Below are 72,089 nucleotides of genomic sequence, written 5' to 3'. Positions count from 1 at the left end.
TTTTTAAAAGAATTTGTAAACCTTTGTAAAAATATGCAAAGTCAAGTTAAACATTTTCATAATGGCTGTGGCCAAACATGTTTATCTCGCTGCCCATTACCTTTTTTGCGAAGAGTAGATGATTAAGGATGTATTATTCTTCATCGTTAGTCCTCTAGAACCATGATTAATAACTGAGGTGATCAGATCTTATGCTTTTCAAATTTGCTTTTTTAAAATTATTTTGTTGTAAAAATTGTTCTGATTCTGCTCACTGTACACAGTGCATCAATTCATAAAAAAGTTTTCACATTTTTAAAAAAATATCTCTCATTTTTTATAGCTCCAGTAATATTCTAAAGCTTTCATATATTATAACTTGTTCAATCATTGTCCTATTGATAAGTACCTCATCATTTTCTTTGTCAATATAAAAAGAAGTACTTTAAATATTTTCATACATTTTTGAACTTTTCTGCTTTCTTTGGTCTCTGAAGTTTATTCCTAGTAGTAACATCCATAGGTTAAGAGGTTGTGTCATTTATTATAATATAGTACATAGCTCCAAATTGCTTTTCAAAATGGATGAGACAGTCAATATTCCCACCAACAGTGCATCAATGTAACTGTTTTATGTGAAATCCCTACAAAATTTTTATTCCATTTTTTTTTGCCAATCTTAAGGGTGTAAGATCAAAGCTCAGCATTTTCCAAATTATCTTTTTTTCTAAGTATTAATGATTAAGAGGGTTTTCATATGACTACAGATTTTTTTATTTTTCCCTTAAGAGCTGCTCCTTCATAATATTTTGTTATTTGTCAAATGGCAAATTCCTCAATTCTTATAAATTTGAACTATTTCTTCTATATTTTATAGATGAGATGTTTATTCAAGAAAAAATGAGACAACGAATTTTCCTCCTGTTTAAATGTTTATTCTAATCTTCTAATCTTAGCTACACTTGATTTATGTTTGCAAAAATGTTTTTAATTTATATAATCAAAATTATTCATCTTTATCTTCTACAATCCTCTCTATCCCTCATTTGGTGATTAATTCTCTACCAATCCAAAAATCTAGGTGTTTATTTCTTACTTATTACTCTAATTCATTTGTGTTTTGACCTTTTATATCTAAAACGTCTAAATATTCAGTTGGAGCCTATTTTGGTAAATAGTATTAGACATTAGTCTAACTTTAATTTCCATCAGACTAATATAGTTTCCTGAGAAATGTTTTGTCAAATGGGAGTTTTGCAATTATTGAATACCAGGTCTGGTAGAGTGGTATGTAACCAATTGTTCTTCAGGATAAATTCCATTTATTTTTTTAATTCTCTACAGGCATCATCTGATAGTTTAATTGGTATAACAAAGAATAGATATATTAATTTAAGCAATACTATTATTTTCATCATATTAGCTCAGCCTAATTATGGGAAAATAATATTTCTCCATATGGCTAAGTTTTAGTAATAATTTGTAGTTATATTTATTTAAAAGGTCCATCTGTGTAATAGGATAAAGGCCCACATATTTTATACATTCTGTAGTCATTTTAAATATTTCTCTCTTCCTTGTAGGTTTTAATTCTAATACAAATAAATATTGATGATTTAGGTAAATATATTGCATATACTATGACACTGTTGAAGTTATTAATTGTTCAGACTTCCATTTTAATCCCTAGTGAGTTTCATCTTACACAATTTAATCCATAATTACAAATGATTGATATCTTTTGTGATTTTTATGGTGTCATAGCACAATGTCTTACTTTGACACTTTATTGTAAAATGAACATGACCCTGCGTTCTTGAAGGACATGTCAGTATAGCACATGCTCTGGAAGATTCTACCATGTTGAAAAGGCTTTGAAAATAGTCCTGGCTATAGCATTTTTCTTAAGGAAAAGGCTAAAAAGAGAAAGGCTTACCACTAGTGGGCTAGTCTCTTGGAGATGAATTCTTTGGCAATTACAACTGAATAGGGAAAAATGAAAAAAAATTCCTCAGTATTTATGTCCTTTCATTTTTGCAGTGACAAGGCCAGAGTGGGGGGAAAGGACATAGAAGCTTCTTAGAATCACAGTTTTTAAACCATATAAAAACAGCCATTAACATAATTTTAAAATCCTCACCCAATACCCAAGAAGTTATATTCTGCTAAAAGAAAAAAAAACAACTTATGAATCCTGACATTCTTGCTATAAATAAATGAAAAGAGCCAAATAAAGTTGCAGCCTAAGTGGATGAATAGTTGATCTCAGAGAAGAAGAAATAAAAGACTTGGAAGAGTTGGTGTTACTATGTGTTCAAAAATAGCAAAAAGTGATTATTCATGGGGCATTTAAGCATCTTGTATTAGAAAGCTTAATATCAGGTACTTATTTTTATGGTAGGTTAAAAATAAATATCTGATATTTCACTATTTTGTTTGAGTATGGTTTGCCTTTTTAAATGTTCAGCTTAAAGTTGTCCTTATCAGGCCCGATCTAGTCATACTACTTCATTCCTCCCAAGACTGATTCTATCTCTCACAAAAACAAACAACAGACTATCATTGCAGGACCTTAAATTATATTTTAGGAATTGAAATCCCATTTTTGAATAACATTGACATTCATTTCCTATATTCTCTGCATCCTGGCCATCGAAGTAGGGACTTAAGTCCCACGTGAACTGGGGCTCAATTGCTACACAGAGAAGAAAATATGAAGGAGTAGCTCACCAAAGAAGGTACAATTCAAGGAAGAAGCAAATATGAATCTCCACAATGGGTAGCTTTATAGTAGCAAATGGCATGTCGTCAGGTCGACATCCTCTGTTGGAAATAGGTCTCAGAGGAGAGTTTCTAGTTACATCCCTGCTCTCATTGTCTGTTGATGCATGGCAGATGTGCTGACTATAAGCTTTGACACTGTCCTTTCATTTTGTCAGCACTAGAATGACCTTAATAAAGAAGAAGCCACAGAAAATCCCCAAAATTTAATCTAGTAGGCTTTAATGCTCAACAATATTCTTGAAAGAGATATGATAAAGGGTAATATATTCATAAACTAAAATAAAGAGTAGCATTTTTATAAACAGCTTACCCAGTGGTTCATCATAGTTTTGGCATAGGTAAAGAGTTTGTACAAATAATTTCTCATTTGACTACTATTTATTTTGTTGTAATGATTCCTAACACAACTATTTCTTCTAATATAGCTTTAGTGATGTGATTAAAACAGTAAATTCCCCAACTATTTTTTTTGAAAGAAGATTGCTTTGAGACATATTCTTTAAAGAAAAAAAAGCTTATGTTAAAAATATTGTAAAAAGACATCACATTCAGCTAATCTTTGTCTTGTTATATTTTGTGGACTGTTACTTAGTTCTGCCACTGTCACCTCCAGCCCAAGTTATTTAAAATTTAGTATGTTTTTTATTTATTTCAATTAGATGTATTTTTATTAAGTACCTCCTTTTTCATATGGAGTAGGATGTTCCCAGAGAATTAAAGGAGGAAAAAACACATTGATGCTGTCCTCAAAGTTCTTACATTCGAGTTGGGAAAGAAAATTGGAAAAATTTATCAAAATGGCAAAAGAAATTCCAAACTGTTCCTCTGAACTACTCTATTTTTGGTCAATGATGTGGCCCTTTCTAGGTCAAGCTTTCTTTCTATTATTATTTGTAGTGGTTTTGTTTGTTAATTTATTTTAAAGAATTTAACATCATAAGAATTTTCCATTTTTGTATGCTATAATGCTTTCTCTCTTGTTTTTTCATCAGTTTTTCCCTTATCCATAGTTCTGACAGCAAATTATTCCATATTTCTCTAAATTGCTTATGATACTACCCTTTAGGTCTGAATTGTACCCATTTTGTTACCTATTTGGTACCCGTTTTGTTCTTATCAGTATATAGTGTGAGATATTGGTCTAAACCTAGCTTCTACCATTCTGTTTTCAAGTTTTTCCAGCAGCTTTTTTTCCCCCCCCAAATAGTGAGTTCTTGTCCCAATAGCTTGGATCAAACCCTACATTGTTATGGTAATTTAATACTGTGTATTGTGTACCTAATCAGTTCCACTGATCTACCATTCTATTTTTTGCCAATACTAGATTTTTTTGTAATAGATCCCCAGGGAAAAGCCAGAAAGAGACATAATTTTTAAAACCTACCCCAGACTCCTAGCAAGGACTGAGTCGTGAACCTGCAGGTCGACAAATCATGTCACAGACATCTGGTTTTTCTAAATTGGATTTCTCTTAATTGCCTTAAAACATTCTTGATGGACTAAAATATCACTGACCAGGTTAACATAACCTACAGGCTTTATCTTGGACAAAAGGACAGTCATACTTTTTCTACGCATCCTATACAAATTCTACTCCCGGGAAATCCCTGACTAGTTATCACAAACTTTGGGTTATGTCCACAAGGACAGAGTGACCTTCTCTACTCTGTCACCAGCACTATCTCATGACTTGGAGAGCACCCAAAAGAGAAATCTTGTAGATCAGTATTGTTGAATGTATTTATTTCTTCATGCAGCTGTGTACCTTTAAGTGGCCTGTATACTTTAATAAGGCTTTAATACTCTTAATTGTCATTTGAAAATATATACTTCTGACAAGTAACTTCTTTGTTCATGGAATGTATAAAAATCACTCTAAAATGCCCAATAAGCCAGGTCTTCGCGATTTCACTCTCATGAGCCTCCCTAGGCTTCCCATGACTCAGTTATTTTTTCCGTGTCCATCCGTCTCTGTCTTTCTCCCTACTCTTGTTCTGACTCTCACTCTTTAGCTCACAATCACACACACTCTCTCACTCAGAGTTTAGAACCTGGGTTGTGTCTGCTGGCCAGAACATTCGACTCCTTTGCCACCTGAGCTAACCAGCATTGGGTTAGGCTTTACCTGCATTCTAACAGTAGCTACCAGAGAAACCCAAGAGGTGAACATTTCTTCCAGTTCACCACAGTTTTGATGATTACTTTACAATATAGTTCTGTATGATTGTAAAACACAATCTGGTACACCTAGGCTACCTTCCGTCCCTTTTTTTTTTCCACTGCTTTCCTTGATCAAATTCTTGACTTTTTGTTCTTTCAGACAATCTTTGTTATTTTTCTAGCTCAACAAACAAGTTTTGGTAGTTTGGTAAGTAAATTAATTTAGGCAGAATTTTCATTTTTATTTTATTGGCTCAATTAACCTATGAGAAATTACTATTTCTTCCAATGAATTAGATTTGACTTTTTTATGTGAAAAGTGTTTTGTAATTGTATTTATGTATTTCCTAGACTTGTCCTGGCAGGCAGTTTCCAAAGTATCTTACATAATCATTTTGTGTCTTTTCCTAATGGAGGCTAATCATTTTTGAAGAACAACTTCTGAAGACCAGTTTCTAAATCATGTTGCTCCATGAAAGGAGTATTCAACCTAATGAAATCATACGAATTTAATAGGTCTGTTTCCCAGGTGGAGAGGAAGGGAGGAAGGGGGACAAAGTAAGTTATACAGAGAGGAAAGGAGGGAAAAAAGAAAAAAAAAAAAAAAAAAGAAAAATCATTACCAGAGAATCCTTTGTCATATATGAAATCCAGCAAAGATTCTAACAAGTCTGACTTTTCTAATATACCCCAAATGAAGTATGACCCAAAATATTTAGAAAGCATATCAGGAGATTGAAGATATTTGCTTCTTTATCTTACTTCCTCTCATTTTTTCTCCCAAACCAAGTCAAGTAAATGCTATATAAAAATAGGCATGTATAGACAAATATACACAGAGACACACACTGTAGTCATTATAAAACACTATTGAATTTTTTTTAGCTTTTCTATTTATTTTAATGAGTTCCCTAACAGCTTTGAACAAAGAATACACTCAATAAATTATTTTTTAGAAAACAATTATTGTTTTTTCCTCCTTATTTCAGAGCAAAGACAACCTTGTCCCTTTGCCACTATGAGATTATGAGAGCAGTGATAAAAAGCATATTGAATAGAAAAGGGGTAGTTCTTTCTGACTCATTTTCTATTTGTACTTGGCTAAATAACTTACTGCCATTCAGAATCAAGATGTCCTTTTTTGTTGAATCAATAGAATCGAATCAAACTTCTATTTTTTTCACTGGATTCCACTGAGATAATGGATAGTTCATAGTGAGTTGATTTAGGTCTTATAAAATTGAATAGAGACCACTAAGTGACACTAATTTGAAAATAAAGTCTTCAGATCCTTTTTTCTTTTTTTACTACAGTGATATCTGAAGAAGGAAGGAAGTACTTTATTCTGTGGTTAACACATTATTGTAATATAGGGAAGCTAAAGTTTTCTTTTTAAAAGAAAAAGAATAGATATCTAAAGTATGTACTTGAAAATGTCAGTTTCCTTGGTAGTCTTATTTAAATTTTAAATTATTTAAATTTTAAAACATTATTCTGAGGAGTTTATAGGTCTTACCAGACCACCAGAAGGTTCAATGAACAAACAAAAAAGGTTAAGAACTCCTAATTAGATCTTCTCTCCCTCTGTTTCCAACTTAATATGTCACTTTAGTACATGAACATGACTAATCGATGCTAGATATCATGCCTAAGAATAATTCTATTTGTTAACTTGCTAATGTAAGAGTATATATAACATCATCAGATAATTTTTAAATCACAGCTTTATCAAAGTAGAGAGACCTTTAATTATACAAGAAAGAAAAATAATTATTGTTCCACTTTCTTAAATAAATAATTTCATTTCATTTCATTCCCGGGGCATAAAAAGTAGTTTGATATATTTTTAAGTTAGAACAAAGAAGGAATATTTACTTTGCCTTCAGTTGAATATTAACTTAAAAGAATAAATTTATAAAATAACAAAACAAAATCTTGAACCTCCCTAAATTGCCATTCCATTTATTTATTTATTTGTACGGACACATCTTGAAATAGAATTGTGTAGTTTATGCCTTCAATCAGAGAACATCTGAAATTCCACTGCCATTTCCCCTCCATGGGATAATTTTTCTTTGCCCTGATATGTTGTGTAGTTATATGATAAATCACATTTTTCCCCTCTCCTGGAAAGTATATCCACTGGGAAAGAACTAGGTTGAATTCTATAATCCAGATGAAGTTTAGGATACTTTGGCACTGAAAAATGTTCAAGTACAACTTATCCCCCAAAATGGATATTATTTATATTCAGTGTACTGATGTGTAAGATTAAACTGTAAATCAATTTAGAAAAACTTGAAGTAGATTCCCCAAAAGATAAGTGGTCAATAGAGATAAACAGTTTTCAAAAGACAAATTATATGCTGCCAACGTACACCTGAAATATTATTCCAAATCAGTAATGGTAAGAGAAATACAAATTAAAAGAACTCTGAGATTTCACTTCATGTCCTTCAAAGTTTTGAAAATGATAAAAATGGAAATAATCTATGTTGGAAGGACTTCAAGAAGACAAGAACACTAAGACATTTTGTGTGGTAATATAGATTCTTCCATTCCTGGTAATAATATGAAATGAGATGAAAATGTAGATTCCAGTCTTGTACACGTTTTGGAACAATTGTGATCAATAACAAATGTGATGTAGTGAGATAAAGCTGAGAAGATGTATTTTAACTGATGAAGAGCTAAGTAGACAGAATAAATAAATATACCAATTATTTACTATATGCCAGGATTCTTCTTAGTGCTTGAGATAAAAAGAAATAATAAAAAGTCCCCTCCCTTAGAGACCTCACAATTCTATGAAACTCAAAGTCAGTGCAACTCTGAATAATTAAAATGACCAATCTTTTTTCCAGAGAATGGTTGATGAAATATACTTATTTTCTCTCAATAGGGAAGCAAAACACTATAGACCTGTAAAGTGGAATTTCATGTCAGATACAGCCTCTTTAAAATTTGGCTTGTCTTACCAAATTTTCTCTATCCTAAGTGTAAGGCTCATTTGTTCACTACAAAGAGTGGGGCAAGTATAGCATAATTTATGAGGAAATGCCTACAGTATAAAAATAATAATTATTATGCCCATTTTTAAAAATCTAATAAAGAAATAGGAAATTACAATTTAGAGAAAAATAGTCATTTTTAATAATAAATTTCCATTGAAATGTAGATAAGGATTTACATCTAAAAATGATATCTCAATCACAAAGCATATACATATGCACATAAAATTAAACTATACATAATACATGAGCAAATATGTGATTGCAATATTTAAAATACTATATTTTTATTATAAATAAATAAAATAAAACTATACATACATGTAAACTGTGGATGGGTACATATAAACACATACCATGTTATTATATGAATATGACATCTATCTTGAAGGGGCATAAGGGGCCATATAGTTCATCCCCTTATTTTATAGATAATGAAACGGAGTGTCAGATAAATTAAATGAATATTTAAGGTTAATAGTTAGTAAAAGGTAAGGCTAGGACTCAAACTCTGAATTTTCCAACTCTAAATTCAAGCCTCTTTCTATTTCACCATGCCTAAATCCCCATCAATCATGTCCACAAATAAGGAGGTACTTTAGGTTTCTTATCATGTGCTCAAGAATAGGTTAGGTACTATGTATAACTTCTGGTCCTGTATATCAGGAACTTTTTAACCAAACTGAAGATGATAATAATACATCACAAACAACAGTCAACAATAAAAACAAAAAAGAAGTGAATGATATTGCTAAACTCTATGATACAGACTCTATGTGTTGTGAGGATTTAGAAAAGGGGGAAATTATTTAATCAGGACTAGACTTATATGAATAAACCAGATCTGGGTATATGAAAGGGAAAAGATGTAATATTCCAAGCTGAAGGAAAGAAAAGGATGATCATATATAATTATAAAACAGGAAAGCCAATGTAGAACAGATAGAGCATATTTTGGAACCATGAGGAAAACAGTTGCATGATATTGTGAAAAAAATGCACCTGGGGGTGGTCAGGGGGCTTGGGTTTGACTTGGGCAAATCTCTTAAACATCATACACTCTGTTATAGGAAAATTTGGGAAAGAAGTTGGGGATTTGGAAGGGATGTTGTCAGGGACTTGCTAGGTAGGTGATACGGGTTGCAGGTAGGATGTAATAGTGAGATTCAGGATATAATATGAGGCTGAAGTCAGGGAGTATAAAAATGAGGTAACAAATATTTTCCAGGGAGAGGAGGAATTAATCTAAACAGGCAATCAGTAGCAGCATACAGACTAGGACTTAGACTAAAGACACACTGAAGGGAAATGGACTGATTGAAATTAACTACAGGCTTTAGTTAATTTCACAGGAAGGGATTTGTTTTGAAGTTACACCTTCCTTCAGGATGGATACTGTGGCTTCCCTCAAACCCAGAGTATGTTGATTCTATTCCTCTTCTTCCCTTCCTTACTAATTAACTGACAAAGTAACTAAAAGGTCTGTTTTAAACACAAAAGGGGTTTATTGTCTTCCCAGGTTAAATTGTCAGGTAAAAGGAATTAAAGGAAGACCTAACAGTTGCTTAAAGAAACCTCAGGTGGGGAAGGGAAACCAGGAATTGAGTTTGAGCAAGGTCCTGCCTCAACTCAGCTCTCAAGGTGATTTTGAAATCAAAAGGGATTATGATGATGGCTACCCAACCTCTCTAGATAATGTACTGCAAGAGTATAGCTGAACTCTCACAGATCTGAAACTACTCTCTGATTTCAATCTCCTTATTCACTCCTATCAGACATTTAGGGAAGGGAAAAGGAAGGTAGGGAAATGAGGTAGGCTGTGAAGATTCAAAAGGATTTATCTAATTAACAAATCTCAAAACACTTCAAAGCTAGGCTAGGTTTTCAATCTCCGGAAAGGAGAAACATGAGCTCAGCTGGCCCTGGCTCTCTCCACGAGGTCCCAGGTCCAACTGAAACTCTCTCTCAAGAGAGTCCCCCTCTCTGTACTACAACTCCCATTATTCATTTTTTAAATGAAGATCCATTCCAGTTCAATGAATTTTTAGTGTGGGAAGTTAAAAAGTTGGGGTAAATTGGTTAAAGAAGTTGATAATTAGTTCAACTATTTCCACTATGGAAGAATCTTGGGGAAATAATTTATAGGTACAAAAAAGTGATTATTATGTATAAGATCCAAAAATGTATACAGGGATATGACATATGTCTGATTTTTACACAGTAGGACTGTATTAAAAGTGTTTTTCAATTTTTTTTATGTGAAGATCTTATTTTAGCCACCTATGAATAAAAAGTACTTAGAAGAGGATAAGCATGTGAACTTTACTTGCTGGAAATTTTTCAGCCAAACCTCTGGGTAACACACCTTTTGAAGCTGACTCTAATTTGTACCTTCATGAAGGAGAAATTTAGAGTTAAAAGAGTAAATATGTTACCTGGGATGGAAAATTTAAAAAAAAATAACTAAAGTAAAATGAAATAAATAATATAACATAAATAATATACATAATGTGAATAAAATGTTTAAATAACATAAAATTAATTAAATAATAATTAAGAAAATAGATAAAAGGGAGAAATCCCCCCCCAAAGTAAGTAATTATTTACTTAGTGCTTTTTCTTTAAAAGAAGAGAGACATTTTAAGTTAGACAGAATACAAAACTTGCCATCAAAATACTAAGATACAACTCTCATCTCTGCCATTTGCTTGCTATCTGTGGGGCTTTATTTTGGTTCCTTTATTGTAGCACCTTTCTTTAAGGATTGATGGTTTACCTATTTATTTTGTGTCTTAATTACCACAAGCTTTATTTTGCATTAAACTTTTTTTTATCACAACCACCTAATTCTTGGAAAGTTCTATTCAAATTAAATAGTCCTCCAAATATACTCATTTTCTGGGAACATACTATTTTCTATTTTATTATCGTGAATATAAAAGGAGATACATATAAACACACAATTATATGTATACAACACTTATCTCTACATCTTGATCTTTATCTTGATACCTTAAAACTGTGATCTCATCAGTGTGGCCATGCCCCTGATACAAATAGCATCCTCCCCTCTGTGGTTTAGTAGATGGTCATTCAGAATTGTTATGGATGATGAATTTAGCACAGCTAATTGGATTATGAATCTCCCCATACTAAGCTTCACTGGTTCTGATAAAAGATATACCATTTGTTGCTGGGCCCTACTCAAAGCCTTTCTACTTTTGCAGAGCATTCCAGGGACTTTAATGTCTGAAGATGGCCCATATACCATACTGAGGCTTCAGAGATTTTTAGAAATGACTTTTAATTTCCTGCCCATATCTACATCTTATGACACTAACTACTGTGTTAATAGATTTTTCTTTGTATATGAGAATTAAGTTCACTAGAATAATGTGGATTAACACTGACCACAGCACTTTCAAAGGTTAAGTGACTTGCCAAGGGCACAAAGCTAAGTAGTCAGGGAGCCAAGGCTACATTCCATGTGTCTTCAAATTCAAAGCATTCTGCTGTTACAATGTATATACAACATACACCCACAGAATAAAATCTCATTTTTTTAGTTAATAGTTTAATAAAATTGACCATTTTATGAATAAGAATGATTGAAATAGATCTGAATATTTTAGAAGGCTCTTAAATAATGTACTGTTTTATGATAATCTATTCATTAATATAGGATATTGATATGAATAAAGAACATTGATATGTTTTTATCACTGTAAGAATTTAAATGTTGGTTGTTATGCTAATATGAGAATTTTAAAGCAATATTGTGGTCACTGATTTAAAATTTAAGTCATGTATAAATGGAATTAGCTCACCCTCATTCATTGTTTAGACTCTAGCCATCAGAAATAATGTCACCCACCCAACTTAGAATTAAGTGGGGAGGGGGCAGCTGGGTAGCTCAGTGGAGTGAGAGTCAGGCCTAGAGACAGGGGGTCCTAGGTTTTAACCCGGCCTCAGTCACTTCCCAGCTGTGTGACCCTGGGCAAGTCACTTGACCGCCATTGCCCACCCTTACCAATCTTCCACCTATGAGACAATACACCGAAGTACAAGGGTTAGAAAAAAAAGAATTAAGTGGGGAGGGGGAGGTCTGTTACCCACATGTAACAATAAGTAACAAATTGAAAACAAGGGACTGCCCTTTGGGCAGTCCAAAACAGTGTTGAGGCTGCCATTCGAACACTTGAATTTGGAGGTGGATACAGGAAGTGATGAAGGATGCTATCTTTTAAATATGATGGTAACTTCCTGTGGGGCAGTTGGTGCTTTGAACTTGGTGTAGAAGGATCTCTGGCGAGACCTCAGATGGCTTCCCTCTGAATTGTCATGTGGGTAAGTTAGGTTGACTTCTTTTCTCCTCCCTTGGTGTTTCTGGAGGCTCTAGCCTCAATGAGGCCTCTCTTGCCTCTCTAATTGTAAAAGATCTTGTGGCTAGAAGCCTTGTTTAATTAACTTCTGTGCTCCTTTGCTGGGATCTCTAAATTCTTACTTGATCCGGACCTCCAGTCTGGGCCAGAGTTTCTCTCTCTCAATATCCCTACCTTCAACCTTCCTAATTATAAATAAACTTCCATAAAAGTCATCCTGATTTGGGTCTATTTTTAATTTGAAACTGTGTTAATCTGATTTCTGGTGACCATACCTTAAATATCTAGTTTTAACTCTTACAGTCAAAATGACTTTTAGCAGCTTTACTTACAAAGAGGTGAAAAAAGTGAAAGTGGAAAATATAAAGAGACAGAAAGTACTGCCTAGCTACCAATACTCTGAGTTTTCCCTAATGTCTCCAGACCACAAATGCAAATCCAAAAGTGAATCTCACCAGAATCCAAAGTCCTAATTAGGAAGCCAAAGTCCAAAGAGCCAGGAGATGCTGAAGAATCCAGAGAACCTTCAGTGCACATGATATTTAGATCACCAAGAATATCACCAGAACTCACTCTGAAGGAAGTGTCCCAGGAGTAATGAGGGTCTCCTCAGAAAGAACCAAGGGAAAAAATCACTCCACTCACCACCTCAAACCCATGCAGGATCCAAGGAAAGAGTATCCTCCTCCAGTCCAGATTAGGCTCACCAATTCAAAGAGCCTCACTGAATCCTGGAGCTGGCCTTTTTAAAGCAATTTTCTCCACATCACTTGCTGTTGTTCCCCAATTTACAGGAATAAATCATAGTCTTTCAATTTGCCTAGCACTGCCCAAGGAGTGTGGCAGTAACCTCTGGAGTTGTCAACAACTCTAGCAAGTTACTTTTAAACTCTCATACTTAGTGACTGGTAAGGTATCAAGTAGGGGTACTTAAGTTTTTGATTGATTAACTTAAAAGTTGCTGATTGATAAACAAAGAGTTTGATTCACTTTTCACATCACCCATTATCATTCAAATAGATTCTGATTTCTTTTTTATTTTAATAAATTTCTCAAGATAAGTGGACAATTTCTTTTTCTCTCATAAAAGTCATTTTTAAAAGAAAAGGCTACATTTTAGGATGCAATGTGCCTGCAAACAATGGAACAACATTAACTCAGAAGAATTAGAATTACAAATAACACAAATGGCAATGAAAAGGCACAAGGTAGATATATGTAGCTTGCAAGATGTTTATAATAATGACTTGCATGAAAGATATGGAGGATACAGATGAGTAAAAAATGGTGAGCCAATGTAGCCTAAATGAAAAAAACACAGATGGAGTGTTCCAGTTATTATTCTTACCCGATAAGTTTTAAAGGAAAAAAAAAAAACAATCAACCCTGAATATTAAATAAATCCACTTAGGAGTAAGCTACTTGTGGAGAAAAATTGTTTCAGACATTAGTGTTATAGAGTCAGCACAGAGTATTTGGAATGATATTTAGAACTGGAGGACAAATCATCATCAAGTCCATTTTCCTTATTTTGGAGATTTGAAGAAATTTGAGGGGCAAGGTCATGTGTTTTTCCTTGGATCATACAACTAGCAAGTTTTTAAGGTGAAATTTAAACCCAGGTTTTCTGAGATGGAGTTCTATGCTCTATTCCATACACTGTAGTGTCCTTCATGGATAGGAAGTATATAACGGAGATTGTCATTTTACCCTACATTTAAATGAACCAGTGGCACAATTATACACAAAAGATGGCTAAAGGTGACCCAAAGAAGACAAAAGGCAAAATATTTGCTAATATTTTCTTACTACAAACAGGCTGAAATCCTGAATTTCTTGTTAATTTTGCAGAATTTTCAAAGTGATATGAGAAATGAAAAAATATATTTGAGAAGAAAAAACTCCAACTTTTAAGAAATGGGAAAGGCAGATAAGTTCTGGTAAGACAAAGAGATGAAGAATTATGAACCATGTAAAGGAAGGGGAAAAAGGCAAAAAAAAAAAAAAAAAAAAGGTTCAAAGATCCAAACAGCCCCTCATGTTGCTGTTTACAAGTCCAAAGGAAAAAATGAATAGTACAAATGGAATAGCTAAAGCTTCATGGAAAAAAAGGTAGAGGAAACAAATAAAAATCATAAGAAAAAAAAACTATATACTATTTATTTTAAATAACAGAGTGGGGTAAAACACTAAATAAAGTAGTGTCTCCTACATTTGTCAGCATTTAATTTTTAAAATTGGAAACAGGTGCTGTAGACATTTTGTTTGGTTAATTTTACATGGAAATAGATGCTCTAAGGACCTTGAAACTGTAACAAACTTGTACATATTTTCAAATATTTTAAAAATCAAAAGGTAATTTAGTGCTTTCCTTTCTCTTTGTGTTTTTTTTGGTGATTGGTTAGCAATCCAATTTTGTAAATTTACCTTCTCTGTGTTTATTTGGAAGGCAAAGGGCATATACATATCTTCACACACCTACATAAACATATGCCTATGTGTAAGTATATACAAACATATAGAGAGAATGTGTATGTATTCATGTTTGTGTTTAAATATATATTTATAGGCAAAGTCTTCTCATAAATATTTGGAGTTATGACACCTTAGAAAGGGAAATTTAATTCTGATTTCTCATGAGGTACTATGACCCAAAGCATGCATTGTTAAAATATTTATATATAATGATTGTCCACCTAGGTTAAAGTTGTGATTCTGTATATAATGAAACAGCAATCTGCTGTTATTCTTAGATGCAGAAAGGGGTTGCTTTTCAACTATCATGAAAAGTAATTTTGAAATTGTCATTATTAAATGCTGCCATTTAAAAAAAGAAACTTTTTTTCTGTTTTAAAAAATGAAGAGATGATGTAGTAATAGAATTTAAGCATTCAATGCCTAATTCTTATAATAAGTTCTTTATTTTATTAGTATGGTTAAAATGCTAAAATGTTTTCCAAAATAAATAAACCATACCAACATTTTAAAAATGCATAACTGTTTGTTGAATTAAATTTAGTTACTGTAGGATTTATGGAAAATATTTACAAGTCCAAGGGACTCATAATTTAAAAGGCCATCCGCAACCATAGAAGAAACTGATAGAATTTGAATACTGATTTAATAATATCATTTTCCATTTTGTTTCCTTTATAAGTTATTTTCTAATTAATACATAACATTATTAATTTTTTAATTTTATTTTCCAGATTACATATTGGTAAAATTTTCAATAATTATTTTCTAATATTTTTTAATCCATGTTTTCTACCTCTCTCCAATGCCTTTTCCTTTCCCAAGAAGGCAGGTAATATGATAAAGGTTGAACCAGTATTATTATATAATATATGCTTTCATATTAATTATGCTATGAAAGGACACATATTTCTTAACCTAGAGAAATATTCACGGAGGGAATAAAGGGAAGAATGATATAATTCAATCTGCATTCAGACTTCATCTGTTTCTTATAAAACAGTGGATAGTCTTTTTTGTCATTGTCACTGGAATTTTCTTGGATATTTTCATTGCTGATAATAGTTGTCATTCACAGTTGATCATTGTATTTTATTGCTGTTACTATGTGCAACGTTCTCTTAGTTCTGTTCATTTCACTTTGCATCACTTTCATACAAGTCTTCCCAGGTTTTTTTGTGATCTTCTTTGTCATTTCTTATGGCAATAGTATTACATTATAGTTCTCAGATCATAATTGCTACACAAGCTTTAACATTATCTGAAACATAATATATTCTGTTTCAGACCTTCACCTTTATCCGGTGTACATCTCCATACTTTAAAAGTGTTTCTTGTAGACAGTACATTGTGGGATTCTGGTTTTAATCTACTCAGCTATCTTCTTCCATTTTATTGGTGGTCTTATACCCTTCACAATCACAGATATGATTTCATGAATGCTTTCCCATTTATCTTTCTCTTCTTCTTTTAGTCTTTCTATATTCACAAATAATTTTTTCTGTCTTCTCAAGTTCAATCTCCTTTTTGTCCATCTTCCCCTTTTCTAATTTCCACTTTTCCATTTTACTTCTTCTTAAAGTAAAATTGGTTTCTGCCCCTAACTACCTATAAATGTTAATCTTGCTTTGTGCCAATTTCAATGATAGGTACAGTCATTGCCATCCCACCACCTCAATGTCCCCCTCTACTATATTGATTTTTATATATTTCATTATTGAGATAATTTATCACCAATTTTCTCTCCTTTTATAATTTTCCAGTGTAGTTCTCTTTCTTATCCCTTGATTTTGTTTTGATGTTTGATATTTTGAATATCATTCTGTCATATTCATCTTATTCTATTCTTTCGCTCTATATTCTACTTCTATGTTTCTCTCTATCTTCTATTTCCTGGCCTAAAATTATTATTCATCTCCCATACTTTAAGTATCCCAAGTAATGTAGGTACCATAGATACTTTGAGTATCTAGTAAATATTTAGTAAATTCACATCCTTAGATGAAAACTTAACCTTCAGATGGTGAGAAGTCAATCCCACTGACACTTTCCCCTGGGCAGTGCTAAACAATTTTGAAACTGAGACTGGCCCCTGTGAAGAGGGGCAGGGGCAAGAAGTCACAATAAAAGTAAACCCCAAACTCCCTCGGAACAGTTTGTCCTTAGGAAGATAGCCTGAAAAGATTGTCTTCTGGAGAAAGTCTTAGATAGTCTGTGAGGGAGTTTTACTGGAGACTACAGCTTGGATCGTGGGCTTAAAGTTTGGCTTCTACTTGGACTCTGACTCTTGAATTACTTTTTTGGGTGAGTGAAAGGCTGACTCCTTTCCTAGTTTCTGAAGAGACTAGCTTCCATCTTGGAGGAGGACACATGGTTACTCACTACCAAACTTCCTGGTTGAGAGTTAATCTCTTCCTGAATTAAGCAGACCCAGAGTAAAACATTTAGGTTGATAGGATAACCTCTAACTCCCTCACATTTCTCTTCTTTATTGTTTATTCTCTATTTGTATATATTTGTAAATAAATATCTAGCTCAAGATATAATAAATATTGGTGACCACATAATTTCATATAATCATTGTCCAACCATTAATTTTAACCTCTACACACCTCATATCCCAAAGAGATAGAACCTTCCTGCTGCTCCTCTGCCATTGAAACCTTGCTTTACTCTGTATTTTGTTGGTTCAGTCACTCAAAAATTTGTTTCAGATACATACATACATACATACATATATATATATATTTATTTATCATATATATTTTTTTTCTTTAGTGATTTTTTGGAGGTTGATTTGGTTGAGCTTGGAATATCCTTTACTCTGCCATCTTGAGTATAGGAAGTAAAATTTGTGCATTGTTTCACAACACAGTGAACTGGAAATATGTATTTTATGACAGCATACATATATGACCTATACCATATCACTTGATATCTTAGATAGCAGAATGGAGGAAGGGAGAAAAAGAACATGAATTGCAAAATGACAGAAAATGATGATTAAAAAGTGAATCTACAGGTTATTGGGGGAAAACAAAAATAAAATAGAAAGTCACATCAGAACAAAAGAAGAAGAAAAATGTATTTAATACAAAAATGGGATAAGAAGACATGAAAGGCCACTGTCTATATTAATGAAGTAAGCATCCACACAGATTCAGAAAAGTACCAATACAATCTACATTTTAACACCTTTTATAAAAACTGTGACCTTGTGTGTATATATTTTCTATTATTCTACACTCAGGTCTCATTGTAACATGAGCAGGATTCTGATTTCTCAAAGCTTAGGGGAAGAGAATACAAGCCCTAGGGAGGTCCGAATAAGCAGGAAAGATGTAAGAACAAAGTAATGAATGTGTCACCACAAAAAGAGACCAAGTCTAGCTAAATTGAGAATATCCTGGAATTCCTGGAAGACTGGCTACATAGGAATAAAATTTTTGGTCATAGTAACTCATAAATTGAAGTACAATTCCATAATTAGGGATTTTTGAGTAACTCATAATATTGAATGAGAAAACAAATGTAAGAAAATGTATAAGTCTTAAATACTCCCTACGTCCTATAATTATCATCATTATTATCATCTTCAATATATAGGAAATTACAAATGATTTGCAATATGTTTTCCAAAGGAAAAAAATCAATCCACCAATATCTACTATTAGAGTCAAACACTCTGCTAGGTGCTGGGATTATAAATACAAAGAATTAAAAAATTGCTACACTTAAAAAGCTGAAATTCTATATTCATACTAAAGATAGTATATAACAAAGTGTATGTTTAATATACAAATAATATTAGAGAGAAAAAAACTTTCACAACCTCTTAAGAACAAGTTTTGAAAACAAGTAGAATTGCCAATTGCACATAAAGGTTTTCCCATAATCTATGGTAGCAAGTATGAAATATTCTGTTATACAACTAATACTATCATCTAGTATCAAATCCTGCACAGCAAAGTTAGGATTTGAACATGTCTTTTGACATTAAATTGTAGGAGTCATTCAACTTTTCTTGAGTAGGAGTTACTTACCTTATTTTGTGTCGTGGACCCCTTTGACAATCTGATGAATAATGCTTCTGATTAATTGAGAGAAATAGTGATTATACTCAAACGTTAAATAAAGAAGTTCTCGTAGTCTGAAATATATTCCATTATTTAGAAACTATTAGCCATAAGAAAGACACATTTTAAAAGCAAGATAATATTGTTTTAAAATTGAAAGCTATCATTTAAAAATAATACTATGCAAAGAAAATGTCAGCTATTTCCTTAATTTCTTCTTCAGTTAAAATCATCATAATTGCAATTTTATTCCCTGTGTTTTGTTCTCTATTTGTAATTGTCATTTTGAGACAAAGATAGTATTGACAGATTTCTAATTGTTTCAGTTTTTTTTTTTTATTTTGGGGGGGAGGCCTTTTTTTTTAACAATTCAACAGTAATGGCCTGTACAGCAAATTTTAAGAAAATGTTTTACTTTTAATCTTTTTTTAACTTTTTCTTCCATCTTATAATCAATAATAAGATTCAATTCTAAGGCAGACAAGCAGTAAGGACTAGGTGATTCTGGGATTTACTGAATTGCCCTAAGTCACCCAGCTAGGAGATATCTGAGACTAGATTTGAACCCAGATCTACTGATTACAGGCCTTCGGTTCCACCCTCTAAGCCACCTAGCTTCAGTTGTTTTTAGACTTTCATAACTTTGTTGTTCCATAACTTCCAGTTCCATAATCATCCTCTTAAAACTAAAAATTGAACAGGCTGTGTACATAGATCAATAAGACAATAAGTAATTATTACATGTTCTCTTTTTGGCCAGGGACTGTGTTAAGTATTGGGAATAAAATCAAGGCAAAATGGTCCCTGCTCTTGTGGAACTTACATTCTAATTGTACTGGGAGTATAGCAAGTACATAAATCAGCATACATTAGATACAAATATAATATTTAAAATGTAGTGGGAAGGATTAGCAGCTTTGGGGGTGGAGAATAGGTTAGGGCCTCATTCTAAGCCAATACATATTCATTAGGCAACCATTGTTGGGCATGCACTGTATAAGTTTTGGGAATACATTAAAAGCTAAAATCTCAAAAAAAAAGATTTTGACAAAATATAAAAGCCATTCCTATTAAAAACCCAGGGAAACATTGAAATATATGGAACATTTCTCAAATTGATTAATAGCATCTATCAAAAACCATCAGCAAATAATATATATATACATATAGACACATTTTTTATTTGCTGATGGTTTTTGATAGATGTGTGGTATGTGTATATATATATTATATATATATATACACACACATATATATATATATACACACACACACACACACACACACATACCTCACACAACTACCAAAGTAAAGTCAAAATGTATATATGATTTAGAAAAAAATAAAAAGTTGATAACCTAAACAAATTACAGAAGGACAACATAGTTTACCTGTCAAATCTATGGGTAATGGAAGAATTTAGGTCAAAACAAGACATAGAAAACATTATGAGATATAAAATAGATAAATTTCACTATATTATATTAAAAGTTCCTGCACAAACAAAAATAATGTAATCCAGATTCAAGNTTAGTATATGTTAAGTAATATAATTATTATATAAATATTATACAATAATTTTAGTATAATTAATATTATATAGCACTTCCTATGTGAAAAACATCTTTAAATTATCTCATTTTCTCCTCACAAAAATCCTGAAAGTGAGTGGTATTATCCCCATTTTACAGCTCAAATAACTGAGGGAAATGTTAAATAAGTACCTTTCTAAGGATCACACAGCTCAGAAATGTGTTCACACAGCTAAATCCAGATTTGAACTTGGGTCTTTTTAATCTCATGCTCAGCATTCTATACTCTGCCATCTAGCCTATAGACAAGAAAACTGAGGCCCAAGGTGGTTAAATAATTTGTTAATACAGTGATTCCCAAAGTGGGCACTACCACCCCCTGGTGGGTGCTGCAGCAATCCAGGGAGGCAGTGATGGCCACATTTTTTTTTGTATTACATTCTATTCTGAGTTCATAAAATAGTTTCATAATTTCCAGGGGGCACTAAGTAATATTTTTTTCTGGAAAGGGGGCGGTAGGTAGGGCAAAAAAGTTTGGGAACCACTGGTTTAGTATTACACAAGTTAAATTGTAATTGGAACATTTCCTTCAATCACTGAAAACATTATTTTTGTCAGATTATGAAGTGGTCGGTGAAATTAAGTCAAGAACTCCTGTCCCATAAAAACTGCTTTTAGTAAGCAGCAGACCTGGAATTTTTTCCAGCTGACGTGTTTTTGATACAGATAAATTTTCAGAATGATTTACTGTCTAATTGATTTGGACATTCTATTCATCCTCATAGATCTATGACTGACAGCTTTTCTTCTCCTTTGTAGCCTATACACATTGTCCCAAAGATTCTCTATAGAACATTGGCCCAATGATTCAGAAGTCTTCCTCTAGTAATTTTTTTCTTTTGTTTTGTTTTGCATTCAGAGAAATTTATGGAAAAAGCAGTTTGTTATAGTTCACACTAGACCCGGGATCTGCCAATGTCCGTTTCTAAGAATCCGCATCTTCAATAAGTTTTCCAGTTATTTCTTTAAAGCAGGTCAACACTGAAATAAATTTTAGTTTATTTGTGCTTACATTGAATTCTTCCATTGTTTCATAGATTAGCCACAATTTTAAGTCTTTGGATACTATGATGTTATAAGTTTCATAAGCAAAGGACACTACTGAAAGAACCAGCACTTAGTTGACTAGTACCTTTCATAAAGAAGGAACTCAATAAAACTTATTTGGCAAAAACATACTAGTTTAATCAAACTGATTTTCTTTTGGAGAGGGGAGATGTGTCCTGGAATCAAGGAGCACTTTCAATCATTAAAAGCATTAACATATTTCCCAAGTGAAATCTATCCTAGTCTCCTCCTTTAGGTTGCAACTAATTATCCTTCTTCATTGCTTGATAGTTTCATCTATTTATTTTTTCTCATCTGGATTATTAGGCTTATCCTTTTTTAATAGTATTGGGTCTTATTGAAGAAGACACATCATTTTCTGGGGCTCAATTTAGTCAGGAATTGCTATTGTTGTTGTTCAGTCATTCAGTCATGTCAAACTCTTAGTGACCCCATGGATATGGAGTCTCCTTGGCAAAAATACTGGAGTGGTTTGTCATTCCTTTCACCAATGTGTATCCATTTTACAGATAATAATTGTCTGAGCCACAGTCTGAAGTATCTTATCATCTAAAGAACATTCCTCTTCTGCTGGACATTGTAGAAAGAAAATAACTATTCTTGACAATAACTCACCTATCTTAAACATCCAGTAAGCATACCTGGATAGATACATTTCCCAGACATACGATGGCTTACTTTTCTAGGCACCTCTAAAAATAATGTAACCACTTACAATTAGTTATCTAAAACATATTATAAGCTTTCCTGATTTTTTAGAGTATAATGAGGACAATTTAAGTTTTTCTGAATGATACAGGATCATCATTATGAACAAGAATGATAACTATTGTGCTGTTTAATACAATGATGTCCTTAGGGCTACCAATGTTCTCAGAATATTGATATATTTTTTAAAAAGTTTGCATATTTTATGTCTTTAAATTTATTTCTCCTCATTAGGCTATATTCCCATAAAGTTTACTCATCCATAACCTCTTTCTAATCCTTTCCTCATCTACTATGGAAGTAGGAAGCAGGGCAGAAAGCATGCTACGATTAGAATAAATACAAAAATGAATGCATGGAAATAATTATTAAACATTTACTGTGTATCAACTGCTCTGCTAAGCACCGGAATACAAATAGAAAAGCAAAATAGCTCTTTTCCAGGAGCTCACATTTTAATTAAGACAGACAACATGAATGGGAAAGGACAGGCTTCTAAGGGACTCATCTGTAGTAAAATTAATTGGCAAGGTCCATAGGTCCTTAGTGTGTATTGCTCAATCAAATAGCAATGTATAGTGGTCCGGAGAGTGTCACTGCAAGAGAGAGGATAAAGACTAATGGCCTTTCCTCTTTGCCAGAAGGATTACAGCTGACAGGCATATACCCTGGGAAGGGAAAAAAAAAAAGGTGGGTCATGATGTATCCAACCTACCGTCATTGGGAGGGAGGGAAGGGAAGGCAAGGGAAGGCAAGGGAAAGCCCAAGGAAAAAGCAGAAGGGGTGCTCTGGGTTTCTGTCCACAGGTGTTGGTAACTGAGGATCAGCATCTAGTCAGGAGGAGAATAAAAGGGAAGTGAGATAACAGGAAGATTGACAAATATGGATGGAAAGTTTGATCCTTTTGGACACTCTAGATGAAATCTGGGCAAAACTGTTGGCCTGGTCAGTGAGGGAGAGAGAACTTCACGGGCTCTTATTCCTTCTGGACCCAACCAATCTTTGTTTTGGGGCCTGAGTAAAGGGGTGATCCATAAAGAACAACATGATATTTTGGGGGGTGGGCTTTCTGACATTGGTTTTGTCTATTTTAGGAGTCCAGGTGTATAAGGAGTGGCAATGTCTTTGAAGTCTTTGGTTGCAATCCAGATAGGTAAGAAAGTGATAGGAATGAAAATTGTAAATTGTAAATAGTAACAGGGAATTCTGGGATAAAAAAGCTCCTTCTCCACTAGATAAGGGCAAGTTCTCTAGAACTCAAATTTTAGAGCACTGAGTGACATTAAGTGGTTATATGACTTGCCCATGATTCCCTATCAGTATGTCTCAGAGGTTTGATTTGAATCCAAATCTTCCTGGTTCTGAGATTAGTTCTTTCTCAATTATGGTCCCTGGATAGGTAAAGTTTCAAAGAATAGAGTTGCATAGAGGTCAGAAATGACTCAACAGAGAGCAATATCATGTTGACACCTAAAGAAAATTTCACTTATAAAGACTTTGTTTATGGATTTGACCTGTGAGGGACAAGATAAATTATTTTTGTTATTCCTGAAAAAACACTGGAACTGGAATCAGTAAAAAATTGAGAATAAATCTCACTTTTCATGCTTGATATCTCTTCAACTATGGGTAAAGCAAATAACATCAGTGAGCCTCAGCTTTTTCACCTATAAAAATTAAGTGAGTTAATAGAGAAAAAGGGCTTTTTAAAAACTTAAATCCTACATAATTCAGCTACTATTTTAATTGACATTCAAAAGAAATATTATCGACAGCATTTTGTAAAGTTTAAAATGATATATAAAAGCTAGCTACTGTTATTATTTTCAATAGCATCATATTAATTGTCCTTTAAACTAGTTTTTTAATCAAATAAAGAATACTGTAGTTTATCATAAGGGTGAAAGAAACATGAATACATTAATAAAATATATATCAGCACAAGTAGCATTTATTCATTGTTCCCTGTTTATAGAGCGTTACACTAAGTGATGAAAGAGGAAGAAGTCTAGACTTGGTCATTCCCTCCTAGTTAGAATTCATCACTTAAGGGATTCTTCAAGCTCTCAAATTTTATGATAATCAGAGTTGAATATATTGCCACTGATGTAACTCTAATAAGAATTATTTCATTTTAAAATCTTTGTTCTCTGCTTTCCACCTCTGAGTTGCCATAGACTCTTTATAAAAGCATTGTCTTTATTTGTTTCAACTTGGCTCCTTAGCACTGCTTCCCTTCTCTAAGGGCCCCAGCAAAATTCTACATTTTTCCTGCTCAGGAGATTTTTCCTGGAAACAAATTTGCCAAAACCTCAGTTCAAAATTAAGTGCTTCAGCTTGACTGCCTGAAGGTCACTGAGCACTGTATTTTTCTGTTTGCTGACTCTAACCTGGAAGATCCACTAAAACCTAGTTGTTGATGTCTTTATGACTATTGGATTTTGCCTTTTTTTCTTTGCCTTCTCGATATAGTTAACTAACTACTCTTTATAAATATAATTTTCTCAACTTGTCTTTTCAATTGGCTTATATGAACTTAGAATTGAAAGTAATTTAAGGGTTGGTGGTGAAACTGGATCCCAGATCCTCTTACTCTATAGCTAATATCTTTCCATTGTTTCTTGCAATTGTTCCTGCTTTCAATTCCCTAAGCCAGCCATCCAACTTGTCTCAGTTTTTCTTTAAGACTAACATAGCTTTAGAGACATCTGCGTCTATAAACCTCCACATTTTTTCTCTTTATTCTTTTTTAAAAAGTTATTGCTTTTCCATCTGATCTGTTTAAGAGAGACAAAAATGGGTGTGCTTCAAGCTCTTTAAATTTACTTATTCTAGACATCTCTTTCATCTAAATACTCTCAATATTTTTATATCTGGCTTCTCTTAAACAATATTTTTATTTCTCCAGATTGCATGTCAATACAATTCTTAATAGTAATTTTCTGACATTTTGCCACTCATGTTCTCTCCTTCCATCCCACTCTTCCTCCCTCACAACTCTCCCCCCTCACCAAGAAGATAGGTAATATGATACAGTTTGTATCATGTTGTAAAACAAAACATATATTGCTTAAATTAGAGAAAAATTCATGGAAGAAATAGAGACATGAATAATATGCTTCAATCTGCATTTAGACTACTTCTGTTCCTTTTAAGGTGGTAGATATTCTTTTTTATCATTAATTTCTTGGAGTTGTCTTGCAATCTTGTCTTGGTGTTGATAACAAGTCTTTAAAAGTTAAGTGTAATACACCGTTGTTCTTATTGTGTGCAATATTCTCCTGGTTCTATTCACTTCATTTTGTGCATATCATACATGGCTTTCCAATGTTTTTTTGAGATCTTCTAATTAATCATTTCTTATTGCATGATAATATTTCATAACAATCATACCACAACTTGTTCAGTCATTTCTCAATTAATTGGCATACCTTCAGTTTCCAGTTCTTTGAAAAAAGAGCTGTTAGGTGTATTTTTGAACAAGTACATTCTTTTTCCCATGTTTAATTTGTTTGGGATATAGACTTAGTAATGATATTGCTAGCTCAAAGATTAAGGGCAGTTTGATTACCCTTTGGACATGATTGCAGTTGATTCTCCAGAATTATTGTATCAGTTCATGACTTCCCAAGTAGTATATTAGTGTCCCAATTTTTGACATCTACTCCGTTTGTAATTTTTCTTTTTTTGTCATGTTAGCCAATCTGGTGGGGGCAAGGAGGCATTTTGAAGTTGTTTTATTTTGTATTTTTCTAAATAAAACTGATTTGGAGCATTTTTATGTAATTTAATATGGTTTCAACTTTTTCACCTAAGAATAGTCTATTCATATCCTTTGACCATTTGTCAATTGGAAAAAAATCTCTGAGTTCTTATAAATTTGACTCAATTCTCTATATTTTTGAGAAATAAGGGTTTTAATGAGATAAATATTTAGTATAAAGACTTTTTCTGTTTTTGATTGCCTTTTATTCTTAGTTAAATTAATTTTGTTTTTGAAAACATATTTTCATTTAATATAGCCAATGTTACTTATTTTAATTCTCATGTTCTCTATGTCTTGTTTGGACACAAATTGTTACTGTATCCAGAGGTCTGAGAGGTAAACTGTTATGCTCTCCTATTTTGTTTATGGTATCACCCTTTATTTCTAAATCATATATCCATTTTTACTTTACCTTGGTATATGGCATGAAATATTGGTCTACATTTAAATTCTGCCAAACTGTTTTCCAGCTTTCCTAGCAGATTTTGTTGAATGTGTAAGTTTTTTTTTTTATTTTTGCCAAAGGCTTGAATCTTTGATTTTGTCAAACATTAGTTTGATGGTTGCTGTTTTATAATATAGTTTGAGATTTGGTACATCTTACTTCAGGTTTTTTTTTTAATCTATGCCTTGATATTCTAGGGTTTTTTTCTTTTTTTCCAGGTGAATTTTCTTATTTTTTTAAATCTCTATGAGGTATATTTAGGTAGTTTGATTGCTATGGAATTGAATAAGTAAACTAAGTTAGGTGGAATGTTTAATGTATAAGCTAAGATCAAGCATGAGTAATGTTTTAATTGTTTAGATCTGACTTTAGTCTTGTGGAAAGTATTTTGCAGTTGTGATTATATAATTCCTGGGATTGTCTTGGCAGTTAGACCCCAAAGTGTTTTATATTGTCTACAATTATCCTAAGAGGGATATTTCTTTCTTTCTATTGCAGTTGGCCTTTATTGGTAGTATAGAGAAGTGATCATTTGTGTGGGTTTATTTTATATCCTTGAACTATGCTAAAGTCATTGTTTTGATCCTTTTTTATATCTGACTTGTTAAAAACCTTTCCTTCTGAAAGATTTTTGGAACAATTATAAAAACTAGATATTGATGAAACAGTGAAAACAGCTTCCTTACCTATGGAAATAGTTAGAATGTGATGACCTTTTGGTCACATCATTAATCTCCAAAAGAGCTGACATGGAAGGCCCATCTACTTCCCCAGGTAGATCATTAGTTGTTAAAATACAGAAACTATCTTCTAAGTCTTTCTAGCGCCTGGCCAAAACCTTTGCCGATAGCACTTCATAAACGCTAATTGACATAATAAACTAACCCAATACTTTTTAAAAGACAAAATCAGCTTAAAGGGGGTGAGACTAATGAAAATCAAGAAAAAAATAAATGAAATTACATCATGATTTTATTTTTTAATCTCTCTGCCCTAGAAAGAATTAGAGATCGGGGGAGTGGCAGTTAACAACACTGAGGGACTTAGAATTAAGAAATGGAAGCTTAACATTTTGTTTCAGTTTTTAGTACTCAATTTACCTGGTTTTCTTGTAAAGTACTTCAACCAAATGGTAAATTCTTTATGAATAGATCTCATAAAATTTAAGGGGGAATTCCACATTAAAACAACTCCCAACTGGGATGGTTTATAAAAGCAGAGAAGGGCATTCCTTTCATTTTGATTGGCCTCGGTCTAGATGAAAGCTTTATTCATCTAAGAAAAATACAAGCAGCTGTGAATAATTTAAATCATTAAATGGCATGGATAGATTAATATTTGAATGTTATACTAGCCTTTTATCCAGACATAACTTTGAACATAATAAATTTAGCTTATAGAACTGAAGTCCTTAAAACCCTAAATTTGGTATCCCCTTTTAAGCTGTAAAATTCAATTCATCTTTGAAGGTTCATGAAGACTGAGGAGAGTATTTCTACTAAATTGAGTAGATCTGTGGGAGGTCTTCAGTTTCCAGCATAGAAAGTTACTGGGGGCAGAGAGTAGGTGAAGGGAAGACAGTAAGGTAGGGCAGAAATTTATTGTAACTAAAAGTCAAAATTTAGATTTCCCTATCCTTTGTCCTCTTAGCTATATCTCAGTGGTGAGGGACTCAAGAAAGCACTGATTTCTCATCATTTGAACCCCACATTACAATGTTTTTATATGTAGGAAAAGTGATGTTAAAATTAAAATCTAGATCAGCCTTGAAAAAGCAAGGAAGTATAGGAAGCCTGGGGGAAAGAGAGGGGTTTGAGGAGAAAGAAAACAATTATGCACTTTTGCCTAAATCAGTTTTTCAAATTGGACTGTTGGGAACCTTGAAATACCCCAAGGTTGTTTTGGTTTTGACTTTTATGTTGATTGATAATGGACATTGAAAATAATATTCTCAGAAGATTTTGCTACAAGTATTATGCAAAAGTTTTATTTAAACTGACACTTTCCACTACTATCCCTTGACGTGGATAAGATGATGAGGAAGTTTATGAGGAAATATACATACATGAAGTTCTGGTCCTTTTAATTTTTTTCAGGATGCAGAGAATAAATATTTTATTAACTGATTACAGTTTAAATGACTGATGAGTGAAAACAACATGGTAATATGGAAAACATAAAGTAAGTATTAGGGCTGGGCCATAGGGGAAAAATATGTAGATTGTTTTTCTTTTCATTTTGATAACCTCAGCATTTTTCTTCATTACATATTAGGCAGTAGGCCATCTTCTCCTGTTAGTTAATTAAATCAAACTTGGTCAACATTTCTCTAGGTCACCCATCTACTTGGGAGATGAGACTGCCCCACAACTTTCAATAGAATTTAGTGGTCCAAATGAGGTCCGGGAGCTTTGTGAGCACATTCCACATGTGGCAGTAAACAGAATCTGAATTCATTCATGTTGGTGTACAAAAAAGTGTACAAATGATTATCTGTCTTCCAAACAAACTAACAGGTTAATTCATTTACCATCTTAACCATCTTAAAAACCCTACCTCTAAAACAGGTAGGGATTTCTGAGTCAGTCTGATGCCGGGTTGTATATTGTTTACCACCCATTCTCAAACCCTTCCATTTAAAAAAACAAAGCAAAACAAAAACAAACCCCAAATGGTGGTTAGTATAAGATCAAATGGACAGATTGCAGTTTTTGAAGTTATTTTAAGTTTTACAGAAATGGGCAAGTGTTTTGAGAGAACACATTGATAAGCTCAAAATTCCTCTTGAGGAAATGAAAACAATGGAACAGAAATTGATTAGAGATTTCTAAGAATATGTAAACCCAAGAGAAGATTTCCCAGCATTTCCACAGAAAAGAAGTGCATTATAGGAAGACAAAGATGATAGTGTCATGTTACCTCTGGGTGCAGACACACACACATATAACTTGGGCATCCCAGTGCTCGTAGTTTGCATAAAGTGCAATGCCATCAGTGTATTGGAAAAAGAACATGATTACCAAGATGAACACTTTGACTTTATTCAATCACATATTAGGAAGTTTTGTTTACAATATGGTGCAGCATTTATTTACACTTCAGTAAAGGAAAATAAAAATATAGATTTAGTATATAAGTACGTTGTCCAGAAATTATACAGATTCCCTTTTAAGATTCTTGCTGTTGTTGTGGGAAAAGATACAGTATTTATTCCAGAAGGATGGGATAATGATAAGAAAATATGAATTTTACATGAAAATTTTCAGACGTTAAAATCAGGAGATAGTTTTGAAGATATTATAACCAAACCACTTGTCTGAAAGTTTGTTCATGAGAAGGAGATTGTAGCAGATGACCAAGTGTTTTTTATGAAGCAGCAGTCCCAGTTAGCAAAGCAACCACCAACAGCAGCTGGACAGCCAGTGGATTCCTCTCCATGAGTTCTTGGTGGTTCCCCTCGAACACCTAATAGAGCAATGTCATCCAATGTGGCCACGGTGTCGCCCATCCTTTCTTGATCCAAAAAAATTGATCCAAATATGAAAGCTGGTGCTAGAAGTGAAGGAGTACTTGCTAATTTCTTCAATAGCTTGCTGAGTTAAAAAAACATGCTCCCCTGGGGGCCCTAGCATTGGTGGTAGCAGTTCTGGAGGTGGTGGGGGCAGTGGCAGCAGGGACAGTTTACCATTGTTGGCAAAAGAGTCAGACCAGAAACGTGTCTTGACAGATGTTCAGGTAGAATTGGACAGAATTTCATGAAAACCTGATATGGTTTCCCCAACAACACCAACATCCCCAACAGAAGGGGAAGCATCCTCGTCTAGTCAACGGACTAGTCGAAGGACAAAAATTTGAATCCAGAAGTGAACTAAGAGGTAATAGAATTGACAGCCTTCATTTTAAAGTTGAGGAAATTGAGTCCTCTGAAGGTGAAATGGCTGGTGCAAAAGTCACCCTCATGGTTAGTAAAATAGCCAAGTTCAGATGTAAACTCAGGTCTATGACTTGACTCCAATATCAGCACTCTTTATACACAATTCAGTATTCAAAATCACTAATTTAGAGTATAAAATCTGAACCAGATTTTAAGGAAAATGCTGATAAACTCATTTTGCATTGAAAGCATTCTGATTTCAGTAGTAGTGAGAAAGGTAGAGACTTATCAAAGCATGTCACCCACTCAAAGTATCTCTATGTTCTGTTAAATCAAACAATGATATATGAACAATAAATAGTGTAGCCCAGGCCTTCATTGTGCCTGCCTTGTGGGCTAAACACCCCCTGCCTGTTCTAGTTCTCTGTGCCTTTTCTCCTGTCCTCACTCTCTCTTCCCCAAGGGATTAAATGTTTTCTCCTTACAGGAATATATTCATCATTTCTTCTGTAATTGTTTCATTAGCAAAATGGGATCTACTGTTTCTCATGAAAGCCTTTTGTGACTACTAATTCTGAATTGCTTTTGCACAGTTAGTATTAGTCTATTAGGGAAACAAGAGGGTACTGGTATCAATCCTAATATAAGCCAGTAAGTTTCTCATAGACAAAACATATATATTTCTAAGTATGTTTATGTTTTAATTGTGGTAGTTAAAAGTACTGCTAAGATATGGAATTCTTAATAGACAAATGATGTAAATATATGCACATATATTTGTATACTTATATGTATATGTAGATAATTTCATAACAACTCTGGTGATTAAAATTATTGCTAAGAAGTCAAAATTTGGAGGGAGGTACAATGTGGATGAGTAAGAATATTTATATTCTCATGAAAATCATCTACCATACCTTATCATGCCATAATGATTAATCTTAGGGGACAAAAGACAGAGAGACAATTGTTACCTTTTCTAATTATCTGTTAGCCCTAGATAATAAGTAAAATAAAAAACAGCACCCTCCAGGGTAGTTTCACATCCCCTCTTCATCCTACTCTATATAATATCTACTTCCTTGTGGCCCTTTCTTGCTGTATTCTATCCTATTCAAGAGATTAAGCTATTGTTTACTTCTGGAAATTATAGCAGGAGTCCTCCAAAACAGTAGGAGTTGATAGAATCTCAAAGGAGAACCATCCTTCCCTTCTCCAAATATTCAGAGTTTGACATTTAAATATATATATATATATGTACATATATATATGCATATATATGTACAAATATATGTATATAAGTGGTTTTGTTAATTGAGAAGGAACTTTGGTTTCATAAGTATCTCAAGAATGTTAAATGAATCAAGTTTAGAGCATGTTCCTTAGTAGAAAATTTAAAGACAAATTTGGACAGTGATTATATCAGGTAAAATAGCACAGACAGGCCATACCAATAGAAGTAGTACTCACAGCAATGAGACACACATTTCTGGGTATACTGTAAGGAGAAAGAAAATTCAGCAAGTTATCACAGAATTTTAAAGTTAGAAGGTAGTACAGTATGAATGGCTGCATGTCATTTTCTTTGGAGGCAAAGAGAAGGGAGAACATGTATCTCATCTGTTCCATCTGATGTAAGTGATTCCATCTTAAAAATTGGTCTCCATTCTACCCAAAGCACAGTCACTTACATTCCTTTGCCCTTTACTCAAAACCATCTACTAATGACCTTACTCCCATTCCCATAAACAAATGTTGTTGCTGCCATCTAAATAAAGATAAAGGTTTTTCACTAGACTATTTTCAGATAAGAATGCTTGCAAAGCTAATGCAGATAGAATTTCAGTGCTTATCTTCAAGAATAAGAAGTCTCCTTTAAGGTCTGTTCAGATAAATGTCTTCTTTTTTAGGATTTTCCTGTAGCTTTGTGAGTCTTTTGTTTGTTTGTTTGTTTTCCTGAATCTTTTGTAGACCTTAGAATGTAAGCTATGATATTAACATCTGATATAGGAATTTCCTCTATAATATCCCTGACATTGTAATCTAGCCTCTACTTAAATACTTCCAGTGAAAGGGAACTCCCTGAAGCAAAGCAAGGTACTTTCCAAATTTAATTCTGATTTTTTAAAGAAAAAGCTATTACTTATGCAGAGCAGTTGGGTGGTGCAATGGGCTTTGAGTCAAGAAGACTGTAACTCAAATATGGCCTCAGATACTAGCTGAGTGAACCTAGACAAGTCACTTGATCCCCTTTGCCTCAGGTTAACCATCTCTAAAATAAGCTAGAAAAGAAAATACAAACTACTCAAATACCTTTGCCAAGAAAACCACAAAAGGCTTCACAGGGAATTAGATATCAGTAATATCAGTAATATATTAAGACTAAAAAATAACAAGAATTTCTCATGAATAATTAAAATCTCTTTCCCATGTCTATTCATTGGTGTTAATTCAGTGTTCAGAGTTACACAAATAAATCATCCCTCTTTCAGATGACTGACCTTCAAATATTTGAGTACAACTATTATGACCTCCTTTGCTCTTTCTTCAACTATTGCTGCTAAATGTATATTCAGTATTACCAACCATGCTATAAAATGTTTTTGAATAAATATTTCTTTTTTATCAATTAATTAATTAATTAATTATGAAAATTTTCCCATGGTTACATAATTCATAATTTTTCCCACCCCTCTTCCTTCCCCCTTCCTGGAACTGATAAGCAATTCCACTGGGTCATACATGTATCATTTTTCAAAACCTATTTCTATATTATCCATATCTGTTCATTTAAAGCCAAAACCCTAATCATATCCCCATCAAATCACAGGTTCAATCATATGTTTTCCTTTTGTGTTTCTTACTCTCATAGTTCTTTCCCTGGACGTAGATAGTGTTCCTTCTCGTAAGTTCCTTGGTATTATCCTGGATCATTGCATTGCTGCTAGTAGAAAAGTCCATTACATTCGATTGTGCCACAGTGTATCTGTCTCTGTATATAATGTTGTCCTGGTTCTGCTCATTTTGTTCTGTATCAATTCCTGGAGTTCTTTCCAGTTCCCATGGAATTCCTCCATTTCATCATTCCTTTCAGTACAAATAAGTATTTATGCTTATTAAAGGTTTGTTTTAGATGTTTAGTCTTCCATATTCTACTTCTAAAAAAATGGAAGATACCCTCTGACTGAGTGGGTTGACTTTTAAATTAGAATGCCTATGATTGAGACACATATTTGAAACATGATGGTTATGAAAAGTCTCTGTAGCAATTTCCTAGAAAGATATATATATATATATGTGTGTGTATGTATGTATGTGTANATTTTGTTCTGTATCAATTCCTGGAGTTCTTTCCAGTTCCCATGGAATTCCTCCATTTCATCATTCCTTTCAGTACAAATAAGTATTTATGCTTATTAAAGGTTTGTTTTAGATGTTTAGTCTTCCATATTCTACTTCTAAAAAAATGGAAGATACCCTCTGACTGAGTGGGTTGACTTTTAAATTAGAATGCCTATGATTGAGACACATATTTGAAACATGATGGTTATGAAAAGTCTCTGTAGCAATTTCCTAGAAAGATATATATATATATATATATATATATGTGTGTGTATGTATGTATGTGTGTGTATATATATATATATATAAATATTCACATATATATCTGCATATATGGGCCTTTGGGGTTTTTTAAATTGGGGACCAATATATGTATACATATATATGTTTATATATATATATGTATATATATATATCACATTATGCTTAAAGAATCTCTTATGTAGACTTCTAAAGAGAGATACCAGATGGGAAAGATCTCCATTATATTAAATCTTTATGCCAATTCAAGGTAATTGAAGACTATAACTTTCTATGTCCTCAGCTCCCTATTTATCTTCTATTTAGCCTCATCATCCCCTTATTTAATCTCTATGACTTCTCCCTAGCCATTTTCCAGATCTGTAATTAATTACTTTATTTTCCCCATCTCCATTTGTTTTTATCTCTCCCTTCTTTCATGGTATAATCAAGCCCTTTTTCCTCCAGGAAGCATTCCCTAATACTTACTTCCCTTCCTCCTCATCCTCAGGTAAAACTGACTCTTCCATCTATTTGTAGTTATCTCACTTTCCCTTATTGATTTTGACTAATACAGGGATCCCTACACACAATCTCCTATGAGATTTCAAGTTCTTTGTAATATTTATCTTATTTTATTTTCTTTAAGACTAGCTGAATAACATGCCATAGCCGACATTTACTATGTATTTGTTTGAGTTGCCCAGCCTGGTTTTAACTAATCTTTCATCTTAGAATTAACAGCTATAGGGAAGTATTTGATAAGATAGTGATGTAGAAGGTCCTTGAAAATCCTAGGTCTCCAATAAACATCCTCAAAAGTTCCAAAGAAATATTTGACAGAAAAGGTTTTTAAAGACTGAAGTGAAACACAAGAAAGCTCCTCCATCCACTATATGACTACACAAGAAGACATCCAGAATCCTATGGAAACCAATAGAAGGAGTACATTGAAGCAAAATGAAGCTTCCATTAAGATGGCTTGACAACAGAAACATCTTTATTTTGGCCTGATGAAGATGTAGTGGGGGAAGAGAATAGCTTCTGATAGGTCACAGAAAAGGGAAATATGTCCAGAAAGTTCCTTTGGGCACTCAGAGCTACATAAGAACACAGAGCTACATAAGAATACATCTAGGTCATCTCACCATTTAGGCATGAAAGCCAGAGACCCTTGAAGAAAGAATAAAACCAACACAATTTCCATTGTCGAATAAGGCCTTATCAGGGCAATAGCAGGGAAAAGAGACACATTTTAATTGACAAAAGTAAAAAAGAACAGACAGATGCAAGTCAAAGCCAATGCCTACTTTGGATTGATGAGATATTTAAGTAGATGAGATATTGGCAGAAATGGAAACTTTATTCCAATCACTCTATCCAGAAGCAAAATCCCAGGAACATCCAGTCACGTATGGGAGAGTGGAGCATAATAAGATTTTCTCAAATCATCTAAGAATGTGCTCAGTAATGGAGACTGACCCCTGGACAAATTCCCAACTCAAACTGAGGATCAAGGTCTGAGTAAATAGAAAAAAACTCAATATGTGATGAAGAAACACTAAGATTTAAATCCAAATTTTTAATTCCATGCAAGGTATAAGTACTATATTCACATACCCCAAAGAGATCAAATATAAAGAGAAAAGGTCTTTCTGTCTGAAACTATGTAAAGCAGCATTTTATTTTTGTTGTTGTTAAAGCAAAGAACTAGAGGGACCTTTTTAATTTAGGAATGGCTAAACAAATTATGGCATACAAATATAATTTTGAACAAATATCATTGTTCAACAAATAACAAATATGGCAGATGTAGAGAAAATGGAGAAGAATTGTGTAAAATGATAGAGAAGATAATGAGTACAAATGATATCACAGTATACTTAGAAAAGTCTAGAGAATCAACCAAGACACTAATGGAAACAATTAACACCTTAACAAAGTGATAAGGCATAAAATAAATTCACATAAACCAACAACATCAAGAGTTAGAAAAATAAATTCCATTTAAAATAACTGTAGACAATAAAAAAATCCCTGAGAGTCTACCTGCAAAGAGAGACCCAGTAACTAACTAAATGAACACTACTATAAAACACTTATCCCACAAATAAAGTCCAATCTAAACAACTGGAGAATTTAATGAGCAAAATCAGGATATCAATTTATACCATCACTATTATAAAGGAAAACAATTTAGAAAGACTTACAAACTCTGATCAATGCAATAACAAACTATTAACTTAGAGGTTATAATACAACTTATGTATATAATAGATCTTATAACACAACATGTTTCACATTAAAGGTACAGAATTGATGTATTTTTAGACATGAACAACATATGAATTTGTTTGTTTACTTAATTACATTTTCTTGTTACAACTTCTATATTTAACTTCTGGGAAGAAAATTTGAAATAGGTTGGAGGATAGCAATGCAAAACAATAAGATAATGAAACATTTAAAGTAATAAAGGTAAATGAAGGAAGATTAGAAGTGTCATGGTTAAACAGAATATTATGGTTGCTATATTATGTTTTAATATATAAAATTTAAATCAATTTTTGTATTTGGAAATTTTCATGTCTTATATTTTCCAAATTAATATGTTTTAAGCAATTAGATTTTCATGTTGCTCTTACTCTTCAGGCTTTGTCTGCTTTTGGGGAATAGAGAGGAAATAGGTCCTTTGTTTACAACTTAGATAACCCTCAGTTCTTCACTTCAACCTACGTAGGGAATTCTAAATCAAAGGATCTACCATTAGAGTAGGAATGGGCAAGACAGCATGGATGACTCAATACAATTCATCCTTCCTAATAAGGAAAAAATATAAACTGTCCATTTACTTTTGATATTAGACAGGAATGATAAGAAGAAAGAAATTATTGTAAATGACTTGTAACAATCAATCTAAATAAGAAGCATGTTATCTTTAATTTTGACTTTGGTGGGGATTCTGCATCTATGTTCTTAAATTTTGAGACCTGAAGATGTATGTCTAGAGATACCATTGATCTTTGACATTAACTAATACAGAAATTAGAACAGTCCTTCGACTTTGCAAAATAATTTCTGCCATTTGATCTCAATTTCCCATCTATAGAAATGGACTCTCAAGTATGCATTGTTCTGTGATGATGGCTGAACAGTATCCATTGGGATGCATCCAAAAAGATCTGGAATTAGGGGTGGCAGGGGCAGACATATGAATTGTAAAATAATAAAAAAAAAAACTGGCCTAGCCAAGCAAACCTAAAGAAAACTAAATAATTGGGCTGTTAATTTGAAATTATTTCTCAAAATTGCATTTTCTTCTTCTCTTTGAAACACTCAAGTATCCCTCCATATTTGACAATAATCTTTGTCCTAAGTACATGATCTATGTAGTCTGTCCTTATTTTCTTCTTTCTGTAATTACCCAGAACTCACTGGGTAAAAAAGAAGGTCTGTTTTTTCTAGAAAGCATAACAATATCAGTTTAATAAATGTTAAATAATAATTAGTAGCTTAAAAATGTTTCAATTAATGTTTTACATCTTTCCTATTGTCTTTTTCCCCAGTCATTATTCAATAAGTTTTCAAATTCTTGAAACGGTTTGTGTGTTTCTATATTTGTGTACGCGTGTGTGTATGTATATGTGTGTGTATGTGTGTAGGTGAAATCCCTCCACTGGTTTATTTATCCTCATTATACCCTTTTCATTCTCCATGTCTTTCTTTTAGCCGGTTTCCAGATTTGAAATTAACTATTATATTTTTCCCATTCCCATTTGTTTTTGTCCCTCCCTTTTTTAAAGGTATAATCTGGTTCCATTTACTACAGAAAGACTTCCCTCATACTTCCTTCCATCCTCCTCACTCTCAATTTATATTAATGCTTAATCAACTATGAAGAACTTGGAGTAAGGCATTTTATTAAATATAATTGCATTTAGGCTGAGGGTAACACTCAATTCCATACTCATTCATTTGTAGCTGGCGGCATCTGCAAATGACACATATTAATTAATATCAAATTCTATGGTTAGTTAATAGTGAATACCAAATCAGGATGACTGCAGAATGATCTAAGAATTATCAGTTTCTCATAAACAAATGACCTTTGGGTGAATGTAATCTCATTTGGAACAGTTAAGAAATTCTAACATTTCACTGTGTTCACACCACTCTAATTTATCTCCATTAAACAACCCATGTTGTTTTGAAAGTTTTTGTTTCTTTCTCAGAATTAAGATATGAATTAATGAGAATGTATAACTATATATGCATACATATATATAATATAAAGTCACAATGGATATATGATTTTGATATAAAGGGTGATAGCAAGATCAAATAGGGAATCATAGAAAGTTTACCTGTCAATTCTTTGAATGAGGGAAGAATTTATGAACAAAAAATACATAAGGGGCATTATAAGCTATAAAATTAATAATTATGATCACAAACTAAAAAGCTTTTACATATGTGAAACAAATACAACTAAGATTAGAAGGGAAACAAAGAAATAAAAAACAACCTGGGAAAAACTTTTTATAATAAATGTCTTCCGAAAAGGATTCATTTCTCAAATATATAGAGAATGTAGATTTTAAAATTAATATCTAATAACTATTATATTTTATAAATTTTTATTAATAATATACTAACCAAAAAATACTAGCTAAAAGGTACTAACCAGCCTGCTCCTAAGAACAAAAGAGAAAGAACAAGGTGGAGCCTCAGAATTTATACAAACATGACCATGCAAATGTAAACAAAAGGAAAAGCATTATAGGTAATACAGAAAGGAATTTTAGGTACTGTAGTTTTTAGGGGTTCAAGATTTTCCAACTATACATTCACTACTGTGATACTTTGGGAGACTAGCCTCCCCAGTGGAAAATGGAAACAATCAGATTAAAACTTACAATAATTTGGGGACAAAGGGGAAATAAAAGAAAGAACAAAATCAATGACAGATGGTTTAACAAAAGGCCAATTTGGGGGCAGTCCCCTTTAGCTTAAAAGTATGCATTCAAAACAAATTCAATTTCACATCTCAAAGTTCAATCTGGATCTTCTGGTTCAGCATGTGGTCTCTGTAGGGATCTTCATAGTGCCTTCTCCAAAAAGTTTGCCTTCTAGATTCTGGGTGTTAGTCTTTTGTTCTAAATTAGGCTCAAATTCAAATCAAAATTCACAATAATAACATAGTCCACCCTGAGGTGGATAATAACAAACAGGGATCACTCAGGGATACATGGCTGAGTTATGAGTGTAATGGAGGGTTACCAGGGATGTTAACAATAACTATTTGTGGGTTCACACTGGGGTGAGAGAGACAGGAATGACAGATGAACAGGACCCAACAAGGTAGGGAGACCAAGTTTAACTACTAGGAGGTTACAGTTACTGGAAATGGCAGTTAGGCTCCAACAGTCACTCAGGCCACCTAGGCAAGGGCCTATGGAGGCAGCAGGCAAAAGGCAAAGGTTTATAACAGTTTTTAATCAGGGACTACCAGATAAAGGATGGGAATTGGGATTCTACACTTACAAGCTAAGGGCAAACCACAGGGACAGGGGAAGGACTTGACTACACTAAATTAAGACCTAAGCAAAACAGGGCCTAGGGAAAAGCAGGACAGAAGTGAATATCCTCACAACAGTAGTGTTCAGCCTCAATCCAGTGATGAGTCAGCTCCTCCCGGACCACCAGCTGGACTCTTCCAAGTGGGTAGATTCTGGGAGCTGACCCAGCCCAAGTTGACCTGCAACTCGGGTTGGGATTTGGCAATCTCTACCAAAATCTCCCACAAGTAGGTGACAGTCTTTCCACAGCATCACTGGTAAATCTGGTGTCTCCTAGTTGTTGGTTGCTGCTTGCTCCAACCACCATGGAGTCTCTCTCAGTGAGCAAAAAACACACTTCCTGCTTCTTCATTCCATCTTGGAATTCTCCAGTCCTTCCTGGTAGGTCCACATTAACTTTATATAAACTAATACCTAAATAATCCTCACAACATGAGGTATGTGAATCAATTGCAAAAGAAATACAAAACATAAAAAAAATTCACATAAAAGAGAAAAAATAAATTGTGGATGAAATATAAAATGTCAAAGTCTTATGTCTAAAAAATCTAAGTGAAGGAAAAATAAAACCATAACAGTTCCTTGAAACAGGACCTAATTAAAGTGATTTAAGCAATTCTGCACTTCAATCAGTAGCCAGGACTACAGAAAATTTGCCACACTATGAATGATAGAAAAGGGACTAGATTATAGGAGCCAGGATGGCAGCTAACGAGGTGCTTGTTAGAATGTGGTTCAGAGGAAGTCCTGTGTCTTAACATATATTAAGTGTCACAACTTCAAAACCCAAACCAGTTCAAGTCCCAGACCACTGGGATTGGTTGGTCTCTTTGACCTGGTGTTTGATTGGCACAATGCAGGTAGGATTTGTGCTTCTTTGGCACTGTGCATTGGCTCTTTATATTTTCTCTTCTGGAATCAGACAGAATCATTAAATTAAAAAAAAATCAATGGCATTATTCTATAGTTTAAAGATTTACAGATATGCATTAATATTGGAACAAATGTGTTTTAAACTTATATTACTATAAAATAAAAAAATTAACCTTTTAATACATTCTTCATAATATATATAAACATACACACACACACACACATAGAAACTACTAGATATCTGAAGTCATTTCTCAAGACTCCTTAAAATTTCAATTTAAATTCTTAAGTCATCATATTCTCCAAAGTTTTATACAGGTTGTAACCAGTTTTGATAGAGTCCATTCATAATCATATATGTGACAATTAACAAAGGCAAAAAGGAAGAAAAAACTGTATGAGCAACATGTGACCTCAATAGTTGAGATGACAAATCTAGGATGCCTAAGACTTATGGGTTTTTTAGAATGATATGTTGTTCAGTAAAATCATAGGGAAATGGTACAGATAAAGAATCATATAACAGAATAGATATTAATTAGATTAATACAGATAAACTTTAAAAAATTTAAACCTTAAAGAAATCAGCAAATATAATAATATAAGTGAATAACAAGGTACAGGCAGTGCAGTCAAAAATCCTTTTTACCAATTCCAATAAACTTGTTCACTATTAAAGAGGGTAGACAAAACTCAAAAGGTAACATCAATAACTTCCAGATCTCTTTTAAGATTCTTTCCCCTCTCCAAAATTTATCATCCATGTACATTTCATTTGTCAGAGTTCTGAATTTTGTGAGGGAGGATTCTGCCCTGAGCATTTAAGACTCAAAACTTTGTCAAAATATTTCAGTTTGGCTTCTACTTTAAACAGAATAGCATTGTGCATATTATTCTTGAGTGGAAGGAAGCAGGATGGTAAATAACCAATGAAGATACAAACTGCTAGTAAGAAAATCAAGCAGAGCCAATACACACTGGTGAGCTCAAGAAATTCAAACTGCAGAGATTCAAGTATGCTTTACAATAGCATTATTCTTTTAAAAAATTGAATGGAAGTTTGGTTACAAGTGTAAACAGCAAAATCTTGCTGGAGAACAGTAAGGTATTTGCATATGAGAGAACTGGCTAATCCTGGTGTTTTGAGTCAGGAGAGAAAAGGGAAAAGCAGGGTGATTTCCTAAAACTGACTTTAAATCTACAGAGTTTTTAGGTTTTCCTTGCCCTTAAAAAAAAAAAAAAAAGACTGCAGAGGAGTCTTTTTCACTTTCTGTGAAAAAATTCCTGAGTTGCAAGTTTCTCTCAGCCAGGAGTACTAGGGTCAGCTGAAGACTTATGCTTAAAAAATGGCTATCACAGGCCACAAAATCCACATGCAGTGGGGGAAAGGAATTGGAGTAGAAAGATTTCCTCTTGGAAAAAAAAGAGGCTCTGAATGACAGGCAGGTCTAGTTATAGGCTATTGGAAGCTGGGTGGGTACAGCTCAGGCTGAATCAGCAGCATGGCCAAGGGTGGAGTGCAGGCAGATGGCAGAGTAACAGTAGCCTCGATGGGGCAAAAGAAGACAGGTGCAGGGAGAGAAGGGGAAACCCCAGCTCTCAACTCTTATGCTGGATGGGTAGTGTCTGCAGGCTCTGAGTAAACTTACTAACTGTACTGAAAATCTATCTTAAGAAAATTTGAGAATTCAATCCTGTCATGGTAAGCCATACCATGGATTTTAAAATTAATAACCAATAACTAAGTATTATATTTTATAAATTTTTATTTATAATAAACTAACAAAAAATACTAGTTAAAAGGTTCTAACCAGCCTGCTTCCAAGAGCAAAAGAAAAAGAATGAGGTGGAGCCTCAGAACTTATACAAATGTGACCACACAAATGTAAACAAAAGGAAAAGCATTATAGGTAATACAGAAAGGAATTTTGGGTACTGTAGTTTGTAGGGGTTCAAGATTTTCCAACTATACAAAACATAAGGCAAATTTATAAGAAAACAAAGCATTCCCCAATTGGCAAATAGTCAAAAGATATGAATGAGGAGTTCTAAGATGAAGAACTTAAAATTATCTTTTATATTATATTAAATTATATTAAAATTAAATTATATTAAATTATAATTTTTAAAAAATGCTCCAAATCACTATTAGATAAACAAAAAACAAACCTGAGGTACTGTTCCACACATATCATATTGACTAATAGGACTAAAAAAAATCATAAATGTTGGATAAGATATGGAAAAATTGGAATACTATTATACTGTTGGTGGAGTTGTGAACTGATATATTCATTCTGAAGAGCAACTTGGAACTATACTCACAAGTCTACAAAACTGTGTGTCTCCTTTGGCTTAGCTACAATATCTATGTCTATATCCCAAAGAAATCCAAGAAAGGCAGAAAAGACATTTGTACAAAAATATTCATGGCAACCTTTTTGTGTAACTGTACAGCAAAGAACTGGAAAGTGAGAAGATATCCATCAGTTATGAAATATCCGAACAAGTTGTAGCATAAGATTTTAATGGAATACTATTGTGTCATAAGAAACAGTATACTTTCAGAAAAAATAGGAAAAAGACTTATATGAACTGATTCAAAGTGAAGTAAGCAGAACCAGAAAAACACTTTATACAGTACAAGCAATAATATACCATGATCAAGTGTGAATAGCTTAACTAATATCAGCAATACAAGAATCAGACAACCCTAAAACACTCATGATAAAAAAAATGCTTTTTACCTCTATAGAATTAACTCATCAAGTTTGAATGCAGATCAAAACACAATATCTTTAATTTTATTCCCTTCATCAGTTTTTTCTTGTGTGTGAAATGTCTTATTTCACAACATGACAAATATGGAAATATGTATAGCACATACATAGCTTATATAAGATTACTTGTAGTCTTGAGGAGAGATGAAGGAAGAAAGGAAAGAACAGAATTTGGATTGCAAATATTAAAAATTGTTTTCACACCTAATTGGATAAATATACAACGAAATTACCGGGAAATTAAATAAAAAATATATATGTATATTTATCTGTTTACACATACAAAGAGGTATACAGCAAGCAGGATTAAGTGATTTGGCCAGAGTCACACTGCTATTAAGTGTCTGAGGTCAAAACTAAACTCTAGTCTTCCTGATTCCAGGGCAAGCTCTCTTTCCATTGAGATACTTAACTGCCTTTAAGCATATATTCTATATATCTATTTCAATATCTATAAATAAAATATATATGAACATATACCTAAATGTATAGACTCATCTATATCAACTATATTTACAGTTTTATGTACCTCTATCTTTGTTACCTGAACATTTATGTATGGTAGAGATCATTCCTGTTGGACCTCATCAATTCCTCCTATGATTACATACTATTTATCACTGCCCTTGATATCTAGATTCATAAAGGGGTGGGGGTAAAAGGCAAAATATGTTTTTAGTGGCTTAAAACTTTGGAGAAATTTGGTTTTACAAACTATAAGCCTCAGTGGAACCATCATTTTCTGTATATGTGTGAAATGTTCTAAAGGACTACAAAGACTTGAGATTACAGGATAGGGATGAGAGCAAATGAAGATGCAGAGAGTAAGACTTCAGAACTCTGCTAGTACTTTTCCTCTTCCAAAAGGGAATTCTGGAAAGCGTCAAAAGAAATTCATGCTGAGAGTCACTGGTCTAGTGATCTAGTAAAGTGACATAATTTATAAAAATCAGTCTATTGCCTGGGGACACCCTTATATATGTATGTAAGCATATATGGCTGTGCATCTGTATATGTGTGTATGTATGTGTGTTTTTGGGTATAGAGAGTCAGAGACAGAAATAGAGACAGAGAGTAACAGAGAGATATATGGTAGCATTAACATATTTTCTCTGTGACCTATTTCAGTATTTTCAAGTGACTAAAAACGCTGGGCTGAAGCTGTTAAGCTTTGCCATTATTTAGACAAAAATTTCCACTAGGATGTTTTTTTTTTCATAGCTACTTATTTTCCTCTTATCTATCATGAGTCTATGAGACACAGCTTCTGGTCTATATCAACTAAAGTTTTAATTGACATCATTTGAAATGTAATAAGAAAAACAGATTATGAAAACATGATAGTTCCTTTTCCAAGGGCAAGTATAGTATTGGAAAATGTCAAGTTTGGGAACTATCTGAATGGCCATAAATTGAACATGTCTGAACCTATCAAGATGTGAAGCATTAGGGGACACAGCTGTGGAAAAGAATTAATCTATTTCACAAATATTTAGAGAATAAAAATGTTTTAGAAATATACATATGTCTCCTTTCAGTTTCTAATATTGTCTTTGTTAAGAAGATGCACCGATAAAAATGCTTTGGAAAAAAATAGCCATAGAATCAATAAGTTATAAATTCATAAAAACTACTCAAAGCTATTTAAATTTACCACCTTAAAAGGTCCATTAACACCTCACTCAGACCTGTATTAAAATATTTGGTCTGAAAACTCTCCTCTGTAAGACATAAACATATTTAGCATTCTTGTCAACCAAAAGGTCTAAAAGGATTACACTTTAGAACATATGCAGGATTCGTTATGTGGAGTGGGCAAATAGCTATTCCAATACTGCCTAAACCATTTGGAAGTGTTCCTCCATACACCCTTGAATCATGTGAACTGGGGGGAACAGAGAGAAAAATATTTTAACAATTTATTTTTGTTTATTTGGCTAGGAGAGCTTGTCATGAAACACTCACTGAACATAATTAGCTCTTCTACAGTCCTAATCCAAACCTCTTTGGATGCAGGAATTGGTTGACCAGATGGTAAGCAGCAACATAATGCCTCAGCAAATGGAGACTTGAGTTCAGGTTCACAGGCCACAGGACAACAGAGGCAGATTGTGCCATGTAAGTGATGTATTAAACTCAGAGGAGTTGGACTTGGCAACTGTCAGTATAGATCTCTTGCCAAAGGGCAAACCAAATGCTGTCTTTCCTCAGCCTGGATCCACAACAATGTGATTGTTTGGGGGAAGAAAGGGGTGAGGATGGGTAGTAAAGTGGAGCTATGTGAACTACCAAAGAGAAAATTGAGAATAGTCTGATTTCCCAAGGGTGTTTTGGGGGGCAACTTCCCCCTTCCCTGCATAAAACATATCATTTTTCTACTTACCTTGCAAACAAAGGCATTATCTTAGAGGCCTCTTTTGCTTTTAATTATTGACACTGATTGGTTAGTAGAATGCCTTATGACTAAGCCTGACAGTGTTTAATGGAAGATAAGCTTAATTGCAAAAAAAGTAAAGGAAGAAATTCATTATAAGTCTTGAAACCCAAAAATTATGGGCAAAGCAGACTCCCCAAATGGAAATTGAGCAATTTAAGATGTCTTAATGAGATTTAAAACCACATCTTAGAAAAACTAAATTAGCTAGATAGAACAGGATAAAATATTCTGAGATAAAATATATGTTCCTTACTAGATTACTCAGGATATTCTCTACATCCATTGCAGGGCTGGTACTTATAAAACTAAGACTTCAGCAAAGAGTAACAAAAATAAAGAAAACTTTAAAAAGTATTGTGTCTAATTCTAAGTACATATGAAATATGTATGAAAATCTTTAGCAGAACTAATTTTAATGCCACCAAAATAACAAGCAATCTCAAGAGACTTTTAAAAAGATAACCAATAAGTTTAATTAAGATTTGTCATAAGAGAGAGGAAATTGTTTAACAAACTAAGTGTTCCATCCATTCAGTTTAGATGCAAAAGTTCATAAAGTTCCTATTTATCTCATCATTTCATTATGGTTGCCATAGTAATCATATTACATGACCAGGTTCATTTTTTATTCAACTTTCCCCACTCAGAGCTGTAATGATCTGGTTGTGATTGCATTGAGGCTCAATTAGAGGCCACTCAACAACTTTTATTGTAATGCAGCTATTGTAGATTATGGTATTATCTCGCTGTGGTGAGGTGGGAAGAGTGAAGAAGAAATATTGAGAACAAATATACACTATGCCATTAAGAGGAAAAAATATCTCTGAGATGATGCCTTAGCACAATTCCTGGCACATAACAAGTTCTTAATAAATGCTGGCTGACTGAATCATATTTGGTAAAAGACTAGGTTAGAACTATTCCTTCAGTTCCTTCACATTCTCAACCTCCCTCCATCCCTCTATGTCTTTCACTCCCTATGAAAAAAGAATGTATATGTAATTGTTTCAGTGATAATTATTTTACACTAGAATCTATAAATGAAAAAAATAGAAAATAAGAAACAGCAAATTTTTTAAAGAAAGATATTAATATAGATGGAGAACATCATCCATATGGTATGAAGAGGTTAAGTGACTTGGCCAGAGTCACAAAGTCACTTTGGGTCAGAGGTAGAACTGGATCCAGTTCTGTGTGACTGAAAAGCCATCTCTTTCTTTATGCTCTTATGCTTTTATAAAAAAGACATGTGTGTAAAATTAAAATTAATATATAATAACTTCAAACATTATTTTTATAAGATTTATTAATAATCACTAGAAGTAAAGGAATAAAAAGGTAATTATCTAACAAAATAAAACCACATGCCCAAGCTAGTCTATGTGCTCAAAAGGCCTATTCCACCAAAGCCACCACAGACAGAAAAAAGAGCCTGAGACACTGAACTCCACCCAATTTATTTCTGGTCTATTTCAGCATGTAATGACAGAAAGTGAGTGTGGTTCTGGGAATCGTAGTATTTACTGGGGATCATAGTTTTTAGGGTAACAGATTCCAACTTCACATGTGTAAACTTTTTTCCAAAGTAAATATTATAGTCTAACCCTAATTATGACTCTTACATGCTCAAACACTTTCAGTGATTCCTTATTTCCTATAGAATTAAATAAAAATGCTTTACCAAAGCACCAAAGACCCTTCATAGTCTGACTGACTCAAACTTCTTTTCCAGTGTCCTTTCAAATTATTACTCTTCCTATACTCTATGATTCAGTTAGATGGAAGCATGCATTATTTTCTGAATACAATCTGCATCCTCTTGGCCTCCACGCACTTAAAAATTCCTGGGGTATGTTTTTGCCTTTGAAGCATCATCTATGTCTTGGATACACTTTTTCCTTCAAAAGTCAATCCCAGGGCCATTTTCTTTATGATGCCTATGATGACCCTTCTAAAATGGAAGTGTTCTCTCCCTCCTCAGTTTTCTAAAGCACCTAAAATCTATAGGTCTACTTTGTCTGTTATACTCTATGATGTAATATTTTTATGTGTGTACATGTGTGTGTCTTTGTATGTTACATCCCTTTAAAAAGGCTATAAAATCCTTGAGGGTAAGGGTAAGATCAGTTGTTATCTTTTCATCTAAGACACTTAGTTCAGTCCTTTGAATACAATAGACACAAATATTTCTTGAAGTAAATTGAATCATAGAATCAATATCTGTAGAATCAGTAAAACAAGTTAGAGACAGACTATAGGAAATAAATGATGTGTGTTTTCTCATTTTTCTTATACACATTATTAACATAGTGCACATATGTTGTATAGTGTAAATATATTCCTAATATATGTTCTATATATAGATTACAACTATATGTAATAAATTCCTACACAAGTTTTCTTAAATTATATGACTAAACTTATTTTCCTCCCCTCTTCCAATGTTGACAGGTGATTCAATCTAGATTATACATGTATTATCATGGAGAATATATTTCCATATTGTTAATTTTTTGAGTAATCTTAAAAAACAAAAACACAATAAACAATTGAAAGATCATATCTTTTCTTCTGCATTCTGAATCCAACATAACTTTCTCTGGAGGTGGATAACGTTCTTTGTCATATGTGTATGACTTTTTATTGTGTTAATTTAGGAAAAGCTGATACTTTGGGAAGCAAAACCCTCTACAAGCTAACTATTCTCATTTCCTCTATGATTCTCTCACATGTGGCCTATGACCAAAATTAACTACTTTTCTTTTTTATTGTTAATCCCTCTCTATACATTTATTTCATATCTTCTATCTACCTGGAATGTCCTTACACAAAGGAACCACTTCTCTCTCCCCACTGATGTGATTAATTTTTATTCATTTTTCATGTTTGGAGAAAGGGAGAAAGATTAATATACTGGCTCTTAGACCCTTTGTTGCAACCTTTTGCCACAATATTCAAAAGAGTCACATAGGAAGTATAGACATGAATGGGCTGCAATCTGCACCATTGAAAGGAATTCGTGTATTGCTGAGATCACATCACAAATCTTCCATGATACCTTTTATATAATAAAATAGAGAACTCTCTAAGAGGGATATGAGATGATATAATATACCTAGGAACCTCCACAGGGCCAGTAAAGCACAAAAACCTTAGGCTATAGAAAACCAAGTTTATTTGATGGTTGGAGTAAGGAAAACTGGTAGGCAAGATCCTAACACTATTAAAATCTAGGCTCTACCCAACCTCTAAGCATCTCACAAGAGATGGGCTTCTGGTCTTCTCTGGGCCCTGCCTACAGCTCCCTGGTATTATCTAAAAAGACCCAAAACTATTTAACTCTAACCTTATCTCTTTACTCTGGATTAACCAAAAGAGGGAAAAGGGAAGCCTGGGACTGGCTATACTATATTAACCCAAAGTCACAGATGGCAATATTTACATTACTTTAGTCCAGGGGTCGGCAACCTTTTTGGCTATGAGAGCCATACATGCCACATTTTTTTAAATCGTGAGAGCCGTGCAGTGCTCACAGTGGGAGCTCCTGTAAAAGTGCCTGAAAAAAAATTGACTTCATGGTTCCTGCAGAAAGAGCCATATCTGGCCCTCAAAAAAGCCATATCTGGTTCGAGAGCCATACGTTGCCGACCCCTGCCTTAGTCCAAGAGGATTTCTGGCAGATGAATAACTGGCAGATAATCTCTGTACTCATAGAAACAGTTCACTCCAAAGCAGACACTCAATCAAAGAGTCCCATATCTCTCCAAGAGATTTTGGACTTCCAAGGGAAACTCTGTCAGAGCAAAACACCTCCTTCCAGTTTGGTGGAGATCAGGACAGAGAATAAAAATGGCAGTTAATTGCCAGTACAACTCCCACATGCCTCTCTCCTTCTAAGAATCCTCTCCCAGGGCTTGTATCCAAATTCCCTTCTTTTCCTCTTAAATTAAATCATCTTAATCCCTGAAATTAACTCTATCCCTTAACTTACTTCCTACAATAACAAGGACTTAAGAAGAAACTAAGGCATTAAGAAGTCAGGGAAGTTGGGTAATTTGCCTAACTAATGGACTAGCTACTGATGGATTCATAAAGGAAACTCACAGCTGCTAACTATGCTGGGCCTTTACTGCTATGGCCCAACTGCTCAGATTCAATTTCTTATCCAACATTCAACATTTTCAAATATATTTAAAGCAGTTTTAGATGTAATGTTACCACCTCAAAAATAGCAAATCCAGAAGCCTTATTTTATTATATTTTTTCCAGAAGCCTTATTTTAATCAAAACCATCTTTCCTATCCATCCATTTTAGATCTGCCAACATTATCACAATATCTCAGTCTTGATATCTGCAATATACATTTGACTTTTTCTACTACTAATTGAATGACTGAAAAAGTCACTCAATCTCATTTTACCTCATTTTCTTCTTCTGTGAAATAATCAGGGTGAGTTAGATTGCATAAAATATCTTCTAACTTTAAATACTTTCATTTCTTCTCCAAATGATTAACAGTACCTATTGATAATTCTTTTTTATTCCTCTTGTCACTACCCTAGTCAAAGCCAATAGCATATAATCTCTTAACTACTCTTCCTAGAAAGGTTTACAGCCTCAAATTTGACCCACGTTTTTAATTTCTCTTTAACGTTATAGCTATCCTTTTTAAAAATGCTATTTCATCCAGTAAATATATCATATAATGATGTTTTTGAAATACCTAAAACTGTGTTGGATACATTGTAAGTATTCAGTAGATATTTCTGAATTTATTTTGAAATTTTTAATGAGAACTTGCTTCCAGACATCATAAAAGTAGAAATTTGCCTTTTCTCTATGTATCCACCATGTAATGAATGCTATCTCATTTTTAGATTATCAGATTCACAATGGAATATGAATATCTTTATATTACTTTGCACAATGATTTCACTTTCTTATCATGGCACCTGTCCTTCACAGAGGATTTTAAATAATACTGGTTACTATAACTTACTCTTTTAAAAAACTGTATTAAGCAATCACTATGAATAATAAAGGGTAGGAACTAGTATTCTAAGCAAATAAACATATAGGTGAAAATATTTAGAGTTAAAGCTAATCACAAGTTGAATAAGAGTCAGCAGCTCCGTATTACCATGAAAAGAAGAAAAAAAACAAAGATCCAACATGATCTTCAAATATATTCAGTGGAGAAAGATATGTGAGACCTCCTCAAAAGTTCTATTCTGATGCTTCAAGACAAAGTTAAACCTAACCTCTCAAATGTTATAAGGGAAAAAGTGGTCAGGCCTACTGATGGACTGTGCTTGATTTCTAAGGACAAACCTAGTTCAGTTCAGAACAGCTCATTCACCAGATGATGAATTGTTTGTTCTTTGACAACTCATGAAGTTCATCTATCAAGGCCTAGAAAGGTGGAGGACTAAATGAGAAGAAGAAATATCTACGAGAATTAGAATCACAGATCTTTCAAAGGACTGAAAAACAATTCCCACAATAAGGACGCGATGCTTTTGCATAATACAAATAAGTATTGTATTGTTCTTTCTTTTTTAAAAAAATCAAACATGAAGTAGTATACAAATTAAAAAATCAAGCATGAAGTTGTATACAAATAAAAAAATGAAGGAGTATACAAATAAAAAATATAAATAAGAACCTAGAAAACATGACAAAAATAACCTAGGGGTTAGAAAATAGATGTTTTTGAGAAAAACAAATATGTAACTTGAGATTGTTAAAGCTGAAAAGATGGATAAGAACAGTGCTTATTTATTTCAAGGATACAGACTTCCATTTTCTTCTATAATAGGAAGATGGAACTTAAATCATATAAGCAGCCATATTCCTCTCTTTGGCCAATTTTTTAAAAATGAATTTATATGGGGCAGCTGGGTAGCTCAGTGGATTGAGAGTCAGGCCTAGAAATGGGAGGTCCTAGGTTCAAATCCGACCTCAAACACTTCCCAGCTGTGTGACCCTGGGCAAGTCACTTGACCCCCATTGCCCAACCTTACCACTCTTCCACATAGGAGCCAATACACAGAAGTTAAGAGTTTAATAAAACGGAATGGATATGTTTCAAATATATATTACAAACCACTCCCATCACAAAAAAATAAAAACATAATGTAGAATTTAACCTTTTATTGATAACCCAAGATGGCCATTGCCTACTTCTGTTACTGAATTGGAGAATATAGTAATGCTAATAGGAGCTATGGGGATGAATAGGAGTATGTCTAACTACACTAAAGGACTACTATACTTTTTTAAGTTCTAGTAATGATTTTTTTTACAATTTTTCTGCCTCTTCTCAAATATTAAATGTCCCTTCTTCTCACTGTTATCAGTGTAAGTACTTCTAAGCAGGAACAATATTCTGTTAAATTTTAGGCTGGGAACATCAAGAACTTAATGACTATTTGCTAAATTTAATTCAATTAAATGTGTTAAATTTTGTTGGAAGAATATTTAAATATGTTCGGAGTGAGTACTATGAACCAAGTTATTAAGCAATAATTCTGAGACATTTCTTTTGGCTGCTCAATGGACTTTTCCAGTATATTATGGGTCTGAGTATGTGTCAGATAACAGAAATTGAAAGATGATCTTTGAATTAGCCTGGTTCTTCTAAAGTGGCTGTCTGCTTTTCCTATCCAGTCACAATATCCTATTCAATATGTGGACTGAAGGGAAAAAAAATCTCAACCATAGGAGTTGGTCACATTAGGAAAATGCTCCTATACTGATAAGTGAAGTTGGTACGTCAAGTTCCTCTACAATAATTTTAGAATAAGAAGGAACCAAAGAAGTCATCTGCTACCACTAGTTCATTTTCCAGATGAGGAAACTGAGAAGCACAGAAGAAATATTTTGTCCAAGGGAATTGATCTGAGTAACAGAACTTGAATTTGTGCTAAGAATCTCTGACATAAAATTCAGCACTATTTCTACTAAACCACATAACCCTCCCTGTTTATTTCCAACCTGGAATAACCTTCAAGTGCCCAGGGCTGTCACCATACCACAATTTATTATCAGAATGCTTTAGTGGTTGCCAACCAGATTTCAAATACTATGTCTTCTAATACTGACTATAACAAGTGACAGTAAAAATTCAGAGGAAGGGATGATCAATGTGGTCTGGTGTGGTTCAAAAAGGCTTCATAAAAGAGGTAGGGCTTAGCTGAAACATGGGTAACATTTGGATAAGTGAAGAATATGAGCATTTCAGATGTGAAGGAAATAGTATGTTCACAGTCCCAGAGACAAGAATGAAAATGGTCAGTTCATAAAATACAGAAAACAGACTGGACTATCTAAAATAGGGAATATACAATGTAGAGAAGAAATGAGGTGGGGAGCTGAAGGGGGCAGGGTGTTAAATAAAACGAGAATACTTCCACAAAATGACTAATATGGAAAAATGTTTTACATGACTGCACATGAAAAATCTATATCAGATTTATTGCCATCTCAGGAAGGGAGTCATATTGGAAGGGAATAGGAGACAGAGAGAGTTTAGATATCAAAATTTTAAAAGAATGAATGTTAAAAATTATTTTACATATAAAAATATTATTAAAAATGAAGCAAGAACAGTTAAAGGAGGATTATGTCTGTCAGGAACATATATTTAAACCTGAATTAGATCCCTTTTTTATCTGCAATTAGCTCTCTATTTTCCTAATCTCCTGTATTCTTATTATAAACCATATGTTAATGTCAAAAGAACTAATTCATTAAAATACAAGCTAATTTCAAACTTTTGCTCGTTTTGAATTTACAATAACCTAGAAGAAGTCAATGCTGCCTTTTCACTGGTTGACCACTGTGCCTAACACAGTGGCTGGTACATAGTAAATGCTTATTTCCAATAAATTAGACTTATCAATTTGATTAACACATTTGCATGTGCAAATGGCAGGATTCTAGATAAGCATTAGCAAAGAATATAACTCTCCAGGAAGAGTCCAGTCTCATGCAGTTGAATCTTTTGTCTGATCCCCAGAATTGAGGCCATGCTTTGGAAATGGAAGGTCCCAAAGAGAAGATTTTTACTGGAGGCAGTATATGGTTTCTGATTCTTTCTGAAAAGATCATAACAATCTAGACCAGAATTTCAGCTCACCCTAAGCTGAAATTGGCAGTTTATGGTAAAATCTTTTCTTCTCTTAGAAGATCAGTTTTAGCCATTTTCAAAAGTGATTAGCAATTTCCTAAAGCCAGGAGTTTAATTGAGTTGGTAACTAGAGAAGGTAGAAGTCATAGACAAAAGTCAGAACCACATGCTCACCCAGAATTAGGTCCAGCAGTAGATCTGCTGAGTGACTTGCCTAGCAGAGATGCTGCATCCCTCAAGGAAGAGTGAAAAAGTATCATTATAAGATGGGGATACCCTGTATCCCAGGACCCTGTATCCTCAGAGGTATAAATTTCCTCAAACACATTACCTGTATATGTCCCTCTCCACTTCTGCATTTTATGAGTCTTAACTTTCCCCACTGATGCTGAGTGTATTCTTGTAAGATTATATTTACTGCTACTTTTCTTATGGTGCGATAGACCAGTAACTCCCCTGTCAAGAGTGAATTCTGTCCTCTGGTTGACTATCTACAAATTCACATTAGGGAATCCTTGTGAGCTATAGGTTTATGAGCTATATAGTAAGTGTCTACATACCTAGAACCTCTGAGGAACTCAACATGCTTGTGACAGAGTACTTCACAGCTCCAAGGGATTTTATATCTATCAGGGATTCAATCATTTACTCATCAAAAAATGTAATGAGTATAAGTGAATAACATTAGTGTCATTTTATAAAAATGGCATCACTTTATTAAAAAACGAATATATATTCTCTTCTTCCAACAAACCTATAGTCTAATAGAGATCTAAGAGAGTCACTCAAATTTTTATAATAAAAGGCTGAATATGAAAACATTGTTAAAGCTAATTCTAAAAGTCTTATAACTATCACTACTTCATAAAATGAAACATTAAGTAGAAAAGATTATTTAACCTAATTGTTTTAAGAATATATAAAAGAAACTTGGCTAAATATGGTGTTTCATGGGTTTTAAGTAATATCTCTAAATTGGAAGAATTAAAGAATTATAGAACTCTATAGTTTCAAGCACTCATCCAATATAATCATTATTTATAGGTTTCATTTGTAGGACAGGATTTGATAGGTTGGATTTTTCTATCATATTGATTACAATTCAATTGCATGACTCCAAAAAAAGGCAGTAGTCAAGAATATAGAATGTAAAATGTATTACAAGTGATTTAGAGCCACTAGGAAACAGTATTTTATGTTTAAAAATGTGTACTGAATATTTACTAGAATCAATTATTATAAAAATGAAAAGCATATTCCATGCTAAACTTTTCAGTGGGCAACCCCAACTCCTTAGATCTATTTTATGCGTGTGTTTTAACCGAGGCATTGTATTATTCACTATTGCAAAAAATACACAGTAGTAGTATAATTTTTTAAAAAAAGAAATAGCATATTCTTAGTGTTTTTCCCCATTTAGTATGTTTTGCTTTTCCAATTGTGCCAAGAGAAGAAATCAGTGGGAAACTATTTAGCATAAAGATTGCATTTAAATACAACACTCATTATTCTTTGCTAAATCCTTCTGAGTTCTGGGGAAATAGCAAGAGTGGGCAGACATTTTAAGCAATTGTGGTAAATTTGCAGAAAAGGGATAGGTGCTCTTTTTATTATTATTGGAAAACACTGGAGTCTATTAGACTACTTCTGCACTAAGGTGCATTCTGTCAAAATCATAAAAATATATTCTTTCCTTTCAAATTTAATAATGACTTCATTTGAATCATACACTTAAAAATATTACTGAATAGGACACCATATTACTGGGCTTTGAAGTACATAACAAATAAAGTTAATATAGCCAAATATAATAGGAAAGAAAGATGCTTGATATGTTATCTACATAAGATTCCAAGATTGTCATCAGTTCTGAAAAATCATATTCAACTGAACCTAACACCTGAAGACATTTTATATAAAAAGTCAGTCTGAAGAGCATTTTATCCTATGCTTAGATTACAAAGTACACAAACAACTAGGAGATAAAGGGGTAATAACAATGAGTTCTGAAAGATGAGCTGCTTAAAGAAGGCACTGAGTTTTTAAAAGGCATTCTTAATTTTAAAAGAAACCATTATGCTTCATATTCAAATATAGAGATAGACAAGATGCTTTACTGCTAAATACCAAGTGTCAGGCTTGAGAGTCAGCAAGACCTGGGTTAAAATTTTACTCTGACTCTTACTTGGTATACTGCCATGATAAATCTCCTTAATTAAATTCCCTGAACTTCAGTTTTCCTATCTAAATGTTAGAGTACCAGGCCTAAAGTCAGAAAAATCTGAGTTCAAATTTGACATCAGGTATTTACAAGCTGTGTGACCCTAATCAAGTCATTTAACCTCTTTGCCTTAGTTCCCTTATTTATAAAATGACATTAATGATAATGCCTAGTAAGTTTTGAGATTTCTGTGACAATCAAATGAAATAATTTTAAAACACTTAGCAAAATGCCTAGAACATTGATCTTACTATATAAATATTAGTAATTATTATTATTTTCATTTATAAAATGACATTTTTGGACAACAATTTCATAGAATGTGCAAATCAAATGAGATTATAAGTTTAAAATGATGTGTAAACCATAAAACATATAAATAAGCCATTATCATTATCATTAAAAATAATAAAGTAACAAGAGTATTTTAAACAAATTGTAACATATTGATTTATAAACTCCAAGCTTCATAGTTGGGAAAAAAGACTTCAAAAATACAGAATCCAGCAGAAGAAATCAAAATTCCATAGAAACAGAATGAGATACACATCATTCCTGTCCTTTCCTCTGCTACAAGAATTGTACCAAGGTGGGGACAGCTGGGTAGCTCACTGGATTGAGAGCCAAGCCTAGACAGGGGAGGTCCTATGTTCAAATCTGGCCTCAGACACTTCCCAGCTGTGTGACCCTGGGCAAGTCACTTAACCCCCATTGCCTACCCTTACCACTCTTTGGCCTTGGAGCCAATAAGTTGGCTCCAAGAGGGAAGGTAAGGGTTTAAAAAAAAAAAAGAATTGTACCAAGGATGCTTTCAAAAAGTCTATAGGAGATGAATTAGTCAGAGCCGAATACTTTTAATTCAAATATAAAAAAGCAGTTAGTTGTTTTTTTCACCAGTGGAATTGCCCATATAACAATTACATCTAAAAGAATAGCAGCAGAGTGTGATATGTTCTAGTTGCATTTTAATCTGAATTTCCATCAGAAGGAACAAAAGAATGAGATAACAGTGATCACAATGATAATACACAATAATGATGGCATAACCCCTATATACAAGGCTGACTAATCAACTGACAAATACAAAGTGAACACATTATGTGAAAGACACAATGTTAGGCATCAAAAATTCAAAATAAAATTAAGACATATCTTGGCAGTAAGGAATTTGCATCCCTTATATGAAAATTTTTAAAGCAACTCAGAAATCCTAGAGATGTGCAATTCCTTGTCCTTCTCTTCTACTATGGTTTGAAGTTTGCTTTTCTTCCTTCCATGATCTTTTCTACCCAAAGGCACCTGAGATTACCCTATCTTCCAGCCTTACTTTTCTCTAGCTCCTCCTTCTTATTCTAATCTTGCTCTTATATCTGTCCAAGGGTGAGATTTTCCATAATAGCAGAAATAAAAAAACCCTTACACTGAACCTTCTTCCTCCAAAATCTCTGCTGTTCTGAAAGTTCCAATGATGATGATGATGATGATGATGATGATGATGATGATGATGATGATGATGATGATGATGATGATGATGATTGATGATTGATGATATTGATGATGATGACTTAGCATTCCTATAGTGTTTTACAAATATTATCTCTTTTTATCCTCATGAAGAACCCTTGGGAAAGAGATGTAATGATTTCCTCTCTCTAGATAAAGAAACGGAGTATACAGATAAAGAAACCATCTATGAATAGAGAAATCTGAAGGTTAAGTTATTTTTCAATCAACCGATTGACATTTATAGAACACATTCTTTGTGTCATGGACTGTGCTAAGTGTTGGCCATATAAAAAGAGGTCACACTGATAATTAAGTGCTTGTGGCCAAATTTAAACCCAAGTGTTCCTGACTCCCCAAGTCTAGCCCATTAGTGCTCTACCACATAGCTTCTGTTAGGGAATCAGAGAGGGTCTGGAACAAATCTATTCCATCTCTTTATCTCTCAACCCAAAGTTCATGAGACTTCATGCCTAGAGTAGCCTGATTATGGTTTTCCTCTGAAATAAAGATAAATCCTACTTTTGTGCTTTATAAAGACATAATATTAGATTCAGAGGACCTTAAACAAATCACTTAAACTTTTTTGAACTCACTTTTATCAGCTATAAAATTGGGCATAACATCTACCCAAATAATTATACAAGGCAGTAGTGAAATTCAAAATAATATGAAAATGCTTTGAGAAGCATAAAGATCTACATGACTATAAGGTGGGATTGTGACCATGATGACAGACAATTTACGACTGCATATCTCTACAAGAGAGTTTAAATGAAACAGGGAAAATTCTGCACAAAGAATAGTAAGAAGATGAAGATATAGACGAGTCTTATTATTTTCACCTGCGTCTCCCAAATTGACCAGCAGTAAAATAAAGCAAACAAAATCTTTAGAAATCTTCAGAAGGTTTCTGTGCCATATGTGTTAGCATTAGGGCCCAGGGAAGAGGTACTTTTTTGGAATCATTGACTAGAGTGAACTCTGGGAGCTTGGCCCAAAACAGAGGTTAGGGAGAACACAATAGTTAAAAGATATTATCACTGCAGTAGATGCTGATGTATGAACGTCAAACTGGCCAACATGATCAGACGTGTGGGAGAATGAATAAAGAGATATTGTAGATGCTCAAAGATTCTTTTCTTCTTTAGTGTAAAAAGAGTTTGGCATATCAAGGAAAATGCTGGAGTTTGAATTGGAAGAATTGTGTTTCATATCCTTTCTCATATGTTTACTAGTTATATACCCATAGGCAAATCATTTAATTTCTCTTGAACTCAATTTTCCCGTTTTTAAGATAAGACTAATTATAATAGTTATTGTGAGAATCTAATGAGATCAAAGATGTTAGGAATTTTGCAAACTTGAAAACAGGTTATATGAGTATGTTATTATTATTATAGTGTTTGCTGTTTTTGACAAAGTCAGACTGGAGAGACTGAGTCATGAAAATTTAATGCATTTTAATAACATTAATTAATAATACTTTAATAATAACAATAATAATAAATTAAAATGTCCTTACAAAAAACCAAATTAGGACAGATTAAAGGAATCATGAGCAAGGATGTACTAGGTACAAGGAGCTCCATCACATTTGAGTTACACAGGGTTTATAAAGGGAAAAATTGCTAAATTTTGGGCAAGGTATGTAGGATTATGATAACTTTTGGGATCGAGATGATACAATGTAAGGAAAGTACAAAGGGTGGAGAAACATAACATTTTCTTGAAAAGAGGAAGAGTTAGGCACAAGGAAAACATGCAACAAAAGACTGAGGGGCAGGGGAATTAAGAGTCTGGTCTACCAGCATGATATTTTGAGTGAACTAATATTCTGAGAGAAATATGGACAGAATATTGAGGATACAAAAATCAGCTATACAATCTAAAGTGCTAGTTCCCTACAAGAGGAACTATGTATGAGGTTCATGTCTCTTCTCAGAGACGTGATTTTTTGGGGTCACCAAATTGGAGATCTGAACCAGGGTGATAAATTCACAGATTTAGCTTTGAAGCTGAATATTTAACTAATTTTCCTCTAAAAGAACTCAAGATCTAGCAGAGCATCAGGACAGACTGGAGTAGGAGCAGTGATAAAAAGGATTGAGGACCAATTTTAGGTGTTTCAAAAAACAACTTGCTATGCAGGGGACTCAGAAGGTTGGTCTTGCAGGGAAACACAACAGCACATCTCTGAGTGATACAATAAAAGTTTTCTATTCTTTTTTTTTTCTGGAGACTAAGAGGAAAAACTGGACTAAGAAGAGAATCTATGGTACAACATGGATTAGTCTTTACGTGTTAATCCTTTATCTTTGCAATTAATCATATTCATGTGACTTTTATTATTCAAAAAAGGAGGGAGTATGTTTGATTAACTTCCTTCAAGTTCCAGTTAAAATACCATATTTTACTAGAAGCCTTTTCTCAATCCTCTTTAAGGTCTTCCCTCTACTGATTATCTCCAATTCATCCCCTCTCTATGTGTGTATATATATATATATATATATATATATATATATATGACTTATTTATACATAGTTGATTGTCTGTTGTGTCCACTATAGATTATGAACTTCTTGAGAATAGGAATTATTGAGGATGAGATTTGTGCAAGGGGGATGGGACAAAAGGAACCAAAGAAGGAGTGGCTGACAGTTGGTGACAGTTGAGAGACCAGAGAGAATTATGGGTAATGCTCCAGATAAATGAGGAGAGGGAGAAGAGTTCCTGAGGAGGACTTCCCAGCTCAGACCCAATCCTGAGGGCTTCCTGAGGATCTTTCTTTGGACATTGAAACCCTGATTCCTTGGTCAAAGATTCCATTGCATCTCACCCAGCAAGACTTCAATAATTGAGTCAGCAAAGCATTGGGACTCCATTTTGGGAGTGATCTCTTAGTCTCCTTCACCCATTACCCAACCTTGCTGAGAGACCCTTTCCAGTCTAACTTACAATTATAGAAAAGGATAGAAATACAATCAAAAGGAGAAGGGGAAAGAAAAAGCTTGGGAGTAGGAACCCCAAAGGTTCCCACCTGAGTGACAGACTCCATAGAAATAGAGAAGAGGGCACCCCAAAATACCTCTGTCCTTCACCCCTTTTTATAACCCCTAAATTGCAAATAACAAAAGCCATTCATTAGTCAGCATTCCAGAGTGCCTGAGAGATAATAAGGGGGGAGGGGAACATCTTGGAGCCAGACCAGCCACTGTGAAGTTGACTGACCTAAGGGGAGGCTTGTGTGAACCCCAACCTCATTCAGAATTAGATTGGGGTACCACATTCCTCATCTTATAGGAAAGCCTCACGCCCAACTCCTGTGGGGCAGCATGACCAACCAGGTTACCCAGTTTTGGGGTGACACCCCCTCAAAGTCTCTCAGAGTGTATATTTGGCATGAGGGGAGAGCGGGAGGAGAGAGTCACCACCACATAGAATCACTCTCTCTCTCCCCTCTATCATAACATAGGAACTGGCTCCCTTTTATTATTACATACTTAGTTGATTATCTTTTGTGTCCTCCATAGATTATGAGCTTCTTGAGAATAGGAATTATCTTTCGCTTTTCTTTCTATATCTGAAAAAAAATTAATAAGTATCTTAATGAGCTTAATAAGCACTACAAATGTAGGAAAGAAGCCTTTCCTAAGGAACCCTCAAAGATTCCAGACTGATTTCTTCATACTTTGAAGATATATGCAAAGGGAAAGGTACATTGCAATAATAATGTTAGGATTAAGGAGGAGGTATTAGGATACCCATTAAGCACATAAACAAATTTTGATTACTTCAGACTATCAAACTCTGAGAAGAAAGGACAATTTTTGAAATAGTCAAGAAAATTTATGTCTTCAAGAATTAATTATCAGGGGAGCAATTAGGTGGCTCAGTGGATTGAGAGCCAAGCCTAGACATGGAAAGTCTTGGGTTCAAATCTCTCATCAGCTGTGTGAACTGAGGCAAGTTACTTAACCCCCTTTGCCTAACCTTTACCACTCTTCTGCCATGGAAGAAACACATAGTAATGATTCTAAAATGGAAGGTAAGGCTTTAAAAAATTAGTTGGACTTAAAAATTAGCAGTGGTCATTATGAATTAGAATTTTATATACATTAGGGTTAATATAATTGATGATGCAGTTTGAGATAAACTAGTAGAGTAGAAAAAGGGCCACAGTGCTGATTGAGAGCCCAAAAGGCAGGCAGCAAGAAGTGAAATTTTGTAGAGCTTATATATCTAGGAACTTGACAGAGAAGCTTATCAACCAAGTTGAAGGAATATTTGGCAGAGCATAGACTATTTCAGTTGTAATATATTCAAACACCTTGCATGATATTGTAGCTAATATTTACACTGGTAGGAGAAACAAGTACAAACATAAGGAAATGAAAATCAGCAGGGCATTCTATTGCCATTTTTTGAAAGTCACGATTAAACAGAAATGAAGAAATGATCTTAAATGGAGAGCAGAAATTCTTAATAATTCTCATAATTTTCAAAAAAGACATGTCAAGAACAGGAAAGACAAAGTAAAGCCAAGTAATAATAATCTTTGAAGAATCATTAAGTAATGGTGTCCAAAACATAGAAAAAAATTTTTCTTCCCCTAAAATACCATGCTACATCAAATAAACTGGGTCTTCAGCAATGCTCAACAATTCTTCTATACTCTGCTTACTGTAAAATATATTTATCTGAAGCTCTGGAAATAGAGCAAGTACAAATTAATAGAATGCAAAGGTTGCCTATAGTTAGGAACTTTAAAGTTAACTTGACTTGAAATGATACCAAATTCCAGAGCTTCAGTATCAAAGAGGTAGTTTTATAACTGTCCAAAATGATGTAGTTCATATGTTAAAAAACATTGATTTACAATAATATGGAAATAAATCTTGATTGATGACACATGTTAAAACCAGTGGAAATGCACGTCTGCTATGGGGGTGGTGGTGAAGGGGTGGGGGAAGGGGAAAGTAAAAACATGAATCATGGAACCATGGAAAATTTTTTCTAAAAAATAATATATTAAAAAAATAAAAAAAACTATTGATTTAAATATGCTATTACCTCAAAACTATGATAAATTAAAGAATTTGATAGAATGTGATATATAAAAGAAGAAAGAAAACTACAAACCCCCAAGTTACTTATTCTGATTCTGAGCATATTGTATTCTGAAGAAAGATCATTTATAAATTATGTAAAAGATTTTCATTCTTGCTAAAAAAACTAAATAAGTAAGTAAGCCCTTTAGAATGCAAATATATCAAGCAACAAAAGCTTCATAAAATAAACTGTATTTAAAATAAAGTAATAAATAAATTATGACAATGTTTAAATGCCGAAAGAAGATAATAATAATATTTTTGGCTTCAAGTTTTAACTTGCATTAGGGTAATTGAGTGCCAAAGGACTTATAGGAATTTTAAAAAAAGATTACATGAAAGGCAAACAGAATATCCTAGGATCATAAAGATAAAGCTGGAAAAATTCATGAAGGTTAACTAGTTCAATGGTGTCATTTGGTATATGAGGAACCTGAGACACAGACAGGCTAAGTGGCTTATCCAGAGTCACAAAGATAGCATATGGCAGAGATGGGAGGTTCTCTGATTTCAAAGACATTGCTATTTCCATTGCACCATGCTGCTGAGAGACATAAAGAGGAGTGGGTGAGAAGAATAATGTATTATTTCTTTGATTTAGAGGACACATTCAATAAATATCTGGAAAGTAAAACAAGAGAACAATATGACAGTGACTAAGATCGTGTAAACACAAAGATAAAAACAATGCTTACCATTGCACAGTTACTAGGATGAAACTTGACATCTGAGAAGGGAAGAAGAAATACATGCATCATACTGGTTTAGGGGAAAATGGTTTAGGAATGGTCCATATACTTTTTTTTTTAATCATTGCAACGGAGGGGCTCATCTCATATGAGATTATATTTGTTGTTCATCCTTTATTTTCAAAGAGGACCAAAAGCATAAAAAAATTATATTTTGAGTTGCATGTGAATTGCATCTAAGTGAAGCAGAGTTGCACAAAGTCATCAATTTTATTCCTTCTTCCAGTCAACTAAGTCCAGTAGCATGATGAAAGTCAGGATAACTGGTGATGGTCTGGGATGCAGTGATGACCTTGACCTCCTTGATGTCTCACCAAGCTCTAAGCACTCCACAGTGCCTGCATAAGCAGCCTTCATGGCTTTGGGGACAAATTATTCTCATCTTTTCATTCTACCAGGGAAGTCGTCACGTTTGGAGTAGATATCCCGGTAATTCATTGATGGTTATGATGTTATTTCATTTTTTCTAGTGTATATTGTGTATCTAATCTATTCCACTAATTTATAATTCTAATTTGTATACACACACATACATACATAACTGGGCAGTTTATATTTTTGTAAGCATTCATCCATTCCATTAAGCTCTTCAATTTTACTGGCATTTAATTGAGCACAATAATCCATAATACTTGCTTGGAGGTGCATTCACCCTTTTCCTTTTGGATACTAATAATTTTGTTTTATTTTTAAATAAAATTAACGAATGGCTTATCCATTTTACTTATTTATTTTTAAGAAAACAAACTCTTTTTATATGTCAGTGCAGTGGTTTCTTAACTTTCAATTTTATTAATTTCTCCTTTGATACTCAAGATTTCTAGTAAGGCATTTATTTGGGGATTTAAAATTTTTTCTAGTTTTTTTTACTTGCATGTACAATTCATTGAACTGTTCTTTCTCTACTTCTCTAACTTTTTTTTTAACTAAAAGTGCTCCTCTCTACCCTTTGACTATAACATAAATGGTTATAGTCGATGGATTTGCCAAAGAGTTCTGTACCTAAGTCCACTGCTAGTACACAGATCTTGTATAATCTTTATGACCAGCAGCCAGGTCCACTCACTATCTCTAGCTTGAGAATACCCAAAGCTGCTGCTTCTTCTGTTCCCATTATGTATTCTCACAACTGATGCTTTATCCCTATGAATTCTAGGGAAGCTTCCACCTCTATGTCACAGATTTCTCTTTCTAAACATCTAAATTACCTTGGCCTGGAAGAATTGTCTCACTCTCCCCTTTTCTTGGTTCTGTCTTTCCAAAATCTGATTTCAGCCTTTATTTTAAAATTATGTGTATAGGAATATTCCGAGCCTCTTAGAGTTTTTTTTTCTTTCTGCTCCCTGGGGGCCAACCCTTTTTAGTTTATATTTGTTTTAAACTGTACATATTAAGAATAAAATATATTTGTAAAACTTTTCAGGTGAGAAAATCTTGGATCACAGGTGTAGAATAAAAGAATTCTCATTTAACAAAAGCAGAAATAGTCCCAAAGCAGATAGGTGACTGACTCAAATTATGAAAAACTTATTCCTTTATTCTGATACATCAAAAATACTTCAAGTTATTTGGTTTCAGTCAATTGCTATATCTTTCCCCTTGGATTTAGCCATATTAATTGAAAAGCAGAACCAAGTTTCAGGTATTACCTTTTTATAATTCTATTTAATATTGATAGGTAAACTTTTCGAATTGAAAACTGTGCTTCTTGGAAGAAGTAAGTGAAAGAAATTCTTTATCCTGTCTGTCAATACAGCACTGTTTGTCTAATAAACAGTATTAAGAAGAAACTTAGCTTTGAAATTCATGTAACTGGATTAGTGTAGATATGGCTTTCTGTAGACTTCCACAGAAACAATTTACTCTGTCATAGGCACTATCACTATTCTGACAATTGTGAAAGGAAATTCTTATTCCTTTTCTCTAATTTAACAGGGGACTTTTAGGTCCTCTTACCATAGAGATGTATAGAGGTTAACCAGCCCACAGTGACAGGAAGTAGAAATCATAGAGACAGGAAGTAGAAAACATAGAGACAGGAAAGAGGAACCATAGAGACAGGAAGTGAGGTAGGAGAAGGTTATAAAAGGGGCAGAGCATTAGTTGACTGGCCTGTCAGGTGCTGACAGTTAGGGCTGGCAGTTGTGGGAAGTTGACTGCTGGGCATGATTTGGTTATTGGGGGTTGGTTGCTGATGGTATGGATTGGTGATTAGTTGCTGGAATATAAAGGCAGGCCTGAACTTACTGAGACGTCTTTTGGCTTTAGCCTTTAGAGGACTTTTTGTCTTTTGGGTTTGGGGCTTTTGGTTTGAACTTTTAGTGTTTTTTCCCCTTTGGGACTTTTTGGAAGGTGGCTGGTCTTCATTGACAGACCTAATTGGGGTTGGATTAAACAATGATTGGGTTGGTTTGGATTGGGCTGGATTGGGTTGGAATTTTGTGGGGTGGGTATTATTAGCGGTAGTTATAGGCAGTTATAGATGGCTATAGAATAACTAGTATAGACATTAGGAAAATTTCTTTCTCTACCTCTTTCCTATATTTCCCTCCTTTACTATATTCATTTTACTATATTCTTTTGCTATATCTATATTTAATTAAACTAAATTAAGTTATTAAAAGCAGATCTATTATTTTGTCAAAACCCCTTTTTTAACCCTTACACAATTCACCAATGCAGAGATACATGTATATAGTAACTGCTTTCACATTTTTATTCTTAGATCCAATATTATAATAAGCAGTTCTCAATAAAGTTTAGAAATGTCTCATTACTTTACAATTTATCTAAGATATTTTTTTTGGCAGAAAAAGCAGGAGAAATTAAAATGGACAAATTTCTCTGATAATTGCATAGAACATTTAGGGCAAAGTTTTATAAACTTACGATTCAAGAATCCAATTAATTATAGAGTTAGCCAATTAATGTTTATTAAGTGCTGAAATGTGCTTTGAACTTCCATAGTGACTACTTAAAGATATCAACAAATACTATGAATAAAATGGAAGATTCAAATCAACAAGAGGCATTGGTTAAATATCTATAATATCCTGCAAATTTTCTGTGATATATCAAGTAAGAGAGCCATTGCTCCCTGCACTAAATTATTGACCTTATAATATATCTAGTAGTTACAAAACTACTTAGTGAAAAGGAAGTTCTTTTCTCCTAATATAAAAGAGGGAAAAAAGCCAAATAGTCTGAGAATTTGAAATAGTATAGCTGGGGAGTGTAATTTAAGGGAGAAAAGGTAAGATAAAGCTAATACTAAAGAAAATAGTTTAATATTTTAGTTATTTTATAAGATATGATCATTAAGAAGCATGGTTGCTATGCAATTTTGTGAGTTTGTGTGTATGTTTATGTGTGTTTGTTGGGGAAGGAAATTGGGTATTACAAATTACACAATTTTTTTAGGGCTATATGTAGCTAAGTATCTGAAATAGTTTGAGACATAATGCATCTGGAATAAAGCATGATTTTTAACCACAATATAAAAACAGTCAAACACGGCATTTCAGAAGATATACTTTGTTCTTATTATGGACCAGTGTTAACTAATTGCAAATGATAAGGTTTATATTGTTTTGCCCAAATTTTCTTAAAATACCAGTTTCTAAATAGTGTAGCTAATGTCTGGCACACTGCTTATTTATAAATTTGTTTAATAATGACTATGAAGATGTATTAATTAAAAACCAATAGTTCCCTAATGTAATAATTAAAACGTAATGTATTTATAATATGAAATATGGTAATGTTGTCATATAATAATATATCATATGACAATATGATAGTTTCATTTTAATCTAAGCCTAAGACACAAGGCAAAATCAAATAACAAAAAATTATCTACTAATTAAGTGTGATTTCATTATATTATAGAAGAGTATATAATACGTCCTGAATAAGAATTTCAGGAATATTCATTTCTAAGTATTTTCTTTAAACATATACCTTAATTTCTATTATATTATTATATTCTTAGGTATCTTTGATTGCTTCAGTCACTCATGTATATAAATATAAATGGGTTCATTGACATCCCTCTAGAAAGGATACTTGTTGAAGAGAAATTTTTGCAAAAGAATACTTATTCTTTCAGGATTACTAATACTAAATAAAACATTCCCAGTTATCCCAATGCCTACAATAACTTCTTTTTAAAAATCTTGCCAACTTAATTAGAAAAAGATAGTTTTCCCATAACATGAAGGAAGGGCATCAATAGTTATTTATATGATCTGAATAATAATGCAAAATAATCGCAAACGTCAACTTTTGTCAAAGGAATGTTATCATCTTTAACACATTCATTCCAAATTAAATAATAATATTTTCCCCTTAATCACTGTCCTCTTTTGTAAGCAATAAATTTGTATTAAAACAAGGTAACATTCAAGGAAGAAAAATCAAAAGAATGTTTGAAGTCAGTGAATAATTAAGTAGAAAAAGGGATTTGATCCTCAATCCAATTTTTACCTCCCACTTTATGTCATATAGTAACCTGTCTCTGGTTCTGAAGAAGGAAGGAAATACTTTTGGGGATTCTCTGGTAGGCCCCAAAAGAAAATAGGTCAAGGAGATAGAACTTTTTTTAAATAAATATATTCATTTTGGTATTCTTTCACATATGGTAATATATTTTTAGGTCTCATAAGCATCCTTACTTTTTATTTTTATGGACAAAGTAAGTATACATCATACTTATCATCAAACTCTCACTTTGTGATATTTAAAAATCATTATATAGTTGTTAAATTATAAGCATCTGTGAATTTTGAAATAACTCTTTGAGTCCACTGGTCTAAATACAAAGCTTTCAGTACTTACTATTATAGATTGAGGGCTAAAAGGGACCTTCAAGATCAATCTAGCCTAATGGAATCAAAATTAAGTAGACATGGGGTCCAATAAATAATACATAAGCATGCCTGGGATGAATATGTTGACTTAAAAAAAAACATGTTTTAACATAATTTGTTTTAGGTTGTATTTTTGTTTATTTGGGGTTTGTATTTATTTCCCAATTTTGTTTTAATCTAGTTCAGACTATAGTAGAGAATAACCTATATTTGATACCACTAACCCAGCCCATCATCCTTACTTTACCAATGAAGGAACAGAAGCACAGAGAGGGACTTACATAAGTAGTATTTGAATTTGAGCCCAAGTCATCTGACTTCAAATCCAGAACTCTACATTGTACCATGCTGTAACTATTTTATTTGAAGCAACAAAAAAATTATTTTCTTGCTACTAACCAGTATGAAATGGTGATGTTGGTGCAGGGAACACATAGCTAAATAAAGATGATAAATAGCCCCAAAGAGATTAAAACAATTGCCTATGGTTACACTGTCCATACTTGAACCCAAGTTTTATGTTCTTTAATCCAATTTCAAAATTCTTTTAACTATTCCAAGCTGTCACTTATATTCTATATTTTGTGGATAGTTGTTAGGTGAGGAAAAGGATAGAATGTTAGGATGCTAAAGAGTTCTAATCCTTAGAAGGGCCTTCAAAGGTCTTCACATACTTTCCTGAATGGAATGCCCTCTACACTATAATGGGCACGAGTAACCTTTCTTTTCTTTGAAGACGTCTTCTGAGGTAAACCCACTGTTGTCTAAAGCAATTCATTTTATTTTTTATAATTCCAAAAGGGGAACATATTTTCTCATGAATAATTGATATGATTTAAAAAATAAAACAGAGAATCTAAGGTAGATCTTTCTACTTCCCAACCCTAAAAAGAAGTCTAATTTATCTAGTACATTACTTCTCAATTATTAAGTTTTCCCTTTCTCTTCTTCCACTATTCTCCTTGATTAAAAAAATGAAAAATAATAACAATATTTACAAATATGTATAGTCAAGCAAAGCTAATTCCTACATAGTTCATCTTGAAAAATATATGTCCCATTAGAAAATATGAATCTATCAACTCTGGCAGGGGACAGAAAGCATTGATCATCATCAGTTCCCTGGAATCTCAGTGCAGTCTTTTAGAAAGAAAAACAGATGAAATATAGAAAGAGAAGGTCCATAGCATTCCATCTAGTTTCAGGTACCTTAGACAATCTCAGAAACTAGTGGGGGAATCAATCAGTCCTTAAACATTTATAAAGCACCTGCTATGTTTTCAGTACTATGCTAGACAAAAAAGGATACAAATACAAATACTAAAGTAATCCCTACTTTTAGGGAAATAGAGCCTTTGGGGGGAGACATAATATACAACCATAAGCCTAAGCATAGAGATCCAGACAAGACCTGTGATTTCACTGGCATTAGAAAACACTCCCAGATTAAGAAAGTTTCTCTAACAATAAAAGTCAGTACTTTCTCTGCAGCATCTAGTCTTAGGGGTTTTCCTGAAGAACTGAGCTTAAGTAACTTGTCCAAGGTCCTATACTAAGGGCATGTCAGAGATAGGACTTGAACTAAGATCTTCTGGGTTTGAGTTAGGTCTCTCTTAAATATATAAATGAATAAACAAATGAATAGAGGAATGAATAGTATTTAGAAATGACAACTACTGACATAAAAATTCAGGTCTTAGTTTTAAATACAGAAGGATATTTTTTCCTTAAATAGAATTTTCATATTTATATGTAAAGATATTCCTATGGATAGCTACATCTATGTATATAAGTTTCTGTGCCCATATATAGATACATTTGTATACATACGTGTGTACATATACATATATATGTAATTATATCTTGGACTGGTATGTTTAAAAGTTCAAGGACATTATTTCATATTTCTACATTTTTTTAATTGATTGAGGTCACAGCCTCTGAATGGCTTGGAAAATTACTATGGCCAAATAAAGAGTCAGCCAATGGTCACTGCTTTCAACATAAGCTTATATGCGTTTACATATAAATAGCTACCCAATTCCAAGGGATAAAATATTCTTTATTCGTTGTGTAATGAGGGTATATAAGGTAGATCTGTTATGGAGGTTAGTAATGCTGTAGGCAGTCAGGAAGCAAGTGTGGCTTAACCTCAAGCTGTTTACTGATGGTGCTGGATGTAGGAATGACAACCACCCAGTGCCTAAGCCAGCCAAGGGATTGATGTAATTTCCTTTGGCAAGGACTAAATCCCCTTTAAGAAGATTACCCTTCAGCCTCTAAACTGAAGAAGTAACTCCTATTGGATGACAATGAGATTAGACAGGAAGGAAAATGTGGTGCTTCTTGTCTAACAGTAATGGAGTTACTCTGCCTCCCTCCTAGAATCTTGAACAGCAGTCTACTTAGATCAGAGTTGAAGGTAGGAGCCACTAGTTCATAAGTTAAACTAAGGTTTATTTAAAAAGTTGATTAGGGAAAAGGGATTGGAGAGTGGGTACGAAACCTATAAATCTAGTCTAGTACTGCCTCCTTGATCTAAGTTCAGGATGTTGATGAACTTTCTTGCTATGATCTTCAGCTGTCCCAAGGGACCAGCCCTGGGACAGAAATAAATGATGTCCTAATGGTAATGTAGAACAACCCCTTGATAGAGTATATCTAATTGATGTTCCAATTGGGTCAGCAAATTTCTCTTAAACCTATCCAGCTTAGGAAACTAAGATCCCACATTCCTCCTCCTGGCCACCCTGGATCCCCAAGGGGTACAAGTGAAAGTGAGCAGAGAAAGAAGGTGAGCAGAGGGAAAGAACAGAACAGAACCCAGCCCTGGATCTCCAGGACTTTATATACCCTGGGTCCAACTGGCAGCTGGTACTTGCCCTGTGGCTCATGCCACAGTCAACATTCCAACCAGGGCAACTGAAAAGTTGCCCCAAGCAAACATGGCAATATTAATCCTATATTACAGTTGTTATCTTCTGTAAAAGATATGACAATATTGATAATATTATTTGTATTAAAGCATAATGGAAAACCATAAAATAAGAGTTTTAACTAGCCCATAAGTTGGTGAACATAATAAAATGTTTCAGTAGAATTCTTTAGAATTTTTTTCCATCTTTAAGGCTATCTCTTGAAACGTTATGTTAACTTCTCTTAAGATCATCTATTAGAGAATATAGTTGTGGTGATTTCAAAATATCAGTGATAATTGTCCTTCTTTTGAAATGCCTTATAACACTAATCATATTTAGTCAGATTTTGAATAATATTTTCATCATGTATTTTCTTTTAGGTCATCAAATGTGCAAGGTGCTTAATAAGATTCTTGGTATCAACATAATGGTACAAATATGCAAATAAAGACAGAAAGTTCTCAAATAGCATATGTTAAACACATACTATATTCCAGGGACACTGGTAACTGCTATTATTAAAAAGAAAGAGAAAAAAATTAAAGAGTCTCTCTCACCAAGGAACCCAAATTCTAATGAAGGAGAAAAACCTGGATATACCCGGGTTCATGCAGGATAGAGAGTAAATGAAATCTAGTTTCAATGAGGAATGTACAACTGACATGGAATACAGAAAAGTAAGAGGCAGAAGAAAGGAAGTACATTCCAGGAATAGGTGGCAGTCAATAAAAAGGCTAAAAAGGCTGGAAAATAGTTACCTGGGCAAGGAGTAATGCTTAGGATGATATAACTGCATCAAAGAATGAATGAGGGGAGAAAAGTATAAGAATATTGGAAAATTAAGAAAAAGAGAAGTTTGGGAGATAACTTTAAAATGTTTACCAGAGGGCTACATAGGCTTAGTTCCCCTTTTATCTCTCAAAAAAATTAAGAAATTTTTATATTTTTAAATTCATCCAATTATAGGATTTCTGGAAGGGGAAAAATAGCATCATAGCCTCAAATGAAATATACAG

At 33.4% G+C, this 72,089-nt stretch overlaps 1 pseudogene; it reads left to right on the top strand.

Annotated features, from left to right (window-relative positions):
- The first annotated feature begins 22,806 nt into the window (after positions 1–22,806).
- On the top strand, positions 22,807–30,301 carry LOC123249972 (annotated as a pseudogene).
- The last annotated feature ends 41,788 nt before the right edge of the window (positions 30,302–72,089 follow it).

Source organism: Gracilinanus agilis, chromosome 5, assembly GCF_016433145.1.
Source record: "Gracilinanus agilis isolate LMUSP501 chromosome 5, AgileGrace, whole genome shotgun sequence".
Lineage (NCBI taxonomy): Eukaryota > Metazoa > Chordata > Mammalia > Didelphimorphia > Didelphidae > Gracilinanus > Gracilinanus agilis.
Note: the sequence above shows the minus strand (reverse complement) of the source record. Positions and strands in the feature narration are given on the sequence as shown.